Source organism: Glycine max, chromosome 4 (assembly GCF_000004515.6).
Source record: "Glycine max cultivar Williams 82 chromosome 4, Glycine_max_v4.0, whole genome shotgun sequence".
NCBI classification, from domain to species: Eukaryota; Viridiplantae; Streptophyta; class Magnoliopsida; order Fabales; family Fabaceae; genus Glycine; species Glycine max.
Genome location: NC_016091.4, coordinates 47,913,777 through 47,985,865, shown reverse-complemented (window position 1 = coordinate 47,985,865; position 72,089 = coordinate 47,913,777). Strand labels below are relative to the sequence as shown.

General features: G+C 32.0%; 5 protein-coding genes across 6 annotated transcripts; 2 read left to right on the top strand and 3 right to left on the bottom strand.

The window, feature by feature from the left end:
• Nucleotides 1–1,847: 1,847 nt before the first annotated feature.
• On the bottom strand, nt 1,848–4,158 carry LOC100787924 (adenine/guanine permease AZG1). Its single transcript, XM_003522455.5, has one exon. It carries the CDS (start codon nt 3,728–3,730, stop codon nt 1,934–1,936), a length of 1,797 nt encoding a protein of 598 aa, XP_003522503.1. The 5' UTR covers nt 3,731–4,158; the 3' UTR covers nt 1,848–1,933.
• An 8,178-nt stretch (nt 4,159–12,336) lies between these two features.
• On the top strand, nt 12,337–16,734 carry LOC100805054 (protein NRT1/ PTR FAMILY 5.1). 2 transcript variants are annotated; one of them, XM_003523224.5, is made up of 4 exons: nt 12,337–12,628; nt 12,792–13,009; nt 14,028–14,584; nt 15,587–16,734. In XM_003523224.5, the coding sequence occupies exons 1-4, from the start codon at nt 12,526–12,528 to the stop codon at nt 16,458–16,460; spliced, it is 1,752 nt and encodes a 583-aa protein (XP_003523272.1). In that variant the 5' UTR covers nt 12,337–12,525; the 3' UTR covers nt 16,461–16,734. The 2 variants fall into 2 exon arrangements, with proteins under 2 accessions (XP_003523272.1, XP_014630383.1); XM_014774897.3 differs by lacking the exon at nt 12,337–12,628 and having other exon boundaries at nt 12,878–13,009; nt 13,967–14,584.
• A 13,850-nt stretch (nt 16,735–30,584) lies between these two features.
• Nucleotides 30,585–32,512, top strand: LOC100803637 (peroxidase P7). Its single transcript, XM_003523221.4, has 4 exons — nt 30,585–30,865; nt 31,239–31,430; nt 31,560–31,725; nt 31,872–32,512. The coding sequence occupies exons 1-4, from the start codon at nt 30,653–30,655 to the stop codon at nt 32,261–32,263; spliced, it is 963 nt and encodes a 320-aa protein (XP_003523269.1). The 5' UTR covers nt 30,585–30,652; the 3' UTR covers nt 32,264–32,512.
• Nucleotides 32,513–48,313: 15,801 nt separating this feature from the next.
• LBD19 (LBD domain-containing transcription factor) lies at nt 48,314–50,664 on the bottom strand. The gene is made up of 3 exons (XM_003522452.5): nt 50,410–50,664; nt 49,849–50,098; nt 48,314–49,732 (listed from the first exon to the last, which is right to left on the bottom strand). The coding sequence occupies exons 1-3, from the start codon at nt 50,421–50,423 to the stop codon at nt 49,328–49,330; spliced, it is 669 nt and encodes a 222-aa protein (XP_003522500.1). The 5' UTR covers nt 50,424–50,664; the 3' UTR covers nt 48,314–49,327.
• Nucleotides 50,665–57,387: 6,723 nt separating this feature from the next.
• LOC100802768 (probable inactive receptor kinase At5g10020) lies at nt 57,388–63,350 on the bottom strand. Its single transcript, XM_003523219.5, has 3 exons — nt 61,849–63,350; nt 59,200–60,804; nt 57,388–58,208 (listed from the first exon to the last, which is right to left on the bottom strand). The coding sequence occupies exons 1-3, from the start codon at nt 62,783–62,785 to the stop codon at nt 57,631–57,633; spliced, it is 3,120 nt and encodes a 1,039-aa protein (XP_003523267.1). The 5' UTR covers nt 62,786–63,350; the 3' UTR covers nt 57,388–57,630.
• Nucleotides 63,351–72,089: the final 8,739 nt, after the last annotated feature.

The window sequence follows — 72,089 nt, the reverse complement described above, 5'->3', positions numbered from 1 at the left end:
ATTAGTTGTAACACAGTAACACACCCGCCTTAAAATTTAAATTTAGGTACAGAGACCGCAGAGAGGGTATTGACTTTTGCATGATTTGTAAATCTCTAGAGATTGGGGTGAAAATTGAAAAATATTGCAAACATTTTCTTGCTGGCTAAACGTAGTTTTTCTTTAAAATATTGATTTTTTTTTTCATCTCTTAAAATTAATTAACCATCAACCCCTAAGAATCCTAACTTAATTATAAGCTAAATGCATAATAATCATAAAATAACCATTTATCTATTAATTTATAAAAAAAATATTAAACAAAAATAAATATATTTAATATCTTAGAAATATATAAAAAAACAACTCTTACTATTTCGAGATAAATATCAACTTCCACAAAAACAAAATCATAAGGACAGACTCAAAGATTACAAGTCAACCACAACAACATAAGATTCACTTAAACAAGAAATATCTTAACGATAAACCAACTTATATAATCTTTCAGATAAGATACTTAGACAAAAAATAATGTACGTACAGAAGATTTAAAATTATTTTAAATCGCATGTTTTTCATAAATCTCTCTCTAATTCCTCTCAATCTCCATGCCAGAGTCAAATCGCATCCCGTGTGTCCTACATCGTATCACTTACCATATAAGTACGTACAGAATTAATATAAAAATAATGTAAGAAGATTTAAAATTATTTTTTCTAAAATAATTAAAAAACTGTTTTATGAAAATGAAAGAAAAAATCTGTTTGGGTTAAGCGTTGTTGAAAACACAGGTTTTCTACAACTTCCACCCACGACAATAGAACGTCGAGGATTTTTGTTTTAAAAAATGACTTAATTAAGAACCCTGGAGGCTGGAGCAACATGAGGTGATTATGTCGTATACGGTCTTAGAACGTAGCTATTTGTTCACTTAGGTGGAAGCATTACTACGACCTAATCTACTTAGTTTCACAAGTGCTCTATATATCAAGGACCCCATAGCCGAGAGTTCTGAGAAAGAAGCTGGTGAATCCTCCACTGATACATTAAGAAGAAGACAAGTTGGCATCCTCCACACAAAAGATTTGCACATTCTAGAATGGAATTTCGAACCCAAAACATAAAGTTTTCATATATATTAATTTGTCACAAAAAATATTTGGTGCTTTTTAGATGGAGGTGGTGGTGGATACATGTCTGTTCTCTTTGCAAATGACGTTGGTGGATGAGGAAGACATATTAATTGTCCCACAAGAACAAAGGAGATATTTAACAAGTTAACGTTTTATTACAAATTGCCACTTACCCAAAGAAACCGAGAAAGTATTTATTCCTATTTTTGTTTTCTTATCATTTATACCACATTTTTATAAAACCCATTAATATCAGTTTATTAGTGGGAGAGAATTAAAATAGTATGCATGGAATCATTTTTTTATCATATCGTTTGTGATGTTCATAATTTTTCTGTTCTCACTTGGTATCTTCATTCTACCTCAAAAATGTGGTACACGTCTTAAAAAGCAGTATATTTAAATAAGTCCTCATTCATAAATATCTTGTTATGAATAAACAAATTAATAAAGAGATCATCATGGAATATGTGATCCAAACCTAAGATGCACTTTAGCCGAATCCTCGGCACAAAACTTGGAAACAATAAGTCCAAACACTGCAAAACTATGAAAGAGTACGATCGAGACATGTTTGAAAAAACCCAATTTTCGATTTATTTATTTCCCCCCTTTGAACAAAAATAAAAATCGCGCGAAGAAAAATATATGTAAAATAGGACATGGAATTGGAATATATTTCCCGTAGCATAATAATAATAAGAAGAAGAAGAAAATTCCCTACACAAAGAATTCTTCAACCTTGTGAAATTGATGTATCAATAAGGGAAAAAAGGGGCACATTATTACATCCAGAACAGAACCACATAGCCCTAAAACTAAGGCTCTAGTTGTAGTGCTTTAGCAGTTGGATTTTGTGGAGAATGTTGATTTTGTAGTATCCCATTGACCCCATGATGATGATGGGAATCCTCATCCGAAGCCATTGCTGCTGCTGTAGTTGTTTTCTTCCCAAGCCCAAAGTGCCCCAAACCCTCCCATCCCCAATCCCAAAGGTTCAACACAATGTATGTCCCAATCCCACCAATAAGCCCATAAGCAATCGAATACGTCAACGGCATCAGAATGAGCGTCACGAACGCCGGTATCGCTTCTCTCATGTCCTCCCAATCAATCTCCACCACCGATCTCATCATCAAAACCCCCACCAGAATCAACGGCGGCCCCACCGCCCACGCCGGTATCGACGCCAGCAACGGCGTGAAGAAAAACGCTAAAAAGAAATACGCCGCCACCGTCAACGCCGTGATCCCCGTTCTCCCACCCTCCCTGATCCCCGTTGACGACTCGATAAACGCTGTCACCGGCGAGGTTCCGAGCAAGGAGCCCACCACGATCGACGTGGCGTCCGACATGAAGGCGAAGTACTGTCCCTCGAAGTCCCCCTTCTCGTCGGTGAAGCCCGCGAAACGCGCCATGGAGTACAACGTTCCTGTCGTGTCGAGAATGTCAACGTACAAGAAAGTCACCACGGCCTCCCAAAAATACCCTTTTCCAATGTTCTTGAAGCTCAGTGCCCCTGCAGTGGTTTTTATCGTGTGAACATCCACCACCTTCTTCAAGTACTCGTGCGCGGAGTTACCCGCGTCCGTGTTCGGAAACGCCGTCACTTTGGTGCCACGGAACCACGACACAACCGTGACGAAAACGATGCCGTATATCATCGCGCCTTTGATGTTCTTCGCCAGACAGTACGCGATTATAACGAAGCCCACGAGGCCCAGCCAGAGGGTTGGGCTTTCCATCCTGTCTTTCAGGCAGAGGATATCACCCGAGACGCTCCCGCCGGGTAGTAAACTAACGGTGCCGTTAGCCGCCGTTAAGACGGGTGAGAGGGAGGCACGTGAGGAGCTTGGACAGGCGCCGAGGGTGACTAAGGTGGATGGGCTGTACCCGATGAGCCCGATACCTTGGTTGTTTTGAAGCCCGATGAAGGCTAAGAAAAACCCGATTCCGGCCGAGGAGCTTATTCTCACGGGCTTGGGGACGAGTTTGGCGAGCTTGGCGCGAAGCCCGATTGCCGAGACGAGGAGGAAGATTGTTCCTTCGATGAAGACTGCGGCGAGGGCGCTTTGGTAGGAGACGTTGCCGGAGCCGTGGAAGCCCACGACGGTGTAAGCAAAATACGCGTTAGAGCCCATGCCCGGGGCGAGGCCCAAAGGGAGGTTCGCGAAGGTGCCCATGATGAAGCAGCCAATGAGGGAGGAGGCTATAGTGGCCACGATTAAGTCCTTGCGCGTGTTTTCGAGGCAGGCCGCGTAGCCCGGGTTAACTGGGCTGAATTTGCATGAGACGTCGGGCTGGATGACGCGGAGGGATGGGCCTGAGCAGGCGGAGAGAGGGGTGGATGGGTCGGAGCAGAGAGGGACGCAATCGGAGACGGAGCAGGTGCCGCCGGAGTCGGAGAGGATGGAGGCGTTGACGGCGAGGATGTAGGCCATGGTGAGGAAGGTGGCGGTGCCGGCACGGAGCTCGGTGGTGAAGGTGGAGTTGCGTTGGGAGAGCTTGAACCATTTCCCAACTCTGGTTGTGGCTACGTATTGGTTTAGTCGAGAGAAGGGCTTCTTGTTTGTGTGAGAGTTGTGTTGTGGAAGTGGGGGCCTTTCAGCCTCCATTGGCTACTCTTCTTCACTAAGCTTTGCCAAGTTTGGATTGGATTAGGATATTTGTAATATTGCAATATCAAGGTTTGATATTGGATTTTGTTGGCTCCTGAAGCAGAGCACAACAGAGGGAGACAGACAGAGCTTGTGGCAAGCTTTGATTTGTTTTTGCAAAGGATAGATTCCAAGCTCTGGGGATCTCTATCTGATATAACCAACAGTGCAAAGGGTATCAATTTATCATATTGTTTTTCTCATTAGCCATGACTGGTCTTATTATATATTTGATTGGATGCCCTTCTTTTCTTTATTTGTAGATCATTTTTAATCCAGCTTTTTGGAGTGTATGTTACTCTGTTTGCCATAACATAAGCTCTGTTTGTAATCCTAGTCATTTTATTTGAAATGATTTTTAATTAATTAATATTTTTTTGAACAAAATTAAATTTATACATCGTGTGTATGTATGCGCGCACCTATTATGGTACACATTTTTTCCTGATTCATTTCAATATTAAATATGAACGGATAGTGTGGAACAGTATGTTCATTGTACAGCTGGGGTAGGTTGGCTGAATTTGACTTTGAAAAAATATATATTAAAAATAAAATTTCTCTGTCGAAACCATTACTTTCTTGATAAATCCCTCATAGGAGGCGAATATGTGGAATTGCTTTAGCAATAATATTGACTAACATGCCTAGTTGGCTGCTGCAAAATTCATTCATAAGAATAAAGGATATTTAGAGTTGAGTGTTTGATTAGTTTGCCTCCCTTTGTCTTCAATTTTTATTGTTTTTAAATAATATTGTCGACTTTGGGTTTTGTATACCGTGAGAGTGCTTTGTCTCTTTTAAAATTAGGGCCATGTCACAAATTGAAAGACATGTATCGGATTTTGAAGTCTTCCATTTCAACAAGTGACGATCAATGACGTGATAAAAAAAATATATTAAAAACAATGCTACTCTGTCGCCATGTGCTTAATGAACATCGCATGGTTTTGTATATTTAAAGGCTTAAATTTTCACAGGTCAAATTCAGCTGCACATGCTTTCAGGTTAGCCTCGTTTCTCTTATTCAAGCATTCTTGATAGCTAAAATAAAAGGAAAAAAACAAAACCCAACTCAATACTTAGTGTTGAATCAAAGTTGAAATTTTATTTTAAGTACAATAATATAGTCACATAAGAAATGCTAAAGCATGGACATGGAGCATTTTCAATTTTAGTCAATCTATGATTAAAAAAAAAATTTACCCACTTTCCAATCTTATAGGTGACCTTTCTATTCAACTTTTTAGTTTCCAACATTAGTCACTAAATTAAACCGGCTGTAACTCATGATTGCATATTGAAAATTTGAAAATCGGGTTTTACTATTATACGATGCTAAAAAATTACTGTCCCGGATTTTCTACTTTGTAATGTGTCACAACCGAGCATGTAGATAAACTAGTGTTTTATTTTTTGAATTATATAATAGAGAAAGAACAAGATTATAAAAAAAAAGAGAAAATTTTTATATGTAAGTCATCAGCGTCGGAGAAGAAGTAGTTCAGTTCAACTATGATCAACAAAACAACGCTTCGCCGAAACCACGGCTTCCGCTGTTGTACACAAAGGTCCCATTGTTGGAATAATCGGCGGTGCAGTTCAGGTAGGCAGGTAGGTCGTCTTGTTGTATGTCTGAACCACCGTTTGGTTCGAGTTCGTATTGAAAACTAAGAATTAGGAGAAGAAAAAAGCAGAAAATTGAATTAGATTTTCGTGCTTGCTTCATGAAACTCGACCGAAGCACGCTGTCGAGCTCGTCGGCGGAGATCTTGTCGTCGTCGTGGGCATCAAAGCGGTTGAAAACTGTCTCGAATTTATTCGTGTCTTCGAAGTACGGAAAGAACTTGCTTTTGAGAATTTAAAATTCACTCTCTTGAAAATAAAATTTGAAATTTTATTCTTTCAATTAACTAAAATCCCTTTTAAAATTTTAAAATTTTGAATTACTTTTATTAAAATATCCACACAGTTATTTTTAATAAAAAAAAATTAAACACGAGAATTTAAGTAGTTAGGGCAAAGGTAAGTGCGACATTTTCGGGCCTTAGTAAGCGTCCGAATTACTTTCTTCTCCACACTGCTGCTTGAAACTTCAACAGAGAGAGGCATAAGACTTGTCAATTCTATCTTATTGAATAAAATAGAAAGATTATATGAACAGATCAATAATTCAGACAAATTTTATGTACACAACCCATAATATATAGAGATAAAAATCTGTTAACATATATATCATGCATTTTCCAATTATAAAGTCTCTTTCTCCCTGCAATGGAGTGAGATAGGAAACATATCTAATGTATTTTCAAATGTTATTCTGGGCTCCATCACAGTGTAAAAGAAATACAAAAACAAAATTCTTAGAATGCGAAGAGGAAACAATATACAATCTGATTGCCAGAATAAACTGTGTTAAACATGGTTCTAGCTACCTCATCAAATTTATCATAAATACAAAACCATCTCTTGTTCCCATGCATATCAGAGTAGATCCAAACACAAAATTCTCATTTTATCTTTGGACTTTTCAAATGTCATTGATCACTTGAATCTTTAATATCTTTTGGAATGAAACCAAAGATATCCCTTCACAAGATTAAATGTGTTGGTAATTTTATTGGTTACAATATCCTGGTAATTAATATTATTTATTAATTAAATAGAAAATACAATAATTAAGAATAAAATATTTGAAGTGTCTCTAATTTGGGGGGATTTATATTTTTACATCTAATGATAAAAATATTATTTTGCTTTAACTTTAATTATATTTAAAATATTTTTTTAAAATATAATTCTTTATATAAAAAGCTAAATTTCATAACTATAACAAATGAATACACGAATTTTAAAAATTGTAATTATAAATATTTTATTTTATTTTAACTAATTAAAAAGAACGATGATAACAAATATATATATATATATATATATATATATATATATAAGCTCATAATAACCAATAAATGAATGTAATAAAAATCATTAGTTCGGTCGTTTTGTTTTAAATGAAGTAAAAAAAATCATTAAAACTTAATATGTCCTTTCCTCATTTCCTAATAATTTGAAATATGAAAAATAGAATATGCATTAAAAACCCATTAGATATTAAATATCCTTGTAATAAATATAATTATTAAATAAGTAAAAAAATAAAGAAATACTGTAGTTATCTAAAATATCATTTTTTTAAACAAGAAAAATTAGGGCATCCAATAGTTTACTCCTTTGGTTAAGGAGGATCTAAAATACCACTTTTAAGTGACCCAATTATTTAACATGGGTGGCAAAAAGAGGACAGAAGTGGTCTTATTGGGCAGACATTGTATTGAATACCTCATCTACTCGTGTTCAAAGGGTGGTCAACGTACAAGGGAAAAACACTGTTCTCTGTACTTCTGTCTATTGAATGATACTATCATTGATATGTACAGCGCCAGGAACGGGCTAATAAATGAGTCGTATTTGATTGAACTTGAGCAGACCAACTATTGCAGTATCGCTAATGCAAGAGAAACTTTTAACCAAATAATCTAAACACCAATAGAAGCAATGTATAGTGCGATCAATTATACATGTCAGTTGATACTATTGTGGTCAATTGGTACAAGGATGTAGAGGTGTCATGATGAACTTATAGCTCAATAGAAGTTTTTGGTTTGTATAAAAAAATATAGGGAGTTTAAGTTGATTTTTTATTTAAAATTTGAGTTAAATTGATTTTTAAGAGAAATATGAATTCGAGTTTAACTTGTTAAATATATTTTTTCTATTTATAAACATATTTCTGAAGTAATTTTTTTAAGTTGATTGATTTAATATTTAATATATATATCTTCGTCTTAAAAAATGAGATGAAAAAAAATAAATATTTGGACATGAAAATTATATTTTATTAAGTAAATTTCTCTACATATATAACATGTTTTTTTTATTATACTAATACACCAGCTATTCGATCAGTTGTCATTAAGTCTATAAAAAAGCTTGATTCATTTTATATAATCGAATATAAAATTAAGTTTGAACTTATTTTTAGAACAACAAACTCAATCAAGTACTCAATTTAAATTAGTTTTATTTGAATTATAATCTTGCTTTTTTAAAAAATGAAGATATAATTACTCCTTTTTGTTATTGAATAACAACATATACATTCCAAAAAAATAATAATATATACATTGGAGAGATAGAGAATATACTTTTTACTAGATGAGGATCTTCTATAATTAATTGAAACGTTCATAATTTATACTTGATGTTTTTTTTTATCTTTATGAAATGATCATATGCAAATACTAAAGATATCATAATTTAATTTTTAGGTTTGACAAAATTTTGTTGTGTTTACATATAAGAGAAATATCTGTTTAACAAGAAAATTCATATATAATTTCTTTTGTGTTTATATTTTTGGATTAACAAAAATCATGCATTATAAATGAAATTAATTTTTAATTTACTGTGAAAAACACTCATAATTTTTAACCCAGGAAAAAAAAGTAGCCAATAAATTTATTTATAGTATATCACTGCAATTATGACTGCAGCAAATTTCATACAGTCGGAAATAAAATAAAATGGGAGTATTAATCCAAGCAATTATGATTTCTCCTTAGGAATAGCATCATGTTGGTCTCTAAATATACATTACTGCCGGCCACTGCAAGATTTTCTTTAATTTGAACGATTATGACAAGCACAAGCGAATAAATCTCAAGGGATTTGAGCAAAAAGCAGGATTTGAATATTTTACTATTATTTTCCCTTTTTTTTTTTCTATTAAAATAGTTTGCTTACCCACATGCGACCTCTAAAGTCTCACATAATAAAGGTTGAACTTAAAAATGGTTTCCAGAATAGGCTGTGCTCCAGAAAAAAATCTTCATTCTGAAAATTCTATGATCGCGATTGATAGTATTAGAATCAAGAAAGGGTTTTTAGAAGACAACAAATGCGAGATGTGATTAGTTCCTGCCAACTTGTTAATAGTCATGCTAGTTAATGTTAGTAATCATGCTAGTATGGACGTATAGATGTTTTTCATAAGTTTCTATGAACTTAATGATTAACCTGTCACACTTTAATTGACTGCTTTAGGGTATGATTAAGTAGGATCTTTAATATCTCGAGACATTTCTTATTCCTTAATCATAAGGGTTTCACTGAATCGCTACCAACTTTAGACAAAGCAGAAAATTAAAGAATGCACTTCAAATCAGAATCCAATTAGAAGCAAAATTATTAATCTATTCTAATTGTTGGGTCCCACTGTCCCCATGCTGTGAGTGTTTGAATGGTCCTGAAGCAAATGGGGAGGTCCTTTTTGCGGCTCTTCACTTATAATGGATTGGAAGCGGAAAAAAGGCTATTTCTTCCTTTTCTTTATTTTTGATATTTTGGCTAAACTAATTGTTAGGGCTTTGTTGCTAGTGAAAAGGTGATACTGGCGTCAAAGTACACAAGTTGGCTTCAAGTCGCTTCAATATAATTGAGCCTTATATATCCATCTCTATCAAATATTTTGTTGCTTCGAGGCATAAAAAAAAATCCTAACCTCCTTTCCTTGTTGTGGATGTACATAAATCGGGCACTTTCATGGTTTCTCTTCTACACTTGACACGCATCACGTGAAGTTCGATCACTTTTGGTTTTGGGTCTTTTCCTACTACACGTTAGAGAGCTAGCTACCCCTGTCAATGCTTTATAACCTAATATGCTACATTATTAGCCCCCGATACCAAAACAAATCATACATTTTTGTTAGAGCAAAATAGGTGCCTGTTTATGATCTCTTTGGTTTTATTCCTACTCAAGAAAATCTAGACGAATGTCATCAACCACCTAGGATTTAAGCTTCTATAAGAATAGGAATGTAAAAGGATCCAACTGTTAAAACTTTTAATATTATGTATTGATTGGTCCACATGTGATTTTTTTTATTTTGACCTTTAGATATATTGAGGAAGATTGAAAAAAAAAAGAAAAAAAATCCGAGTTATTGATTACAAAATTATCATATTTAATAGTTTAAAAACTATTTTTGATAGTGGGAAGCTTGTTTTGGTGCACTACACTAACCTCCTTTTCAAAATATTAAAATTTATTTAAGAGATCAATTTTTTTTAATAAATATTTTTTTTATATATGAATAACAACTTTTTATCAACATACTTAATGGACAAAATTATTTATGAATTGTGTTGTTCTTAATATTATAATATTGTCACCTGTACAATAGTATTACGGACACTCCTAGATCCGGTAGCTTCTGTGCTCCTGCAAATTTGAGTCTTCGATGTTACTTGCTACATTTCTGTTCTGTTTCCTTATCAACCCAGTAGCTTATGTGGTCCTCTAAATTTTCCTTCCATGGTTTTAAAAAACAAAGTAACGTCAATATTATATTTATGTTCTCACAATTAAGCCTCAAAACATCACAGTAAAACAATCTTGAAATGATTTTAAAGCAAGAAAAAAAAAGTGATTTTAAACCTTTATATGCACGATTGCAGTTGACTTTGACTGTCTCGCGTATTACAGGGGTCATTCTTACTTACATCGGGCCACTGTTCTACGTATCGGTTGAAACTTTGTTCTATAAAATGCCAAATCACCCTTAGCCTGTAAAATAGAGATTTTAAATATTTTTAAATGCCTCATATTTCATACCCAAATAACTTTCCAACTTTTAGAAAAATGAAAAATGTCCATTTATAAAAGTGTTTTCATGACCAGTATTTATTCTACGTTTTTTTTTTTTTATGTTTTTGTTCATGGAATCCATCCTCATTTTTATTGATTAGCTGTCAACGAATAAAGAGAATATTAATTACTGACCTGTTTTGTAGCTTGCCTCTAGGGACTAATAAGATTTTGATCCCTATAAAACCACAATAATGTATCTGTTCGACAATATAGGCATTATTATGAGTTTGAATTTTTATTTGTCTCAGTAAAGTAAAGTAAATGTAAATTAGTGTTCTTTGAGTCTGAAATTTTTTTCTATTTTTGATTGCGACGTCATCTTCTCCTCTTAAATGTTTTGAATAAAAAAAATGCAATGCTTGTTATAAATTTTGGAAGGAAATAAATTTTTATTGGACGACCAAGAAAATCAATTAAAGGTTATTCTTTGTCAAAGTTTGGAAAAGAATTTTTAATGCATGTGCACATTCATCTCAAGTGATTGCATATCATGACTTTGACAAACTTTATCTAGTTAGAACTTAGAAGAACAATAAGTCTGATTCACTATTTACAAATTACAAGGATCTTCAATGTACATGAATGCAAATTTCAATGAGTTTAACGATCACACGTAGCCTCAGACTCGTTATCTTTTCAGTTTTGTGGTTTACTTAGTATGATTTTATTTGTTAAGATGTGATGATTAATAAAGCTGATATTGACTTATTTACCAATAATATATTGAGACTTTTTTGTGAATATTAAAAGTTACCTATACTGGGACCAGAGTGGTGTGCTCACACGAGTCACGCAGAAGCCAATTAGAAAGCTCGAAGCAAACTTGTGAAAAAAGAAAAGTAATCTTCTATTGGTCTATGCTTCAAAGAACAAATTATGCTACTTATCCCTCTACTCCATTTGCAGCTTGGGCAACAAAGCCCAACACCCTCACTTTTGGTGCTGAGCAAATTAAAGACTTCAAATCGCATGACAATATAACTTCTAGCATTACAGCAAAACGTGGAATAGGAATTGTCATGTGGTATATTACATGATCATGTATATACATTGAGAGTAAATCAATGTGATAATAATGGTTATTACGATAAATAAGATCAATAAATATAATTATTATATTGTTTTTTATAAATCATTAAATCTTATTTAAATAGTTATATAGAACGAGAGCATTTGTAGGAATTTTTTTTTGAACGAAAGCATTTTTAGGATTTTTTTCTTAAACTCTTATCTGTTTCAATCTATTATTTTCATCCTCATTTCTAAATTAAATTTCATCTTTTTAAAAGAAATTATAGATAATTAAAAATAATGTTATATCTTAATATAATTTATATATTAAAAAAATATTTATTTACATAAATTAACCAATTTATCTCATGCATCGCACAACGAAAGATACATGCGATTTTTTTTAACTGATCACATAATCATTAACTAACTTTTAATCGTAATTATCTATCTAGATGTATAGCCCAAATTTATAGTTATATTTTTTTAAGGTTAGAATTGTGACAATATACAAATAGAGAAATAGGGAAAAAAAAAAGAGAGAGAGGAACAGAAATAATAAACTTATATCACTGTAAGTTGCTCCAACTTTTATACTATTAAAAAATTCTTTTATCCCATAATATTTTCTCAAAATATTTTCATTAAATGTTAATATAATAAATTTACCCTAACAATATATATATAAATTAATACACAAATTTATGAATCTTTTCATAGATTCAAAAGACCGCTATAGTGTCCATAATGCACCTGAAAAGTCACATAAGCTACTGCATTTCTGTGTTTGGGCTTCTAGCTGGCCCAACCTTGCATTAGCCACTAGTGCAATTCGTAAATCTTTCATGTAGAATTTTAAAATAAAATACGATTTTAATGTGCCTATTGCTGATCCCATAGAATTACTTTGTAGTGTTATTCTTTTTTGTGCATACGGAGGAGTATTGTTATTTGTATATGTAGTATTTACTCAACGAGAAACACTTGGTGTTCCATCTTCGCTTTATTGTTCCGACTATAATTTGGGTGAGATGGAACACGAAGGTTACACTTTAGATGGCACAGTGAATCTTACTGGACGGCCTGTGCTTTCTTCTACAACTGGGAAACGGAAAGCTTGCATTTTCATTCTTGGTAAATTACTTGGTGTAATGGAATATTGGAATGCTATCACATAACACAAACCACATTCTATAAATTACTTTATTGACTCCTAATATATGCTTTCTTAATCTGTTAGTGATTTTGATACTGAGGAAATATATGTTTCTGACGTGCATGTGTGCATTAATGGCAGCTTATCAAGCATTTGAAAGATTTGCTTACTTTGGGGTAAGTGCGAATTTGGTGATTTATATGACATCGGAGCTCCACAAAGACTTGGTATCAGCAGTAACCAGTGTGAATAACTGGTCAGGCACAGCATGGATAACTCCAATAGTTGGGGCTTGCATAGGAGATTCCTACTTGGGCCGATTTTGGACAATCACTTTTGCGTTGCTCGTATATGCCATTGTCAGTTTCTTTAATTTTAATTTATTGTCATGTTATTGAATTGCCCAACCATGAATTGCACTTTCGTATGCCACGTAACTGAAAATTATTACCTTTTCTAATCATTATTTTAAGACTTAAATGGGTTTCTCTAAAATAAATGAATTTTGATTGTAGTTTTTGAAAAAAATAATATTGGTTTCTTCTCTTAAAAATTCTGAAATCATTGTTTTTCTCTCTCTCTCTCTCTCTGTTTTTTACACCCATCAGTTGTCTTATGTGTTTAACTGAAGGTCAAGTAATCATCCTATGTAGAATTCATTATATTTGTGACACTATGTTATGTATGACACCTCTAAAAAAATTTGAAGTCTCTAAAAATGGTTATGCATCTACCTTAAAATTAACATTTGGAACTAAAAATGCTGATTTCAAATTTTGGATGGAGAAAATAAAAGAAAAATGTTTTATAGATAAAAATTCGCCCATTTTAGAAGGAAAAAAAAATAGTAATTTCAAATTTTAGAGGATGAAAGACAAAGATAACTTTTTATAATGACGAAAAATATGTTAGTCCTATAGTTTTGGCCAAACACCATCAAGGTCATTATACCTAATTGTATCCATGAATTTAGTCAATTTTTTTTTTAAAAATATGGATTCAATCTTTTTTTTGGACATTTTTTATTTTCTTAAATAATTAATTAGGAATTAACTCCACATGTTTTTTTAATTGGTCAATATAAAGTACATAATTTTTTATCCCGTTTAATTGAAATCTATCTAAAAATATATTTAGGTCTTTCTTAAAAAAAAAAAAAAGCTAGAATGATTTCTAATTCAGAGTATAAAAACAATCAGACTTTGTTTTTGGACTAAAATAAAATGTACCAAATTTAAATTTTGTTTTTAGTTAATTTTTGCAGGCTAATTGACATCAACTACCGTTCTTATTCTTTTTCTTTTCTTGAACTTCAGGAGTTTAATTAACGTGAATACATCATAAATCTCAATACAATAATGACATGGATTTCCACAGGGAATGGGGCTCCTGGTTCTTACTACATCACTGAAGTGCTTCAGACCAACGTGGACAGATGGAATTTTCAAAGAAGCATCAACCATACGACTAACATTTTTCTATTTATCAATATACACCATTGCCATTGGCAGTGGCGTGCTGAAGCCCAACATTTCAACTTTTGGTGCTGACCAGTTTGATGACTTTAGCCCCAAAGAAAAAGTGCTAAAAGTTTCATTCTTCAACTGGTGGTCGTTTGTCACTGCATGTGGCACTTTAACAGCCACACTGTTTGTTGTGTACATTCAAGAGACGTTTGGGTGGGGATTGGGGTATGGAATATCAGCAATTGGTTTTCTAGTTGCCACTGTTACATTCTTGATGGGTGTCCCAATATATAGGCATAAATCTAGAAAGGGAAAGAGCCATCCAAAGGAGTTTTTCCGAGTCCCAGTTGTTGCTTTCAGAAATAGAAAGCTTCAGCTTCCTAGTAGCCCTTTGGAACTGCATGAGTGTGAGATGGAACATTACATTGATAGTGGAAGACGACAGATTTATCACACTCCTCGTTTCAGGTTTGCTACCCACTAAGCTCTTTTGCAGATTCCAAGTCAGGAGATGTTTTTGTTTCTTCTCTCAAATAATGCGTTAAGAGAATTGATGAATATTGACTCATATATTTGAAGGAAAAACATAAACACAAGGGATGTATTATTGTTCAATTAGTATGTGTTTTTTTGCATTTTACACCAGAATTGCACATGACCATCATAACTACCCTATGAGTTATTGTTCAAATTTCTAGCACTGGAAGGTAGGAACAATCACTAAGATGAATGGATTGGATACTCAAAATTTCCCCCACATAACATTTGGGAGTGGCGTACACTACATACAAAGTTACTACCATTAAGAAGAATTGGAGAGGATATATATTAATGGTTGAGCATAGAGTGATCTGTTAGGATATAAATCATTTCATGTTGAAATCTCATTAAAAGCATACAATATGGGTTTGATGGAAGGATGATATAAATCTATAATGGTTGGGCCTAGAATACTCACTAAAATAGTTACTTTGCCGAAGTAATCCTTGGTTGATACAACTTGATAAATTGAATTTCTGTTTGGGATTTACAAAATGCATGTTTATATGAAGTGCTTATGTGCAGACAAGAGCATACAAAAAACAATACATTCTTTCCGTGACAAATGTTACTAACACATTTTATTATTGGCTGAAATTTATATAAAATTACAAAATTTTGTGGATTTCATTTAGTATTTATGAGTTCCGCTCTTTGATTTAATAGTTTTTAATAAATTTTAACTAATAAATAGAGTGTCTTAAAAGAAACGCATTAAACATTAACCTGAATTTATTGCATGGTCTTAGACTATATGATTGTCAATATTTACATGACACATACATTTTTTTAATTTATGAAAGAGTTAATAATGTGTGACATGAACATCCGTAATTAGGAGCTATATAATAATTTCTAGCACTTCTTTCTTGGATGCTTAACTCCTTGAATTAAATATGAAAGTTAAATAGCCAAATCTGTGTTTTTCAGGTTCTTAGACAAGGCTGCTATAAAAGAAAGCAGAATAGATGCCTCAAATCCCCCATGCACAGTGACTCAAGTAGAGACAAACAAGCTTATCTTAGGGATGCTTGGGATATGGCTACTAATTATAATTCCAAGCAACTTCTGGGCAGTGGAAGTAACCGTGTTTGTCAAGCAAGGCACAACAATGGAAAGGAACCTGGGCCAGAACTTCCATATACCAGCAGCCTCCCTATGGAGTTTTGTGGTGGTCACCATTCTCATTTGTCTCCCCATTTACGACCGTTACTTCGTACCATTCATGCGTCGAAGAACCGGCCTTCCTAGAGGAGTCAAAATGCTTCACAGGATTGCCATTGGAGTAGCCATCCAAATCATGGCAGCTGTAGTCATGTATGCTGTGGAAATTCGAAGAATGAAAGTCATAAGGGAGAAACACATAACTGGTGCAGAAGAAGTAGTTCCTATGAGCATATTTTGGGTTTTGCCTCAACATGTTATACTTGGTCTTGCAAACACATTCCTTATGGCTGGATTGCTAGAATTCTTCTATGATCAATCCCCAGAAGAAATGAAAGTCCTTGGCACAGCCTTCTACACCAGCACCATAGCTGCTGGGAAATACTCCAATAGTTTACTAGTTTCTATGATAGATAAATTTTCAAGGAAGGTGAGTGGTAAGAGCTGGCTTGGTAACAATCTGAATGACTGCCACCTTGATTACTATTATGCTCTTCTTTTTGTGATATCTGCGCTTAATTTTGCGGTCTTTCTGTGGGTGCAAAGGGGATACATTTACAAGAAAGAAAATACAACAGAGGTGAATGTGTTTGAGATTGTGGGAGCAGAGCAGACAGAACCACAGGTAGGAAAAGCTTGAACATTATTAGAATTTGACACATATAAGTATCATAGCAGACATGGCAAAAATGGAAATGCTAGATGTAATTCTGTTACTATATATAATTCATTTGCTGTTATTTAGTAATAATGCCTGAAAGGCTGAAACTGTTACTGCAATTACTATGCTGAAATTTATGAACAGCATCTCCGGCTATGTATGTGCTTGTTTGCACACGTGTGGCGTCTCAAACATTCCCAACATGTTATATATATTTTGGTTAATACTATAAACAAGTAGTATTCTAGAATCACTTAATAATTTCTTATCTTTTGAGCTATTGAATGTGGTTTTGTGGTGGATGTGGTTTGTAGAAGTTATTATAGAGGAATAAGTTTGTAACTTTTATTGATGAATTTGATATTAGTTTACAGTGATATATATACAAGTGAACAGCCCTAATATGTAGTGAATCAAGCTACCAATCTCCTAATCATTCTCAACAAATCAGAATTGGAAATAATAGATTTGCACAGATTTGCACGGCTAAATAATTAAAGGAATTGAAAACTAATTATTATGATTGATATCCTCCCGCAAGTTGTATAATCTGGATGAGAGATGCAACTTGGACAGTAGCGATTCGAACCGAGGGCGAAGCAGAGGCTTTGTTAGAATATCAGCAAGTTGATCATCGGTAGACACAAAAGACACTCGAAACTTGCCATGTTGAACATGTTCTCGGACAAAGTGGTAGGCTAAGGCTATTTGTTTCATCCGAGAGTGGAAGACAGGATTAGCACTGAGATTTGTGGCACCAAGATTGTCACAGTATATGACTGGATTGGCAGTGGGCATGTGACCAAGTTCTGTGAACAAGGAAAGAACCCATAATAGTTCACTAGCCGTGTCAGCCAAGGCTTTGTATTCTGCTTCAGTTGATGATCGAGCAACAGAACGTTGTTTGCGGGAGCTCCAGGAGATGAGAGTGTTACCGAGATACAACAAGTAACCAGTGGTTGAAACATAATCATCCTTGTCAATGTGTTACCAATGCGTCGTTCTTGGATTTTGCATGAACTGTGCGAGTTTGTTAGTGCTGAAGGCGATGTCTGGACGTGTAAGACTCAAGTATTGAAGGCTTCCAACCAGTGTGCGGTACTCCTTTGGAGAGGGTAGGAGATCACCAGAATCCTTAAGTAATTGAACACTCGCTGACAAAGGAGTGGATGCTGGTTTTGTATTTGTCATGCCTGATTTATGTAGCAGATCAATGATATATTTCCTTTGTGAAAGAAACATTCCTGCAACAGAAGGAATTACTTCGACACCCAAGAAATAACTGAGACATCCAAGATCTTTTAACGAAAACCGAGCAGCAAGTGTGGCAATGAGTTTGGACAACTCAGCAGATGAATTTCCAGTCATAATTATATCATCAACATATACTAATAAGTAAAGTGTAACCTCTGGTTTTTGGTAGATGAAAATAGATGCATCTGCAGTGGAATTGACAAAACCAAGGGAGAGCAGGAATACGCGAAGCTCCGTATACCAGGCGCGGGGTGCTTGCTTCAGCCCATAGAGTACCTTTTTGAGGCGACAAACATGATCAGGAAAGTTTTTGTTGACAAAACCAGGTGGTTGTATCATGAAGACTTCCTCCTTAAGTGTCCCTTGAAGAAATGCATTGTTGACATCAAGCTGACGTATGGGCCACCCTTGACGAACTGCAAGAGTTAGGACAATGCGAATGGTCATCGGTTTAACAACGGGGCTAAAAGTTCCTGTATAGTCCCAACCAGAGCGTTGGTGAAACCCTTTGGCGACTAACCGAGCCTTGTAATGATCAATTGATCCGTCTGGATTTCGTTTGATTCGAAATACCCATTTATAGCCAACCAAATTTTGATCAGAGGACCGACTGACAAGATCTCAAGTGTTGTTGTGGTGTAAGGCATCAAATTCGGCTTGCATGGCTGAGCGCCAATCAGGGTCGCGAAGGGCCTGGGTGATGGTGTTGGGTTCAATGGGAGAGGAGGCTTGGACATGGAGATTAAGCTTTTGGATGGGTTTGATAATGTTGTTTTTAGACTGAGTGATGATCCCACCTCCATTTGGGTTGACAATGGTTTGGGGTGGTGGAGCAGAGAGTTGCGGGGATGATTGTGAGGTTGGAGGAGGAGATTGAGTGGGGTTTGTGGGTTCGGTGGAGGACTGAGCCATATATGGGGAGTTGGTGATGGATGGGGAGGAAGGGGCAGGAGATGAATCTTCCGGTGGGTTCATGGGTTGTAAGATGGAGAGTTGAAGTGGGCCTGTTTGTTGCTCCGGACTTGGACTAGCGTGAGTTACTAGGGAGTTGAACGGGAATTCAGATTCAACGAACTTCACATGCCGAGAGGTGTAGATCCTTCCTGTTGTGGGATCGAGACACAAATATGCATGTTGATCAGCTGAGTAACCTACAAAAACACACATAGCAGACTTTGGTGCAAGTTTATGGTTAGCATATGGTTTAATCCAGGGAAAACACAAACATCCAAAACACTTTAACTTATGATAATCCGGACTAATGTTAAGCAATTTAGAATAGGGTGATTGGTACCCAAGAATTGGAGTTGAGAGGCGATTTATGAGATAAGCGGCGGTGGTCATGGCGTGAGGCCAATAGGTGAGGGGCAAGCCCGAGTGATGGAGAAGAGAGAGACCGGTTTCAGCAATGTGACAATTCCGGCGTTCTGAAATTCCATTATGTTCAGGTGTATGAGGTGGCGTTGTATGATGACTTATACCATGATTTAGTAAAAAAGGGCGAAGACCAATATATTCGCCACCATTGTCTGTGTAAAGAATTTTTATTTTGTGATGATAGAAATTTTCAACTAGCGATTTAAATTTGGGAAATATAGTTTGCACATCAGATTTTCGTTTCATTGGATATAGCCAAATATAACGAGTAAAATGATCAACAAACATGCAATAATAGCGAAGACCATCAATTGATAAAATAGGAAAAGTCCATATATCAGAGAAAATTATTTCTAATGGATAACAAGATTTAAGAGTGGATTCATGGAATGGAAGTTTATGACTTTTGCTAATTTGACACGAGTTACAATCGGATTGCGGAAATTTATTTGAGCCTAAGGAAAAATGTTTCTGAACAAATTTGAAAATAGAAGATGAAGGGTGCCCAAGCCTATGATGCCATGATGCAGAGGATTCTGTTCGAACCGTGTGGACGGAGGGTGAGGTGGCGGACCAGAGATAGAATCCATCCACACATAAGCCTTTATGGGTTGTGTGACCCGTCTGCAAGTCCTTCACATAAAAAGAGTTTGGCAGGAAAACAACAGCAGAGTTGGTTTGTTGGGTAAGTTTAGAGACAGAGATTATTTTTTGTTTCATGGAAGGAACACACAAAGCATTAGACAAGGATAAATCATTAAGTAAAAGTGTTCCAGAATGAGTGATGTTTAAACCTGAACCATTACCCATAAACAGTGAGTCAGGACCAGTGTACGGATGATGAAGCGCCAGATTATCGAGATCATTGGTTACGTGATGTGTCGCTCCACTGTCAAACAGAAAATCATGTTGCGATGGGTCGGCAGTTGCAGTATTGACCTGAACCTGTCCAGTGTGAGCCGGAGAGTTACGAGGTGGCAGTGGGACACTAGGATGCTGCACCACTGACAACGGCCGAGAAAAGGTTTGCGAGATGCTTTTGCATAGGTGTTTTTGAGAAGGATCCAGAGAGCATGCGAGGTCTTGGTTTGAGACACCAGGGAGGCCACTTCATTAGAGAGAGTGGTGAGGAGAGCACCATATATAAGGCGGTCCTGTCGACGCCAGGTTTGGTAAGCACGATTCTGAGTTGTTACCGGAAGTGATGCAGTGGTGGGGGTCATTTCCGACGGAGTCGGTGTCGAAGATGTTGGAGCGGTGAGGATCATTTCTGACGGCGCAGGAAAAGATCCATCTGGATATTGGAGGAGATCATAGCCATCAAGGAGAGCTTCAACTTGTTGTTTCCAATTAGGATAATTGTTGGGAAGAAGTTTGGTGACATTGGTGAAAGTGATGCAAGCAAGGGGTTTGGATGGCTCATGGGGGTTGGGAATGAAGGAGTTGTTGTCGGCCATGGGAGGCAAGGGTGGGGAACGACGTCCTTAATTGAAGAAATAGGGAATGGGTGGATCGTTTAGGCTGATACCATATAGAAGAATAAGTTTGTAACTTTTATTGATGAATTTGATATTAGTTTACAGTGATATATATACAAGTGAACAGCCCTAATATGTAGTGAATCAAGCTACCAATCTCCTAATAATTCTCAACAAATCAGAATTGGAAATAACAGATTTACACAGATTTGCACGGCTAAATAATTAAAGGAATTGAAATCTAATTATTATGATCGATAGTTATTCCCAACATGTTATATATCTTATCACATAGCATCAAGCCATCTAAAATCATTATACACATTCTCTTTGTCATATTTCACCTTCTTTACTATTAAGAAGCTCTACAGTAGTAGAGTAGCATAATGATGCAGAATAAACTAAAATTATTTAATTATTTTTAATGTATGAATTTCATGATAATTATGTTATTTAGGATATTGATATATTTTTTTACTTTTAGGGACTTTATCTTTATTCAGATATTCATTTTAAAAATGATGTTTTAATAAGATTATGTATTTGATTAGGATTTATGTAGGATTTCATATGTTTTAATTTATTAGAATTCTGTGTTTAATTAGGATTTATCTTAAATTTTTATTTTCTTTAGGTTATAAATACTCTGTAAGTACCTTATGTAATGGAGACTTTTTTTACATAATCGGTGCTTTTTTCTTTTGCTTAGAGAGTATATGAAATTTCAGTTGGAGGAGCACTTTAATTTGCTCAAAAATACTTTTGGTATGTTTATGAGGAGAATACTTTGTCTTGAAGTGTCCTATATCAAAAGAATGGCTCAAATTAAATACCTTGATTTCCTGGAATTCCCCTCTCCATTTACCAAGTTAATTTTGTAATTGCCTAAAATTAATTTTTTTTCTCCTATGTCAACGTCTTTTTTGTCTTTGACTATGCTCACAAGCGTGGCTTTGAGACTAACCTTGGAGTCAGGTTAATTAAGTAAAATAATTTATTGTAAAGTGCTTTTAAAAGTTGAACCTCTAATTATAGATAAAGCCTAGAAAAGTTAATATCAGAGTTTACTGAGAAAGATTAATAATTATTTTATCTAACAAAGAAAATTAATTTAATTCTACTTTTTTTATCCCTTTTATGGTTGATTCATAAATTTATTTTATATAATTTTATTTAAACTTAATTTTTTTTACTATTATAATTAAGTGAATGTTTGATTTTCAAGTGCAAAAGTAATTTTGTCAAAAGATCATAATCATAACTTTTTGCTTTTATTTTATTTATTCGTTGGATTTACATTGAAAAACATGCACAACATTTCTTACTTCAATCCAAGTATGTACTAAGTTTTTTATTAATTTTATTATTAGAGCTATGATGCAATTTCAAATAACATTTTAGCATGTGCCTTTTAGAGGTTTTGCAAGCCACTCTAGGAACTTATAAGCTAATATGATCACTTTATAAGTTACTTTGGAAAAAGAAAGTTTATTCGATATTTGAACTTGTTTTATTAGTTTTTAGCTTATTTTTATAAGTTACTCCAACTAGTTTATAACGTATAATCTAAGTTACATTTTATCAACATGATAGTAAATTGCAAAAAAATTTAAAAATAGTATTTTCTTGAAAAACAAACTTATTGGATGGTAAAAAGTGTAAAAATTAAAAAATTAAATGATAAAATTTGTAGAAAAAATTATGGTTGTAAAATTCATAAAATATGTAATTAAACTATATATTTTTTATTGTAATTTACTTGAAGTCTTTTTTTTTTACTTTTTTTTTGTGAATGTCATGACACATATATATCTATATTTTTCAGCTGATATTTTTTTTTTGATATTTCTGATTGTAATTTTCTTTTTATATTCCTAGACTGCACTCTCTAGTCTTTCATTATATAGCATGCCATTCCCGGTTAATTTCATTGTTTGTATTAGATAAGTAATATAATGTGTAAAATTAGTTAATTAGATCATGTTTTATAGTTGGGAAACTATGTAATATTGAGTCAATGATAATCCCTCTTCAGTTAAAAAAAGAAGACTTGCTAACGCAACAAGGTACCTTAGATTAGTTCTAAGTAACAGTTCAATATAAAACGCAAAAAAGAAAACTTGCTAAAGCAACAAAGACCTTTATAAAGTTTTTATAAAATGATTAGCGAGTAGAGAAGCAACCAATTCAATGAGCAAGGCATCTTTCAATTCTGCTTTAACATGCAACGTGATCATTGTGAACTTTGACGGTTTCTAAGTTTTGACAATGGCAATGTGAATCCAATCAATTCGGTGAGATGCTACTTTGAACTTGAGCCCTCAATTAGGTATATACTGACAAGTATGTACAAAGTAGAAACTACAAAGTTGAGTACATAAAATTAGTAAATTTTTCATATATTTAAAGGTACTTTTAAATTTAAAAGTATTTAAAACATCAGACAGATAGAGTCGCGAGAGATTTATAATTAATTTAGATGATATATATAACTTATTTTTAAAAAATTGAATGAGCAACTAAGTTTGGATCGGAAGAGATACACCAAATCTTGATGCAAAAAGAAAAAAAAAAACAATACTTGAAGCATATAAAACAAATGGAAGTTGAGGATAAATAAAGAAACAAAACATGGTGAAGAGATACAGAAGTTCCTTTCATCAATAACAGAGAAGGAATGTTTCTAATTAAAGATTCTTATGTTCAAGTCAGTACGATACTTGGTGAAGAGATGAAGATTTAGAGTGAAATTATGTTTTGTAATATTTGATGTGACATTAACTTAATTATTATTTGGTATTATCAATGTCCAGATGCATTTTTATTTTCATGCCTAGACGTTGGACTTACTTGGTTTCTAGCATAAATACATACTAAAAAGTATTAAAAAAAGATGATGTCGCTTTCTATAAGCATAAATATATTACCAAAATGTTATATTTAATTTGTGCCTTTTTGAAAATTAACATGTAACTAATTTAGCTTAATATATGATTTTTATTTAAAAAATGAAAATAATTAAACCAAACATGAGCATACTACTAATTGCATTTTTCTTTTGGCAAAGAATATTCACACTAGTAATTAAACATATGAAAATTATTCGTCCGTCATTTCTCATCAACCCTAAAATATTCTGGCTCTGATTTTGCTGAGTTTATGAGTACAATTTTTTTTATAAACTATTTACCCTTCCCTAAAACTAAAAGTAGTGTCCAATTTCAAAAACGCATTAAAATGCAAAGTATTTTTTTTGTTTAATGATCATATATAACATAAAACAGTTTTAAACTATTATCAATTATAAATTATTATTAATATAAATTTAAATTAATTATTATAAAAGTAAATAAATTTTTTATGCGGTATGTTATATGTCTTTGATCCAAAGAAATAGTAAAACTACTGTTATGTAATTTCAGTGTAAAACTCTTTTTTTTATGTTAAAAAAACTTTATATATATATATATATATATAGAAAAAAAAAATATATATATATATATATATAGAAAAATTACTGATAAAAGCATGACCAAGTACGTACTCGCACGTAATAATTATAAATGCTTCTGTACAGTATTCTTGATCGAGTCTTTATCAAATAGAAGTTTGATCAAAGACAAATCTTTCAAATAAATTGGCCGGTTGCTTACCTGCCCAAAGGTTCCTGAAAAATTGAAAGATAATAAATGAATAATATTGCTTTGAAATTTAGTCTAGTGACTACGGCTTACAACTCAAGTATTTAATTTATGAAAAAATAAATAAAAAGATAATTTTTTGACATGATTTTTATTAAAATGAGTTAACAATATTATTAAAATTAAAAATTCTGTACAAAAATTACAATTGAGTATAACTTATATCATTTTAACATTTCAATAAAAAAAATTGTGTAACAAGTGAACAACACATTATTTAACTCTCAACAAATTACCATAGAATTCTATCAAACTTTTGTAATTTACTGATTCAGCTAACAAATGGTCAGGTGGCCGTGTAGGACCACATGTTGCCCGTGAAAAATGCAACTGCAGTAATATCCAACTACTTATCATAAACTAAGCTCATCCATCAATTAATTAATTAATCACGGGATCATTAGTTGCCACTGATAAGTTTTTATATAAATCAGTTTGTTATCTGTGTTTTGTATATACATTTTTTAATTATTAAAAATTATTAATTATAGCATTAATTAAATTGATATTTTTATGTTATTTTAATGTAAAAGTAAATATTTTAATTTATAAATAAAAATTAAATTACATATTTTAATTTTTTTTGAAAATATTTATCTTACATTGAATTGATTCTTTAAAAATGTTTAATATGCTAAATAGTTATTTTTAAGTTTTTTTTACAGATAAATATTTTTAAGATTAAAAAATTAGCTTTTCCTCTTTTAATATTTGAAAAAATTACTTAATATTAAAATTGGTAGGTTAAATCAATATCAAGTAAATATTTACAAAATTAAATTAGTATTTTAAATTATACAATCAAACAATCAAGTGAATCAACTATGTACAATTTATATAACAATATAACAATAATTAATACAACTATAGAGATATTAAACTATACAATCAAGTAAATTAATTGGTACAATTTATAGAGGTGTAATTTAATATCTCTCTCTATATAACAATATAATAAGATATATAATTATAGTTTATAGGGATAAATATCTCTCTTGAAATTAATACAACTACACATCATGTCTCCTTTTTATATCAGCTTAACCTCTCATTTTATATAATAATATAAGAAATCAGAGAATATTAATTTATATATATTAACGAGAAGAATATAATACACATTATTATGTTATTACATAAATGGAAGGAGATTTATATAAAATTAAAAAAGAAAAAATGTCGTATATAAGACATATTGATGTAATTTGACAGAAATCTATTTTTTTTCCCCACAAATATCTTTGTTTGAAAGCAATTCTATTTTAAGCAAAACCGGATGATAAATATTAACATCTCTTTTAACCTAACTTCTTGATCGCATATATGATCATATAATATTTATATTTTTATCATGGAATAGTTATATACTATTGTAGAACAAGAGAGGAAGAGGACAAAAAATAGTTCAACTGAAGGAAAACTACAAATATAGCAGAATAGTTTGCGGGAGTACTAAGCCAGACAATAACTTGTTTGTTTAGTATACTTAAGTTAATTATACTAACATCCACTTCCACTTAGCTACACATAAAAAAATGACAATTATTAGTTACAAATAGAATTTGATACAATTGATAAATAATTGATTTAAAAAAACATTAATACATCGTATATAATGATAAAACTAGAATCTATTTTAATGATTTTTATATTCTTGATGTAAAAAAAAAAAAAAGAATGACTATTTTCTTAATTGAAAATAAAGTAGGGTGCAGTGGCAGGGGATTCGTTACACTAGATGAAAATGAGGAAAATTTCTATCAGCTAGAAAGGCTCTCACTTTCTGACGATCAAAAGAACACATAATCTATGAAGCACGGACATTCCAGTTCCTTGTCGTGTCCAGTGTCCAATATACGTCTGTATCAATGTCTGATATCGACACGACACCCGTACTACGTTTTATATTTTAAACATTACAAATATCCACGTGTTTGTGTCGTGTCCGATGTCAGTGTTTCATAGCACACAACTAAAGGCTTTTAGACTTGTAGTTTTCTACAAGACACTATTCTCTCATATTGAAGTCCATTATTGTGAACCGACAAAATAAATGGACGGGAAAATAAAAAGCAAACGGAGTCAACTGCCTGTGGAAAACATGGAAAGTCTAATTTATTTATTTTTTACATTGGTATTTGTCTTCTCATCATTAAAAAGGGAAAAAATAGTTTTAAGTAAATATTTTTATGGATAAATATGTGATATCCTCATTTTATTTTTTTAATTTAAAGGAAAAACTTCTCAATGATACAAAATATTTATTTATTATAAATTTTAATTATATAAAATAAATATTAATTTGTATATTTTTTGTGTGAATATATTTATTTTGTATATTGCATAAACTAAATACTAGTTACTACTTTATATTTAACTCAACTAGCTTCTTTGTTTGATTATTATTTAAAAAGAAACAATAAAGTCATGTTCCAATCGCGGTTGAATATTTTAAAAGGAAGAAGAAGGAGTACACAGAAAGTGGGATGAAGGGTTAATTAGGGAAATGGGTAAATTTTTTTAAAAGTTACGAAAATGAATAAATCATATTTTGATTTATGATTATACGGTGAAAAATGTATATCAAAACACAATTTTACTTTTCATTTTTTTTAAATATTTTTTTCCCAAATGAAATAATATGTTAAAATATGATTTCTAAAATAATTAAAAAACATGATGAAATTATATTTTAAAATACGATTTCAACTTTTAATAATAAAAAAATTAAAAAATTAAAATCATAAGTCTATATTTGATTTGAGTGTAATAATTTTCTAAAAAATAAAATCATAAGTACGATTTTTTCATAATAAAATCATATTTCAAAACACAATTTATTTATTTTTGTAATTTTTTAAAAATATACTAATTATTTTAAAAAGTTACCCTACTATGATGCAAGAGCCTGAGATGAACCTTAAATATTAATCAAAAGCAAACATGTTAGAAATTTATCAGTCAACGGTATTGAATTAATAATAATGTCTACGAACTTTTGGGCAAAAGATATTTTGTTTGGGGAAACAATATATTACCTGCCAGAATTCGAATAGAATAGGATTATTAAGTAGGGTATTTCTTAAAAAGTATTACTGTAGTTTTTTCTACAGCAACCAAATCAAATCATGCATCTCCATCTCAACAATAAGATGAATACAATGAATGAGGCATTACAAGAAAAGAGTAAGCTTGAGGAAAACCAATCGAGTTCCTAGCCAGAGCATGAACTACTGCATTGGCCTGTATATATCTTAACAAATCAACAGTATATGTATGATACACTCTAAGCAAGTTTTTAATTTGACTAAGAATAATTCTGCATCCTGAAATGTCTTCCATCAACCTCATTGTTGATCTGATCCGCCACCATGTTTGCAATCTAGTTTAATAAAAGCATCAAAGTAGTTATACTTAAGATTTAAACTCTAAATTATTAACTAATTAAACTAATTAGAATAACTTATGTCAGTTGGTCTACGTATTAAACTAAGACACATAATAATGACCCTTAATCATCAACGAAGGATTTAAGAAAAAAATTACACCAAGTTCGTTTATATTTTCACCATTAAGTTTTGAAACAAACATTTGACATACGAATTTTTGGTTTCGGTTTTAATATATTGCGGAGTTAATAAGATGTGATTAAAAAATCATATATCGATAAATAGTTAGGTTTCCTTTGTTCATGGTCATAGACCAAATATATTTTTTAATCCACTCAATTATAGACTAATTTTATTAGTATTGTGTGATTGCTATTAACTCAAGAAAATTTTACATAAGAAAAAATTAAAATATAAATTCTTCTCTAAATATATTATTTCTTATAAATGTAAGGAAATTTTACATTACTGGGGCAACTCTACAGGTTCAATAGTTAGGCTCGTTTCGCTTGCTATAATTTTTTGCTAACAATAAATAAAACATTATAATAAATATTACTAATTTATATTAACAGTATAATACATTATATGAAGAAATAATTTCATTGATTGGGAAGTTGGTATATTTTAGTCTAATGACATTATAAATATTTTACTGTTATTTAACATGCCAGTTATCTCTTTTCATAATTATAAGACGTGCCTGTTAGCTTTTTTCATAATTTTATTAGAATGAGGCAACTGACTTCCTAATAAGTTGACAGATGATGAGTTTCTTAGAGTTGAAAAAAATAGAGAAAAATAACATTATTATTTCAAAAGAGAAAAATGACTATACAAACAATATTAAATAATTTTATATAATTATTCAATCATAATTCATTATACATATATAAAAAAGTTAATTAACTTTTATAATAACTACTTGAAGTCATATAAACAATCATTTATAATTAAATGACATTATAATATTATTTTAGTGTCCATATGTGCATAGTCATTAATTTCTATTCCAATCCTTTTTATATGATATCCCTTCTTTTCAAAATCCTCAGTGAGTGTTTTCCTTCATTGTTGCCTTCGTGTTCCTCATTTTAATTTCATGTATGTACACCCACACTTTGACCTAATATTCTCAGCTTTCAAAGTGTTATTTTCATAGTAAAATAAAATATACTGAAATTAATATGAAATATATGGCAATAATTGTCTCAATCTAGCAGTGTAATTTTGAAATTAAGTCTCAAGAATTATGACGGCCCTAGTTTAGATTTAAGAGAAAATATTTGTCTCAATCTAGCAGCATAAGAATCGAATGAAGGATTGAGTCACTGTTCCAAGGTGATTTTCTCAATTTTCTTAGTTAAGAATATATAAATTTTTATGGTCACAATGGTATTAAAATTAAAATTTGTCATATTATTCATACTTCAATTTTTGTTATATAAAACTATATTAAAATAAACAAAATTATTTTATTTATTAGTACATATATATATATATATATATATATATATATATATATATAATTTTTTATGGTGATGTAATTAACTTCACTTGAAAGTTTAATAGTAAAAATATAAGAAAATTAATTTATTGAGAAAACTTTCTCTAATATTCTCTTTCTAACATTCTAACATTCCTCTTATTTATTTGAAATTTAAAACTTAATTAGGCGTATTCTTGTAAATAAATTAAAAACTTGGGTGTTTTGAATAATCAATTGCATAGTGAGGTGATTGTTATAATATTAAATTTGTCAAAGATTAGGGCGTGATTAATAATCATGTTCATGTAGGCATTATATTATTATTATACTCGATCATATATATGTGAGGCTATAGTTAAGTAAAGCTTCTGACCTAAATCTTAACTAAATCAGACAGACGAAGAAGTTTCTTACTATGTTATCTTGAACGTAATTATATGATTGCTGTAGGCAACATTCAGCCAGCAAAAGCTGAAAATGAGCCATTAAAACTTTAGAGGCTTTGTCTTGTGGCATTCACACAACTAGGCAAAACCCGCGTTGAGACTTAGTACAAGCCTGACCAGCTACAGAGATAAGATTATGAGATTGCAAAAGTTATTACTATTATTATTAATATTTTGGTTGAGTAAACTTGCAAAATTAACCTTACCAAACAAATATTCTCAACTATATATAGTCAATTACACATGACTAAAATAAGATTATAGTATATGCATGTTTTGGTTTTTGGAATATTTAATTTAACGAAGCAGTCAAATTAATTTGCCTAGCCTTTGGCTTTGTTCTGTCGCGTTGTTGGGATATCATAAAAAATGTCACACATCGAAGCGTTATATGATGGGCCCCTCCAGAGGAAAATAGTTTACCAAACAATTGTAGACACTTTGACAAATCAGGGCAAAGGAGGCAGCTGTCGTTGGATTCACAGAACATTGACGCCAGTTTTCACTTCGTTATCTTTGAATTCATTAAAATCGAATCTCTCACCTATACCCCCCCATTTTTCTAATCCATCATAATCAAAATTCATAAATGAATCAGTTACCATTACCATAATACCTTTTTGAAAATGAGTTTGAATAATCAGTATCTTTAGAAAACTAATTAAGAAATTAAATAAAAAATATTTATCATGAAGATGAGTGTAAGAAAAATTATGAAAAGTATAACTTTATACATTTCTATAAAATTATTTTTTCTTTTAATTTCTTAATTAATATCCTAAGTAAATGAGTTAATATTTATCTTTCAAAAATTCTTATAGTCGCCAATTAATTTTCCCATGCAATGACAACTTGTCCGTATTCTACGTGGTAGGTTAGGCTACCTGCCGAGACAAATTGCCTTGAGACAAATTCAATAGAGAACCCTTCCAAGGGACCATTATAAATAGAGAACTTTCATTAACCGATAAGCCACACCCTTTCAATCAAACACAAACACTTGAAGTACTAAGTTAGTGTGTTTGAGCAAATTAACTATGGCTTCGTTTTGTTCTAGATTGACAATTTGTTTGGCTCTGTTTGTCCTCATATGGGGGAGTGCCAATGCACAACTTTCTACAAACTTTTACTACCATTCATGTCCAAACCTCTTCTCCTCTGTGAAATCCACAGTGCAATCTGCCATATCTAAGGAGACCCGCATGGGTGCTTCTCTCCTTCGCTTGTTCTTCCACGATTGCTTTGTCAATGTAATTTATTTGCACCTTCTCCCACTTACATACAAATATGCTAAGCTTACATATAGCTCCTCTTTCTACCACTTGCATGCATCATCTAATTTTGTTTGAAACAACACTTGTTCCTTTTATTATACACATCATCTTTGATAAAATTTTGTCGTGTGCAACTTTTTTTTAGTGTGTTAATCAGTTCTATGATGATACTATTAGTTAAGAAATTTTAATGCACTTAATAAACCATTTTAAGTACTTTAACCGTTCAATGATATTATATATTTAAAGATAATAAATATTTCTGCTTTTGTTTCTATATTAGTGTAGTTAAGAACCTTCTTACTTCTTAGCTAGCTAAATATTAATGAGTAAACATTAACAAATGCAGGGATGTGATGGTTCAATTCTATTGGATGACACATCAAGCTTCACCGGAGAGAAGAACGCAAACCCCAACAGGAACTCTGCTCGTGGATTCGAGGTTATTGACAACATTAAATCAGCCGTGGAGAAAGTGTGTCCAGGAGTTGTTTCCTGCGCAGATATCCTTGCCATCGCTGCCAGAGACTCTGTTCAGATTGTAAGTGGTCAAACAACCAACAAAAACACATTAAACTAAATCATTAAATTGTACATATCAAAATTAATTACCAATTTAGTACCACACATGCAATTAAAGAGAACATTTTGTTGATTTTGATCAATATAGCTTGGAGGCCCTACATGGAATGTTAAACTTGGAAGAAGAGACGCTAGAACTGCTAGCCAATCTGCTGCTAACAATGGCATCCCTGCACCCACTTCAAACCTTAACCAACTCATCTCAAGATTTAGCGCTCTTGGACTTTCCACCAAGGACTTGGTCGCCTTGTCCGGTACAAAACATATATCACATAATTTTCCAATTAATTACATTTCAATCATATAGTAAAATTTCTCAATTAATTAGGAACATGAGAAACTTATAGTCACACGTTCTTTTGTTGAGGAATATTGCATGGTTTAATTTTGCTTTCATTAGGTGGTCACACAATTGGACAAGCAAGGTGCACAAACTTCAGAGCCCGCATCTACAACGAGACCAACATAGAAACCGCATTTGCAAGGACTAGGCAGCAAAGCTGCCCTAGAACATCAGGGTCAGGGGACAACAATCTGGCACCACTTGATCTTCAAACTCCAACCAGCTTTGACAACTACTACTTCAAGAACCTCGTTCAGAAGAAGGGTCTCCTCCACTCTGATCAGCAACTGTTCAACGGTGGGTCCACCGACTCCATTGTGCGTGGCTACAGCACCAACCCGGGCACCTTCTCCTCTGATTTCGCCGCCGCCATGATCAAGATGGGAGACATTAGTCCTCTCACTGGCTCCAATGGAGAAATCAGGAAGAATTGTAGAAGGATTAACTAATTTAATTCAGTCTTGAATATTAAGGGTCCTACACATACGCAAGCAATTTAATTGTGTTTAATAAGTTGTTAAAACATGTTTTGGTTGTATTTTGGATTCCTAGTGTAGTTTCGGTGATCAATGCCGTCTACTTTAGTGTGTTCTACTTCCCTTTATTTTTGTTTCTTTTTTACTTTTTCCTTAACTATATTGTAGGGAAAAAAAAAATCCTTTATCAAGCATTTATCAAGAACGGAGTTTGCTTTTTAATTTTCCCTTCATAACATTCCATCAGAATTCAGTTTTGCTTTTGCTTCTAAATTACGTTCAAATCAGGGATGATAATCGGTTAGGTAATATATACAGTACCCCCTGCATAGTCACGTTTGAAAAATATAATCATACTTAGTTCGGTAACAATTTAAATTATCATTCTCGTAATCATTAGCTACTTATGCACTCATATCCGTATCCGCTACTTGCTCTTGTCGTAAGTCAATAAATTAATAAAAAAAAAATACTTAAAATTTGTTACAACTAAATTAAAAATTTATTTTTAAATCATTCAAGCATAATATTAAATCATTCGAACGTAAATAATAACTAAACATTAGAAACATAATCATCCTTAACAATCAATATTTTAATTCTTAAACTTTATTAAATCTAACAATAAACTGTAAGAACTAATTCTTAAACTTCAATAAACAATACTGCGTTTTAGTAATTAAATTAATAATATATAGATATAGATATATAATTTGTCAACATATTCTTACCTATTTTTCCATTGAAATATGTTAGCAAGTTCAAAAAAAGTTTTGACAAAAAACTCTACTATCTTTTGTTTCATTTACTTTATGTGAGGGATATAATAGTAATATAACATTTAGTTTATTTAAAGAAAATAAAAAAGTTAATTTCTCTTTCTGCCACTGATACTCTATGGTGGAGAGATCCGATGCAGTGGTGGAGCCTGGCCTCGACACATAAGTGTGACGACGCAGCTGTTGAAGAGATCTGATTCGACGGTGGGGTAATGCATGGTGGTTGACAGGTTGATGGGTGGAGAAGACGTAATTGCTACCGCCGTCAACGGAGGAAGGAGCAAAGATGTCTCGTATGTGAAAATTATGCGGTTGAGATGCCGTTTCATTCCCTTTAAAAAAATCCTTTGATGGTTGCAATGCAAATTAAAAATTGAAAAAATAATTAATTGTTCAAATTAAAGATTTAGCATGAAAAAAAAAACACTTAATTGTGCCCATGACTCCATGACCTGCGTAACTTGGGAAGGAAAGGAATTTTTTTGCTAAAGGAAGGCATGGGAAGATGAGAGAGGAGAGAGAATCAGTGGAAGTGAGAGAAATTAACTTTTTGTTTTTTAAAAACTAAATATTATATTACTATTATATATATATATATATATATATATATATATATATATATATATATATATATATATAAAAGATTTTTTAGCTGGATTCTTGATATAAAAAATTTCACCATATTTATTGTTATATATTTTTTTGGAGATCTCAAAAAAGGAAGTTGAATTTCTTCTCAATAACTCTAAAAAAATTATTCCTATTTCAAAAAATATTTTTTATGTCTTTCTCTAATTGATGGATAATATCTATTTAAGTATATTTTATTGTGAAATCCACAAAAGTGACTGATAAATCTAATTTAGGATCTACCATTAGAGAAAAATAAATAAATTCTTATATTATATGTGATATCTAAAACTTATAAAAATGATCTAAAAATTTAAAATTGATTTTATTATTAAAGATATTCTTACCATAAGTCATTTATATTAAAATTTATGGATAAATATTTAGTTTCAGTCTCATTTTTAATGAGTGGGTATTTACATTATCTACGGATATTTTTCATATTTTCGTGAGTATTCATAAATTTGGATAGAATTACCATTCGGAGTGTATGTTCCTTTTTGAACTTATGATTTTCTTATAAAAAAATATGTTTCTGAAACTTTTTCAGTTTTTTCTTTTTATTTTCTAACAAAATGCTAATGATTTGTTTGAATTTGGTACATCATGAATTTTCAATTTTATTAGTTGATGTGTTTAGAAATATGTTTTATAACTCACGATTCACATCCAAGATGCATGTGAAAATCTTAAAAGCTATAAACAGTAGCATCTACTTGTTGATGTGAAAAATAAGGTCTCTGATGTATTTCCAAACACGCTATAAATTATTCAAGTGTTCTCTTTTTTTGGTATTATTTTGTTTCAGGAAGTAGCCCGCCACAAATGGGCCATAAAGAAAGGAGGAACTCTCCGAAAACTTTTTAGTTTATATTATTTTGGAACCTTAATCTACTTTGGACCAATAAATTAAAAACACCCCATTTAGTGATGTATGTCAGGTCTGTTTTAGTTTATTAATTTCATCTTTTTTCATTTAAACTAATTACTCTCTTCTATGTTAATGAAGTTTAAAATTTGGACACAGTATTAAGAAATTAAGAAATGTAATTAATATTTTGAATCTCATAAAAAATAAATATCATGTAACTTCCTAAGTCCTTTATCTTTATAATTAATTACTTAGTAACATCTACTACTTCCACTTCACTTCCATGGGAAAAATAATTAATGCTTAGTTGATTTTGTAAAATGAAATCTAATTTAGTCCTTTTTATTTGTCGTTGTTTTGTAGAAACAAAAAAAATACAATAAATTTCTGATTCTACTAAAATAGTTGTGTGATTTTCCATTTTACTTCATTTTTTTCTCATTCTACAACAAATATATTTGTAAATTAATGAAAGATTAAGAGAAAAAATAAGAATATAATTGATAAAATAATAATTAAAGTAATCTTGAACTTTACAAATACATTTGTTGTAGAATAAAAATATTGATAAAGTAATCTTAAACTTTATAATTACAAAAACTTTACCAATGACATATAAATAATTTTTTTAAAAAAAATCCGACAATTAAAAAGCAATGAAGGGAGTATAAATGTTTTTTTTTTACTTAAACATCATAGAAAGCTTCATTAATTTTGTGAAACGACAACTAATTTATAACATTAATAATTAATAGGACTTATTGTCAAAATTTATGGTTAGCGACGCCAATTTTTAATATAAGTTCATACAAGTTATTGGTGACATGTAAAATTGACTATTAACATTTTTAATCTTAGGTCTTTTAAAAAAGTAATGTTTAGTCTGTCTTATGTGGAAGTATTTTTTCTATTATAAATACGTGAACTGTTTTTAAAAAATACAATTATAAAAATTTTATATGAAATTTATTGTTTATGTATTTATTAGATAAATTTTAATTATTATTTTGTCTGTTAGGGAGGCGTTAGAGGTGACTTCAAGGCATCTCTACGAACTGGCTCCAAAGAAGATCACGACAGATAGGAGAGTGGAGGGAATAAAATTGAGACAGCCCTTCCAATCTAATTTTAGCTCCGTCTTTGAGTTTGGAGAGTGTTTTGACATATTTCTCATTTCATCTTTCCATGACGTATCTTTCAAAATATAACCTTATCTTTGATACCTATTCACGAACGTGTGGTGGATGCATCTGTTCTCATTTTTGTCTACTTTGTCGAGTCTGTATTTTTATTTTTGGGGTTGAAAAGTTGTTCCTTCTTTGGGTGTTTTTTTTTACCATCAAATATAATTATTAATTTTGTTAGTTTTTTTTTTAGGACTCATGATGTCTTTTTTTTCTTAATTATCCAACTAATCTTATATCTCTAACTATATTGTTTGAGCGTTTAATTCTAGTAATATTTTTTTAACCTCTAAGAATCGACTCAATGTTAGTAGTAACTGAAATAGTATTCTTTCACACTTGTCTTTACTAGATATTAGATTATATATGTATGTACGGCAGAAATTAACATTCAAATTTTCAATAGTTTTCAGATATAATTATTTGGAAACAAGCTATTTAGTAATAAAATTTGATTTTGACTTGCATCAATATGAAAATTGTAAACATATATTTTGAACAACAATTTTTGTATGATTTATTTTTTATCTCATTTGATATCAATGGAGTTGAATATGGTGGAAGGGACTAGTTGTCTAGTTCTTATAACATAATAAATCAAAGGTATAAATCTCCAAAAAAAAATGTACATATTTATTATTTAGTATTGATGGTACCTTTAAAAGAGGTCCCATGTGGAGAGCTAAATATCTCCTCTAGTTATTCTTCTTTCACATGCACTTCTCTTATTTATTTATTTTCTTTCATTTCTCTCCTTATAATCAATAAAAGGGGTCAAAGCATATAACTTCACTTCAACTTTAGATACTCCATCTCAAAAAATGGGTGGTATAGGTGGCCATCTTCCTCTAATGGTTATGATAGGTTTGCAACTTCATTATGCAGCACTTAACATCTTCACAAGAGCCAATCTTTTAGATGGGTTAAATACAATTAATAGTCTTTGTACTGTACAGACACGGGATAGCCACTTTGGCTTTGGCACCTATGTTACTCTCTCCTAAGATGTAATAATTAGACCACTTTTCACTTCTTCCTCTCTTTAGCATACTCTCATCCTTATTTAATCTCTCACATAGTCACATACATGTTTGCTTTTCATAACAGGAGACAATCAATAAAGAGTTCATTGGGATTCAGAAGCTTCTCTTTGATGTTTGTGACTATTCTTGTTGGGTACAATTTGCCAAAATCAATTGTAACATAACATGCTGTTGCTTTTGTACTCAAAAAAGTTAAAAACTTGCCCTAAGATTTTTTTCCTTGCAGAATCACAGTAAATCAGAATGCATATTTTCGAGGTTTATATTATGCATCTTCAAGTGCAGCTACCGCAATGAGTAATCTGACACCTGCATTAACGTTTGTAATTGCAACAATTGTAGGGTAATGACTCCAAGTGCATACATGCAGTCTGCTAATATGACAAAAAATAAAATAAAAAATCATGAATTACTTAAGTTAGAATAGAATATGATTAACAGTATCAGTATCACAGTAAATCATAAATTTTGCTGATATTTGTTTTCTTGGCGTGGAATTGAATGAGTTAGATACTAGGGACTGTTTGTTGCGTGAGTGGAGCCTTAACCATGACTTGGGTCAAAGGACAGAAGCTGATACACATTGAGTTCCTTTCTTCTATGCATCTCACTAGCAATGGAGGTGAGGATTATTGACTTCTCTGGGTTGTGTATTGCTCTTAGCAAGTAGATTTTTTGGGCATGTTGGATGATCCTGCAGGTAAATAAAAACAAGTTATTACTATCATATATCATTTTCTCTTTTATCACATTTCTATCACATCATTCATCATTTTCCATAAAAACCAGAGTATTCTTTGGATGATTCTTTTGTCCATCAGTGGAAATCGGTCTGACTCAACTTCAACACAACAGGTACCAATTGCTTCATGCTGTCCTGACCATTTGTTATCAACCTTTTGGATTGCTCTCTGAGTATGCTTTGCAACAATACAATCAGCCATATTTGCATTGCTCTCTGATCCGGATCTTCAAGCATGGACTTTACATTCACCTCTACAATTTTCATGTTCTTTATTGCAGTAAGTCAGAAGCCACTCAGCAACAGTTCAATTGGTAATTATTTGTTGTGTAGTACAATATTGACACTGTTAGCAACTGGTATTATTATTATTAGTGAAATTCTATTCTGGTTTACATCTAAAAAGAGACAGAGAGAAACAAGTGTTAATATTATAGTTATAATAGGTAATATCATGTGAATATGTAATAGGATAAAAGTTATAAAGAAAAATAATAAGTGTTAATAAGTTACTTAATTTAGAGAGATAAATGTAATAATTCATGGTCATAACATTTTGAAATTTTGTAACGCTCATCAGTTTTGAAAGCCAAATTGAATGGCTGTTAATGGATGATAATGACCAATAATGAATTGTAACAGTCAATAATGAGTGGTAATGGCTGATAAATGCATTCTTGATGGTAGAATGCCTATATAAGCACATGAATTTGGTCTCTGAGCTCATCCCTTCGAATTCAGTCTTATACACCATCTAGAGAGTGGAAGAGAGAGAGCTTGGAAGAACCAAAACAAGAAACTCTTCATAGCAATGGCTGGAGGTATGTTTTGATCTGTAATTTCCGCATTTTGTTAATAACCTGTGTTTCTTTGTAGTTTGTAATATCACAGGTTAAAAGAGATTTATTCTAACATTTGGTATCAGAGCAAGAATTGCCTCTGCCTTGTCCATTTTTGTTTTTCGGTATTTTCCGATTTGATTTTGTTTATGGTATGAAGGGCCTTGTTTCTTAAAAATAAAATTAGAAATATGTATTTCGTTTGATTTCCTTAATTTTGGCTTTTGAATCGTGAAAAATGGTGTCCAAATGAATGAAAAACGAACGGGTCTGCGTATGGGTCGGGTTTGACCCGCTAAAGGTTGAAGATGATGAACAATGTTTAAAAAAAAAAAAAAAAAAGACAAAAACTCCTATGTTTTGTGCTAGCTGGGTGTCGAACCCTTAACTCCAAGAACACTAATGTATGTGCAAACCACTAAACCAATAAAGTTTTTTTGATATGTAGTTGTTTTTAATACGTTATATACACATTCTGCTTTACAGTTTTTGGAATTTTGATTTAATTTATGCATGAATATATTCTAGAACATTTTATTCTATGCATATATATATGAAATAAAATGCAAAATATTATATTTCAATTATAAAATTATATGAGAATCTTATTCATAATTATATTGTATCTTGATTTTGAAATGCAAAATACTATTTATTCTCATATAATAAATTTTTATGTCTAAGTGATCTTTATGATTTTGATTAATTATGGATTAGCCACAGCATCTATATTTGATTAAAATTATATATTAAGTTGGTTAAAGATCATATAAGGAATTAGACATAATATTGTAATTAATTATACTTATATAATGAATTTTATCTCACAAGAATTTTTATTATATCTGTCTAATTAATTGGGATAAAATGACGTATTATTTTTCATGATTTACCCACAGGCATCATGATGTATGTATAATTTGTCGATTTTATCATAAAGTAAAAATTTACGATAGAAATTAAATTATTTTCATATTGTACCCGTAAAGCATGAATATTGAGCAAGTAATTTGATTATTCTATCATAAGGTTTAATTGTTTCTTATTGAATTAAAAATTTAGCCCACAGGCAATTTTTATGTCACAAGGTTCAATTTTATGGTATGTTTACATTGGTAAAAGATACAATTAAGATTAGTATGCCTCAAATTTTGACATAAGCCTTTGAATTTTGCAGCTTCTCAAACTATTAGTTTTTCTGATATTCAATGTGATGTTCCCGAACTCAAAGGAGATAACTATAAGATATGGAAGGAGAGAATTCTTTTACAATTGGGGTGGATGGACATAGATTATGCTATAAGGAAAGACGAACCACCTGCAATCACAAATGAAAGTAGCCCAGCTGACGTTGCGCTATATGAGCGGTGGGAGCGATCCAACCGGCTCAGCGTGATGTTCATTAAGACTAAAATCTCGACTGGGATACGTGGTTCTGTTGACCAGCATGAAAAGGTCCGAGACTTGCTTAAGGCCATTGATGACCAGTTCATCACTTCAGATAAGACTTTAGCAAGCACCTTGATCATGAAGTTTTCTTCTCTTCGGCTCACCAGTGTGAAAGGTATGCGTGAGTACATCATGAAAATGCGAGATATTTCAGCTCAACTTAAGAAACTAGAGGTTGATATGTCTGAGTCCTTTCTAGTGCATTTCATTTTGAACACCCTTCCGCATGAATATGGGCCATTTAAGATTTCCTACAACACACATAAAGATAAATGGTCTATCAATGAATTAATGACCATGTGTGTTCAGGAAGAAGAAAGGCTTGTAATGGAGATGGGTGAGAGTGCACTGCTGACTACTGCTTATGGGAAGAACAAAGCAATTAAGTCTCAAGCTTATCAGAAGGGGAATGGTAAAATACCACCTCAAGCTGATATTAAGAAGGTGGCAAAGTGTTTCTTTTGCAAGAAGAAGGGACACATGAAAAAGAATTGCCCCGGGTTCCAGAAATGGCTTGAGAAGAAAGGTAAATCAATCTCATTAGTATGTTATGAATCTAATATGGTTAGTGTTAATATTAACACCTGGTGGATTGATTCTGGATCTACTATTCATATTGCAAATTCTTTACAGGGTATGCAAAACCTAAGGAAACCAGTGGGAAGTGAGCAAAGCATTTTATCAGGCAATAAGCTAGGCTCACATGTGGAGGCCATTGGAACTTGCATTTTGACTTTAAGTAGTGGCTTTATTTTAAAATTAGAAAGGACTTTTTATGTACCAAGTTTTTCCCGAAACTTGATTTCTATTTCAAGGCTTGTACCGTTTGGATATTCCTTTAATTTCAAAGACACATCATTTGAGTTATTTTATAATTCTGAATGTGTTGGGAATGGTATATTGTCTGATGGTCTTTATCTTCTTGGTTTACAAAATAATGCCACTTATAGTTCTATGCATGTTCAAACTGGTATTAAAAGGTGTAATATTAATGAGAATTCCTCTATGTTATGGCACCGGAGATTAGGACATATCTCCATTGAGAGGATTAAAAGGTTAGTGAAAGATGGGGTACTCAATACTCTAGATTTTGCTGACTTTAAGACTTGTGTGGACTGCATTAAGGGTAAGCAGACCAACATGTCTAAGAAAGGTGCTAATAGGAGTTCAAGCATATTAGAAATAATTCATACTGATATTTGTTGTCCAGATATGGATGCACATGGTCAGAAATATTTTATCACCTTTATAGATGATTATTCACGATATATGAATGTTTATTTGCTTCATAACAAATACGAAGCATTGGATGCCTTCAAAATCTTTAAGGCTGAAGTTGAGAACCAATGTGGCAAGCAAATAAAAATAGTGAGATCAGATAGAGGTGGAGAATACTATGGCAGGTATACTGAGAATGGACAAGCACCTGGTCCCTTTGCAAAGTTCCTTCAAGAACATGGGATTGTTGCCCAATACACTATGCCTGGTTCTCCGAATCAGAATGGTGTGGCAGAAAGAAGGAACCGAACATTATTGGACATGGTGCGGAGTATGCTTAGCAACTCCAATCTTCCTAAATCCTTGTGGGCTGAAGCACTAAAGACGGCAGCGTATATATTAAATCGTGTTCCAACCAAGGCTGTCCCAAAGACACCTTTTGAGTTATTTAAAGGTTGGAAACCGAGTTTGAAACATATGCGCGTTTGGGGTTGTCCGTCTGAGGTGAGAATATATAACCCACAAGAGAAGAAACTTGACCCGAGGACCATTAGTGGGTATTTCATTGGATATGCCGAAAGGTCTAAAGGTTATAGGTTTTATTGTCCACATCATATTACTAGGATTGTGGAATCAAGAAATGCCAAATTTATTGAAAATGATTTGATCAGTGTGAGTGATCAATTGAGGGACTTAGGTTCTGAAATTGATTATATAGAATCTCAACCTCACGTCAAATGAAAGATTGGTTGTAATTCATACCCCTCAAGTTCAAAGGGATGATGAACAACACATGATTGGCATTCCACAAACTGTTGTTGATAATCCAGTAGATCAAGTTGATCATCAAATTCATGAAAATGATGAACAACCAGTTGAACAACATGATCCCCAAGAAAATGTTGATGCAACATTAAGGAGGTCTACTAGAGTAAGAAAATCAGCTATTCCTAGTGATTATATTGTATATTTGCAAGAATCTGACTATAATATTGGAGCTGAAAATGATCCTGAAACTTTTGATCAAGCCATGAGTTGTAAAGAGTCAAATTTATGGTATGATGCCATGAAGGATGAGATGAGTTCCATGCAGAGTAACAAAGTTTGGAACCTTGTAGAGTTGCCTAATGGGGCGAAGGCCATTGGATGTAAATGGGTCTTTAAGACCAAAAAGGATTCATTAGGCAACATTGAGAGATACAAGGCAAGATTTGTTGCTAAGGGATTTACTCAAAAGGAAGGAATAGATTACAAAGAGACTTTTTCTCCAGTATCTAAGAAAGATTCTCTTCGTATAATCTTGGCATTAGTTGCTCATTTTGACCTTGAGTTGCAACAAATGGATGTGAAAACAGCTTTTCTTAATGGTGATTTAGAGGAGGAGGTTTATATGAAACAACCTGAAGGTTTCTCCTCTAATAGTGGTGAGCATTTGGTTTGCAAGCTTAATAAATCTATATATGGTTTAAAACAAGCTTCCCGTCAGTGGTACCTTAAGTTTCATGGGATAATTTCTTCATTTGGTTTTGATGAAAACCCCATGGATCAATGCATATACCACAAGGTTAGTGGGAGTAAAATATGCTTTCTTGTTTTATATGTAGATGATATTTTACTTGCAGCCAATGATCGGGGTTTGCTACATGAGGTGAAACAATTTCTCTCTAAGAATTTTGACATGAAGGATATGGGTGATGCATCTTATGTCATCGGCATTAAGATTCATAGAGATAGATCTCGAGGTATTTTGGGTCTATCACAGGAAACCTATATTAACAAAATTCTAGAGAGATTTCGGATGAAAGATTGTTCACCAAGTGTTGCTCCCATTGTGAAGGGTGATTGGTTTAATTTGAACCAATGTCCAAAGAATGACTTTGAGAGGGAACAAATGAAAAACATTCCTTATGCTTCAGTTGTTGGAAGCCTCATGTATGCTCAAGTATGCACAAGGCCTGACATTGCTTTTGCAGTTGGAATGTTAGGAAGATATCAGAGTAATCCAGGTATTGACCACTGGAGAGCTGCTAAGAAAGTGTTGAGGTACCTTCAAGGGACCAAAGATTACATGCTTATGTATAGACAGACAGACAATCTAGATGTGATTGGTTATTCAGACTCAGACTTTGCTGGTTGTGTTGACTCTCGTAGATCAACATCTGGGTACATTTTCATGATGGCTGGTGGAGCTATTTCATGGAGGAGTGTTAAGCAGTCTTTGACTGCTACTTCTACCATGGAAGCTGAGTTTGTCTCTTGTTTTGAGGCTACATCACATGGTGTATGGCTTAAAAGTTTCATTTCTGGGCTGAAGATAATTGATACTATTTCAAGGCCTTTAAGAATTTTTTGCGATAACTCAGCTGCTGTCTTTATGGCTAAGAATAACAAAAGTGGAAGTAGAAGTAAGCACATCGACATTAAGTACTTAGCCATTAGAGAAAGAGTAAAAGACAAGAAAGTGGTCATTGAGCATATAAGCACTGAGTTGATGATCGCTGATCCTTTAACTAAAGGCATGCCACCGTTTAAATTTAAGGATCATGTAGAAAGAATGGGACTTGGTTCCAATTTATGATTGTATACATATATGTAAAAATTGAAACTTTTATATTATGATATTTTCTCATATTTTGGTGCACATTGATTTATTTGAGAAAAATTATGTTTTGGACCAAGAATAAACATTGGGTTTATTCATGAAGTTTTATTACCACTTTAAGTATACTGCTTGGGAAATTGAGTATATTGTAATACATAGATGATATTACTCGTTATAAGAGGAACTATCACTATGATTCATATATTCATTTCTTAAGAAGATTGAGCATTAAGTCAAAATGTTTGGACGAAGTGGGAGAATGTAATAATTCATGGTCATAACATTTTGAAATTTTGTAACGCTCATCAGTTTTGAAAGCCAAATTGAATGGCTGTTAATGGATGATAATGGCCAATAATGAATTGTAACAGCCAATAATGAGTGGTAATGGCTGGTAAATGCATTCTTGATGGTAGAATGCCTATATAAGCACATGAATTTAGTCCCTGAGCTCATCCCTTCGAATTCAGTCTTATACACCATCTAGAGAGTGGAAGAGAGAGAGCTTGGAAGAACCAAAACAAGAAACTCTTCATAGCAATGGCTGGAGGTATGTTTTGATCTGTAATTTCCGCATTTTGTTAATAACCTGTGTTTCTTTGTAGTTTGTAATATCACAGGTTAAAAGAGATTTGTTCTAACAATAAAGAGTTCACATTTTATTACTCTTTATTATTTTATGAAATAGGGAACTGGAATCGCAGTTAGCTTCTTTGCCCAATCCTGGAGCATCTCAGAAAGAGGTCCCCCGTATTGTGCAATGTTCAACCCTTTATCAACAGTCATCACTGCTTTGATAAGTGCAACATTCCTACAGGAAGAGGCATACGTTGGAAGGTAATACACTGCTATTATTTTTCTCCCATTTACATTACACTTTGTTAATATGAAGAAACTCAAACTCAAACGATACTATATTATATATATGTTTGGCCTAATCAAATTCACAATTCATTTTTAATCTGATAGGCGCTGTTGGAGTTATTGCTGGTTTATATATTGTGCTTTGGGGTATAGCCAAAGAGTCCTCTGAGATTAAACAAGAGGCACCGCAATCAAACTTGCAAGATGATGAGATAAGGAGTATGATTGATTTGGAAGAACCGCTTCTGTCAGAGAAGTCTGAAATGTATTTGGTAGAGGGAAGAAAAAAAATAGATAGAAATAGAAAAAAAAATTGAAAAAGGAAAAATAAAAGAGAAATAAAATTTGAATATTGAGTTATTTAATTGAAGAAAAATAACTAATAAATAAAATGAAAAAAATAATAATAAAGTTGTAAGAATATCATATTATCCTTTTTATAGTATATAAAGACAAATCCAACAAGGAGTAAAGCATTTTCCTTTAACACTTTGGTTGTTGTGGAACCCACTTGACAAGGAATGATTATTTTGTGGGATACACTCCATTAATTTGAGTTTGGATAAATGTTAACAAATAGAATTGATTTTTGGTTAATATTAATTTTGAAGTCATCTGATATATCTTCTAATATAAAAATTATTCAAAATTATTTCAATTTAAAATTAATTCTAAATTTTGAAATTAAAAATCTAAAAATATATTTAAAATTAATTATGAACTTAAAATCTATTTTTCAACGCAAACCAAACAAGCCATCACTGCAAAATCACTTGAACCAAACCGTGAGACATCAATCCATCGTCGCCCATCGTTGCAACCTCCGTAGCACCAAACAAAGAGTAAAAGTATTTATAATATAGAAACATAGAAACACTATTTATTGATGAACTATAACTAGACCTTGTCCTCTCTATGGATGATTTAAAGAAAAGAATGAAATTGATATTATGTGACTAATTTATAATTTTTGTTTTTAGTAATTTTAAGAAGTATGTTCTTAATTTCTATTTTTAGAATTATACATTTATTATGTTTTGTGATTATTTATGCATAATACATCTATATTATATGCATTGTTAAATCTGAGACTTAATTCACTTAATTTTTTACTTTTAAAAAATTATTATATATAAAGTGTTCTAAATATTTTATTATAATTGTATTTTTTTGTCAGCTTTTATTATAATTGTATGGATAAGTATGCATCAGATACATGTCTCGTATCTATTTAGAGCCATGATAACTAAACCAATAGAAGTTTTGGTGGAATTTTGATCATTTCAAAATTGAAGAAACTTGGCTTAAACAAAACGACGAGAACAAGCCGCAGCTTAGACAAACTTGGCTTAATTTCTTTCATCAAATTTTCTAACAGAAGAAAATGTGAAGATAAATTCAAGCTCATGGCCTTGGACTGTTGGTACTTATGTCAAAGTGATAATATGTCCTAGGAGAAAACCTAAGAATTAATTTTTATTTCCTTCCATCTCATTTTCTTACCAAACAATCCATTCTTCCACCATTGCCAAATAAATTAAGATGTCACTTGTTCTCACTGGTGGCAAGATTTTTATATAATTCATCTCTACTAAAAATACCAAATTCTTTTAAACTAAGACAATCACACACCGTAATTAAGATTAATCTTTGACCTATATAGTGAGTTAGGAATACATATCATATTTGACCAAAAGATCAAAACCAAAAAAAAAAAAAAAAACTCTACTAGAAACATACTTTCGGTCAATTCATATTAGACTATCAAATTGTCAGCTTGGTAACAGTCAACCTTAAGCACCTCATATACAAACAATAATAATACATTTGAATTATATAAAAATTAAAACTAGTGAAATAGAAAAAACCCATTCCATTCTGTTTTATCTACTTTCGAGCTACCTGGTCATAATCTGGTTTTGAAATTTGAAACAGAGGGATCCTGAGTTAATTAATATTTTTTCTTGTGGTCAACTGAGTAAATGATTCTGCGTCAGCTTGTGTGGATTTGATAGTCCATAAGACTAGTCATAGTTAGAATTGGGCCAAATCAAGCTTTTATACAGTGGACTGGAAAATCTGGTCCAATCAGCATTGATAAAATAAAAATAATATTATTAGTCTAGATATCATGTTGGCAATAGCAGGAGTTGAGTGAGATTCAAGTATGCATGCTCACTGAATAGCTTAATCTTGGAATCCCCTCTCTCGCACATGCATAGATTATGAATTCGAGAACACATAAATAAATGATGCAGCAAAACCTTATTCAATCCAGGATCAAACCCAGCTAACAATTAATACATCTCATTAAATTAACCATATTATAACGGACGACATCAATCATGAATTTCAATGAGGCCAAAAAATACCTTAGTTAAGGTTTTGAAATGGTAAAAGAAGGATCACAAATTCGATCAAATTAATACGAGTAGTGATGATTGGGCTATGCCAACACAAGGAAGATGCCACGAGTTGAAGCAATCATGACATGGGACCAATACATGTCACATCTATATATATTATACGAGTTCTAAGTTTTAAATTAAATTACATTCAAAAGCAATAATATGTACATGAGTGGTTTGCGCATCATGCAGAAAAAGAAAGTTCTAAAATATATAAGTGCAAGTCTTTTTCTTTATATTTCTTGCTTATACGACTAAGACTTCCTCTTCGCGCCCTTTTGGACTAACTGAAATCCTCACGCCAAGGAAACTCACTCTTTAGAAATTAAATAGCTGGCAATGGAGTATGACCATCCAACAAATACGTAAGCAAATATCTACTTTATTTTCACCTATTAGCTACCCTTTTTCTTTTCTAATATATATATATATATATGTTTTCGACTTAAATTGCATTGCTTCATACTCTCTGCCTCTGCTTATATGCTCTCAAATTACACTCATAAAATAAGCACAAAAAGATACCATATGCAATTTCTAGAAGATTAATGAAACATGCAACATGGACATAGGGCATAATATAAACCTAGAAATGTTAGATTCACACTCTTTAATATACTTTTTTGAACACGTTTTTTTTATTAATTGAAATTTATTAAAAATCATAAAATTTAATGAATTTTATATTTTATTTAATTATTTTATTTTCTGATTTTATAATTTTTAATACATTTTAACCAATTAAATGGTGTGTATGAAGGAGTCAAGAATACATTAAAGAATATGTTGTTAGTACTCTCAAACCAATATATGTATCAATATAGGATCGTTTATTTCTCAACCAAGCAATGCCATTTAGGACAAAGTAGGAAAAGGTCACTTAATTAAGGTTTTATATATAAGTTAAGAAAATGTACCCAAAAAAATGGTAATTTCTGTTATTTTATGTATAAAAAGATGGTATCACTATATTTTTATTTTATTCTCTTCTAAATATAAAAAAATGAATTTGTTAGTTTAACCATTTTTAATGCAAAATATGAAATAAAAATAACAATTTTATATTTTTAATAAAATAAAAAGAAACGTTTTCAAAAAGTAAATGTGATATATTAATGTTTTGTTGTTTGGGGTCCATATTCGGCCCCTTTATTTCAGTGCTAATTATAAAATCAATCAATTCCATCATAATGAGAGAAATTAAAGAAATTAAATCATAATGTGTCGGCGTGTGTGCAATTAACATATTTTGATAGTATACCATGTGAGCAATTAATTTGAACTATCAAGTTCAACCAACATTTAAAGAAACTGAAGACGAGAGATCCATTACCGATGATGAGTCACATCATATATTCCAAAGCCATGAAACATAAGAATGTCTTAACATTGGTGGCTCCCTCAGCTAATCAAATATTTTATGCGGTGAATGTAAGAATCTGACATTAAATTGATCATTCATCCTTTTTCTTCTCCTAGGTGCATGTATCTTGATATGAGTTCTTTGCTACTTTGATATAGATTAAAATCTTAAGAATTTCCTCCATCAACCATCCACAAGGTAATTAAAACGAAATTCATGAAAAGAAAAAAAAACAATAATAATAATAATATCTACATTAGAATACTCAATTCTCAATCTAGTTAGCAATATAACATAGTTTTGACTGTATAATACAAATGATAGATAACTTGACGTAAAATTATGCTTCCCAATTTCCATATATATAAACGAAATTTCTCAGAAGTTAAGTCTGACTCAACATGGTGAAGATCACAAGCATACCTTTTGTCTCCCGCAACTTCAGACAGCAAACTCAGATACTTCAGTGGCACAGATTAACATGTCTAAGAAATGTTATGGTCACGAACCACAGTCATCACGTACGTGCAGAATTAATTCTACCAACAATACCAGTGATTCCCTCCTCCCACCCTTAATTTGCTATGTTTCACATACCAAATTGATCAAATATCATCAATGGAATATAAAACCAAGTTTCTTTTCCCCCTTTATTGTCCATTGCTTCATAAAATAATGAAGGGAAAATTAATTGGCATAAGTATATATCAAGTTGGCATTATGTCTACATCGGTTGTACTTGAGGCTGGGGAAGAAATGCAATAGTTAATCACAGGATCAAGGAGAAATTAATTTCCAATATGGTAGTAGCTAGCTTTAATTAGCTTGAAAAGGTGTACAAGAAATAAAAGTTTAACCAACCATATAGCCAGGGGAAGTTTTGGGAATATTAATCATATGAATTAAGATAATAATAATAATAATAAAAGCATACAGCCGGGGCATAACAACATTCAGTATCAATACTCTCCTTTTCTTTACTTTATTCCACCTTGATGCATCTTAAGAGAGAAATAAATGGAATAATTGTTTTTAGGCTGCAAATTTAGACAAAATAGGAGATATTATCACTTGAAATTGTGGTATAAGTGGTGGGATCCCTTTGTTGGATGTACATGGAAGGAGGGGAAGAAGTTAGAGGAAGAGGAAGAGGAAGAGAAGGAGGAGGAAGAGGTGGTGGTGGTGGTGGTGGCGGCGGTGGAGCAGCAATTGAAACAGCCCCAGATGAAGGGAGCATTGCAACATGAGAGGAGGGTATCATGTTAGCTTCCCTGAGTTTGTATTTAAGTATTTCACCTCTCACTGCATTAAGTTCAGCTTGTAAAGATTGAACTTGCTGTTGCAAAGCAGAAATTGCACCCATGCATCCATACACAGGATCTCTTAGCCTCACATTAGCCTCATATACTAGACTATTTGCTGCATCAGCTCTTTGACACTCTGGTACTTCCTACAACATATGATTGAAATCTATAATAAGTGGAATACACATGTATATGATATGATTAATTAGATAACTAGCTAGCCAGTGTTATTTATGTGTACAGTGTGTGTGTGTGTATTTACCATGAGCATCTTTGAGACGTTGCTGGCACCAAAAACTTTGTGGACAGAAGCAAATTTTTGGGGCTCATGGGGAGAGAAATATGGAGAAAAGGGACATTCTTGGGCACATCTTCTTCTCAACAACTTACATGCCGCACAAGGGGTGATAGTATTTAGGGTTCCTGGAGGGCCTAACATGTGTCTTCTTCCCATTTGAGATGAAACATCTCCTTCCCTCTTGATCTTCTTCCCTATCTCATCAAATCTCTCCCTATAGTAAGCATGAAGAAACTTAGCAGGCCTCATTCACAAATAACAAATTAATTATCAAATACCATTTTTTTCTATCAAGGGATATGATATGACACGCTTAATTTGAACTTTGATCAACATAAGAATTTAGAAAATTGAGGAGTAAAAACATTATATTGTCTTAGAGCATCCTCTATGTTATTTGAAAAATAATATTTGACATAATTGAAGAAGTTTCAACCTAGCCGGCTGGGAAGGAATATATATAAAACATGTTGAGCACTGTATATATGAAGGTATCCTAGAGTTCTGAGATGGAGTGTGTGTTACCTTTCTCTGGACATTCAGGCATGCCCTCTGATTATGAAGTAGGAGTCACTTAGGGAGAGAATAGAGAGAGGTGCTAGCTAGAGAGTCCAGAAGTGAAGAAGAAAAGAAAATAAGGGTAGAAAATGAGTGTGCTTAAAAGGCAAGGTATACACAAGGACAAATAGTCCAGCTATATTTGATTTGAAATTAAAAAGAAAAAAAAAACAAGGGGTTATTTTATATTGAGAGAGAAATAGAAAGCTAGTCGAGTGAAAGAGTGATATATATATATATAAAAGCTTGTTGTTTTGGTTTGTTGCTAATGTTTAAACCTCTCTGGTTTATGTACGAGGATTTCAGGAATTATAGAATACTATTAGGAAAGCTGAATAGCTTATTAATTCTTCTCAGGAAAAAAATAAAATAAAATAGTTCATGGAGAGGAAAAGATTGAGAAGAATATTTTATGTTGTATAAATGCCAGCTCAATGACTGCTTACTCACGTGTGAGTTCTTAAATGTGTTTGACTTTCTTAATCAACTTTCTGATTCAATTGCCGCCATGCATGTGGTTCTTGCTTCTTACTGAGGGCAGGTCTACCGAAGTGGCAGTCTTTTTATGCTCGCATATATATAATATTATCAATAATTTGAGTATGTTTGTGTTAATATCATCTTATTGACTGGGGCATAAACAACTTCATTTATAGATTTTTATTCAAGTGATTAGCCATTAAACAAACATTATTATTATACAGTACATCCGATCACCGTGTAGAAACCGCAAGCTGACCCTTAACATGACAGTGCAGACTCTATCACTCACCCCATTATAGTAGTCCTCAACAACTACACCTCTTCATATATATTCTTATTAATGAGGATTTATACTATATAAAATATATAAATTTCTACTGATCTTTTGTTTATTAATTTTATAGCTAGTTGTAAGTCGAAAAAGTTCAAGTTCCGTCTTTAATTTGCGGTGCTTATTAAGTTGGGAAAATGTTTGACAAAAAAAGTTCCTTCTTTAATATAGCTAGCCCTCACTCACACCACATTCAGTATGAAGAAATTAATTAAGGGCAAACTTTAAAGGAAACATATAGAGCAACCGTCATCAGTTATAAACACACTTATTCATTCTTTAATTTCATGATATCATGAAATTGCTTCCAAACTTTTAAGCCTGCTGAAAACGATTCCTCCTTAATTAATACAATGTCACTGCAATAAGGAAAAAGATTGGACACCTTTCAAGATAAGTTGATATTCTTCAGAGGAAAATGACTTTTGTCAATTATCTGTGATCGATAATTTGATTGATAGAGGTTATGATGATACGGGACATTTCACCCAAGCTCTCATATGGGGAAAATCATTTTCGCATTTAAGAATATAACACAGTTGCTTGATTTCAACAACTATAATTTCGCATTTTAATTGCTTGTGGATGACTAAGACAGTTAACTGCTTAACTATATTTGTCCTTCACCCAGATGACATGTATACATTTTCCCTTGAACCACACCTTAACTTAATACAAAGAAACCAAAAACTCACCTTTTAATAGCATACATATGATGTTAAAGTCTAGAATCATTTAACTTGACATAATCATGTGAGATAGAAGAGCAACTTATTAGTCCCCTAGAAGTGATTAATATTGTACTTTATCATAGAAAGGAACCTAAGTTAGATTACGCAGAGATTAATTAGTACAAATCAAGTTGGCACTGATCAATGACTGTCAGTCAACATATATAAATCTTTATAATTTGTTTGAATGAGACCATTTTATTAGCTAGGATTACCAATAAGGCAAATGAGTCTATTCTTTTTTTTTGAGGGGGTGCTAGCTTGGATTTTGAGAAGTGTTCTATCAAAGTGGGTGGTGAAAGAGAGGAGTGTATTTGGGAGGGGTGGTATATATTAAATTACGTAAAAGGGAATGCTTAGAGTCTAAGGGAGTGGCACCATCCATTCTTGTTTGACCCGTATTTTGAGGCTTACAATTCGCCCCGCTGTCTTCTCTCCCCACCGCCAACCTAACTTCACAATACTAAAAAACTTAATCCTCATTCTGTATATATGACTGCACCAAAACCCAGAACCCCACTATTTCTACACCATTCAGGTTGGCCAACTCGTGCATTGGTTCGACTACTCACACAGATTCTCTCCACTTAATGCTACTTAAAAATAAAAATGGATCATTTTCTTTGTCTAATATTTTAATAAGCACCAAAAGCCAACCTAGAAAATTCGTTTTAAAATTCAAAACTTAAAAAAGGGTCAATAACACATATATGAAAGTCTTGTCAAAGGAATACTGGCCATGACCCTGAACGTGTTATTTCTAGGGTCACTATCAAGACCTTGAGTCTGAGGACATTCTACTATTGCCTTCTTTCTCTCCCTCTCTCTTTTTGCCTGAGTAGACGATTCAGGGTTGGCATTCGAATTTCTGCTCGCCTCAAGTTTTCTTGGATATTTTCCCCCTAAGTTTGAAGAAAATCAGTGTGTAACTTGAATACACGCAGTTAAGGATAATATAAGTTAATGTTTTTCGTTTATGAACTTTTTCAAGTTTTTATTTTTAATTCTTAAACAAAATTGGTTAATCTTAATCTTTCATATTTTGGTCCATCATTTTTTAGTATGTGTTATTTAATGTAATTCTTAAGTAATGATGTGATACTCATTTTAATATTATTTTATTACGTTTTGTGATAAATATTTTCTTTGCATACGGCTAAAAATAGTTAGAATTACTTTTTTTAATGTAAATAAATTTGTAGGTTTAATTTTTATTCTCCGTGACTATTAATATTATTAGAAATTAAATTTAAATTTCTATTATATCAAGTTGAAAATTGTAGAAGAAGAAGAAAATGATAGAGTAGGTCAATATATGAGTATTTAAAATATGGTTAATATTTCATCTTGTGCTCCTTCCATTCAAGTTCAGAGAAATCAACAATTGATTGTGTTGTACAAGTTCTCGTGATACTCTTACTAATTGACTACTTGCACAATTTGATATATTTATCTAAGACGTGACAACTCTACAGTGCAAGTACTAGGAAAGAAAGATAAGTAGAATGTTTTATCAAATGTTATGCAACTAGCTTTGTGAAAGACATTAAATACACCAATGTTCCAAAATACGAAGAACAAAACTTAAAAGATATATATAACAGACTATAACAAACATATTCCAACTATGAATGGCTCAGAAGAAATAGTATAAAAACAAATTACACACTGAAGTAGTAATTCAGAGCTTTAAATACATTAAATTCTTTATGAATATTATTTGTAACTTAGTTAACATTCTCTCAGCATATAGATTATTAGAAGTTTTTATATATAACGTAGTATGATAGTCTTGTGATTTTTCTTATAAGCATTTCTTAGTGATTTCCTTAAAGTCTAAAGAGACTTGGTGATTAAAGAAATAATACTTTTTATTTCCTAAAGAGACAAGGACTGAAGGATACTTGTCTGTAAGGCTCAAAAAGATTGAATAAATAATACTTATAGCAATTTCAAATTCTATTTAGTGGAAATCCTAGTGGATTGTTAAGAACTGGATGTAATCTTTGGATGACAAGAATCATTATAAAAATATATGTGTGTTTTTTCATTATTTCATAACTTGTTTATTACTTATTAACTAAGGGAGAAACTGACATTGTTATGTATTGTCTTTTATTTCTCAAATTAAAAGGTTTTTTTAAGAAAAATGTTTTTAAGCTAAGATGAAGCATTAATCTATTTGATAAAAAAATATGTTTTAAGTGTTGAAAATTTACCGTAATTAATTGTGGTCATCCTTAGTCCACGTTAATTGTAATCATTATCGTAGGCAAAAAAAGATGTGTTGAAGTCTTATATTGTGACCAGTAGTCGTGGACAAAAAGGAACACATTGAAGTCTCATGTTGACTAGAGATAATGTTAAAATAAAGTATACAAATGAAAATAATTCTCATCTTACAAGTTGATTTTTTAAGTTGAATTACACTCAAACCTACATTGTAAAATAATATCAAAATATATCCTATCCATGAGTGAATCACATAATTCACCTTAGTGGTGAGAGGTAGTTATAGACAAAACGAGGTGAATTGAAGTCTTACATTGTAAAAGGGATGTATTAAATCTCACATTAATTAAAGATAGTGACAATATAAAATATGTAAGTGAAGAACAATATAACCTTCACCTTACAAGTTGATTTTGTAAGATTGAATTAAACATAAATCCGGATTGTGACATTAAGAAAATATTTGAAAAAAAAATACAATTCAACCCCACTTATATTTTCAGATAATTTACACATTTTTTTTAACTTCAAGTCCATGCCTTAATGCACTACATAGGTTGGAATGGCGTGTCTAAATTAAAGTTCTTTTGAAACAAAGTTCCCAACTACTCCCCACTTATAGTTTAGCATATGCTTTGGCATTGAAGGTAAAAACCCTTGAACTTAGGAAAAGAGTCCTCATTACTTTCAACCCTATTCTTTAAATCCCCGATGTTGTACTCATTGTCAGATAGGCTCATATCTCTAAAATGAGGCTACAAAATGATTATCAATAAAGAAGAATATGATTAAAATGATAACCATCAAAATAAAGAGAAAGGATAAAACAACAGTAAACTACTTTTCTTACCTTTATATTTAATTAAAACCATAAAAATATGTACTTAAACATATTTTTATCTTCGATAAATTTTTTAGTTTTGTTTTTACACATAAATTTTTTTTAAAAAATCCTAATAAAAAATTATTTTTGATCTCTAAAGCCCTATCAAATCACTATATTTCACTTTCAAAAGCATTATCTAAACAAATTTCGGGACTAAAAACAAAATAAAAAATTTAATAGCACACAAAAAGTTAAAAAAATATTATTATGAATAAAAAATAATAAAAATTTATCGGACCAAAAATATACATCATCAAGTGGACCAAAAAGCTAAATCTTCTTGGCAGCATGGCATACCAGAACCGGCAGAGGCAGAGGCTTCGGGCCTTCTACAAGCTCTAAATTGGTTAAAGGATTCCACTCTCAGCAACATAGTGTTTGAAATTGATTGCAAAATAGTAGCTGATGGTTTCCAACATTCAGCTTATGGCCATTCCGATTTACAAGTTCTTTTGAATAAATGTAATCATTCACTTTCTCTTTTCCCAAACTTAGTTGAGTTTGATTAAGAGACAAGTCAATTTTATCACCCATACATTAGCTAGGAAGTCAATTTTATATACTAACTCTCATATCTTTTATCATATTTCTTATTATATTTCTGCTCTTATTTTGAATGAAATGTTATAAGTTTCTTTCTCTGAAAAAAGAAGTGGAATGTATGACCATGCATGACGCGAGTTTCATATTAGTCATTATACAACTTGAAGTCTGGAAGCTAGATAAATAGCGGATTGGTTACTCTAAGCATGTTTAATTTTGATATGACTATAATATCAAAACGAAATGGGCCTTGGTGCTTTTTGGCCCAAACAAAACATCTTGGACGAAATAGAAATGAAGATTATACTATTTGATTCCAGTAGTTTTCTTTTTTGTTATCTTTTAATCATTTGTGGTCAATAATGCAAAGAGATATAATATGTATGTACATACAGTTTTATTTTTTATTTTCAAAATTATGTGTTGGAAGTACAACTTAACTAATAAAATATGGTTTTAATCATGTGTGACTTGCACAGTTTGTAAGTTTAGCAGCCTGATTTCTTCAATTAGAAGTATACAATATAGAAAATAGAATAAATACGGCTCCTCTTGTATAATTTACCCTCTTCATGACCTATGCTCTATCAAATCCCCTAAAAAAAAATGGACCTATGCTCTATGCCTCTATCCCTGACCTGAATGTAAGTCCCCAAAATAGACAGAACATACCAGAATAATACATTATACATGGACCAAATAGCTTACTACAAGACAATTTGTAATAGCTAGTTTAGCTAAAGCTATTGGACTTATTCTGTGAATTGTTTTTGACTAATTGGACCACTTTCATTGTTAGAAATTGTATCAGTGTGACGGTCTCACCACATGTGAGCCGCACCAGTAGTGTACTAGGCATCGTTGAATTGATCTAGCAAGGTAGAGAGGGAAGCCTGAAGGGACTAGACAATGATGCCAAGGACTTAGAGCATGTTTGTTTAGACATTTTCAACGGACTTTGTATCATTCTAAGGCACAAAATGCAAAAGTAACAATTTTATCACTTCTGCATTTTATTCATTGGAAAGAGTGAAAATTAGTTGCAACGTTTAAACAAACATACTCTTTACATATTTGTCTCCTAAACTAAACTAATCAGTTGAGGTTAAAGCCCAGTTCTAGGGATGTGATCTTGGTGGAGTTAAATTTGAGCCCAGCAATGTCAAGCCATTTAGATGGAGAAATTCTACTCTGAATTTAAATTTTATTCAAAAGATCATAAAGTCCATTTCTATATATAAATTCAGTTTCTAAACTCTTACGATTTAACTCAATTATATATTTTGTACACGATTCAATATATAGTCAATTGAATTAAGAATATCCCATTCAAATATCTGAATTGGACTGCCAGTTTTAAACAATGATAGTAAGAAAATTGAATTACGCGTGGTTGATTACAGTAAAAGAAATTATGATCCTAAGAAAACTTTTACGCAATGTTAAAAATTCAATTCCTGAAAATTGTCACAGACGACTTTACCTGACTCCAACTCAATGGCTAATTCCATAATAACTCCACATGCGATGATTCCTGATCAAATAAAGACAAAACTTCCTGGTAAAACCAGATAACTTGTTCAACCAGATTAGTCAAGAAATGGCTGGTTCACCTTTCATCCAATCCGACTAAGGGGATCTTAATTTAATAACAACTTTTTACTTTTCAAAGACTTCAACGAGGAAACATAAATGAGTAGAGTTCCCTGGAGGTTAAGACAATAACTGAGACATCTACGTTTCAAATCAAAACACAAACACTGTCGAATAATCAATGATGGTCGCTTTACAAGAAATACTGTTTTTTCTTTTTCTAATAAAAGAGAAAAATAGAAGAAAAGAATAGGATGATTAGCCCCAAAATAAGGCCAGAAAACAATTAAGGAGGAGAGACAAGAGGGGTACACAAAGAATGAGAAAATGACAATGGGTCGAGGAACCAAAAATAAAAAAACTAATTCCCAGACGCATTTACAAAAATTTCAAACCGATATTGAACACAGATCGTCAAAAACTTGTCTGATGTTAGGCCTCTCATTTACAGGGAGAATACACCTGAGAGATATTGCAAGCAGTTCATCCATCTCTTTGGAGGATTCTTCCCCACCTGCAATGTCTCTGTCAATACAGTCCATTACCCTTCCTTCTCGCTCGCACAGCCTAACCCAATCTGTAAGATCAACAGCACCTGATTGCCCTGAAATGATATCACCTGCACTTTTTCTTGTTAACAATTCCATTAGGATCACACCAAGTGCATAGACATCAGCCTTAAAGGATGGAACTGGTTTGGATGCAGTAGCAAGTTCTGGAGCACGGTATCCAAGGGCTCCGAGATTTAGTATCTGCTCTGCAATTCCAGCCGGCGTCATCAGCCGGTGCAGACCGTAGTCAGTAAGACGAGCATTGAAATCAGGGCCTGCTAACACTATATTTGTTGGCTTTAGATTTCCATGGGGAAGTCCTCGATCATGAAGGTATAGAAGACATCGAGCAACATCAACAGCAACTCTTATTCTCTGGCTGAATGATAATGGGGAGTACCTCCTGGGTGTGCTCTCTGTGCAAACAGATACATTGATATTACACTCAACTAACAAAAAGCACATATCATCATGTCAAAACACTCCTGGCCTAGAGAATTCAAGAGCTTTAAACATGTTTTATGTGAACTGTTGGCAAAGTGTACCTTAAGGATACTGTGACAAAAAAATACCCCCAACATTTAGACAGACACAACAGCCCCTGAATGCTGAAACTCTACAATAGTACAATGCACCTCGAAATAGGCATGCAACTTGTACAACAGCAAGAGTTTCAAACACACTATCCAAGATGAGCTTTGTCTGCCAGCTATTGGGAAAAGGCCAATAAAATTGAGCGGCAGATAGGACAGATGACATCATCCAGCTATTTAACTTTTTATCTCAAATAAAAAAAAATCCATGCAATGGTTTGTATACACAATTCTGGCCACCACAAGTTCACTACAACCCCCCCCCCCCCCCCCCAAACCAAAAAAAAGTGTCAAGCAAGTAGCAGGGATTGATCATGCAGTTTATTTTTGGCATCAAGGTTGAAGAGAGAACTTCCAAGCTATACAAGCAATCTGACCCCCCTCCCCTTTTTCCTTTCAAGTTGCCCAGCAGTTACAATTTCTTCATTGGATGCTTAGGTGTAAGGAAAGAACAAAGCTTAGGTGCTCTTGATGTTGTTCTCTAATTAAAATTAGAGTTTCACCACTATAATCAATCCAGCCAGTAAGGGCAACCTTTATTGCAAGGATTACCGAGGTAAAAGTCCAATTTTGTTGATTAGAAATCAATACTAAAAGCACCTAAGGTACTACACCCAAGTTTTGTCCATAAGGAAATTCTAATTTCTAAAAGGAAAACCATGTTCCCAATCAAAAGGTATGGCACAATGAATAGGATGACCATAGGACATAAAAAATGCAGGAAACGAAAAATATATATAAAAAAAAAAAAGGCACGTGATTGAAAATGTAGGGGATGGAAGTGAGATATGTTGACAGATATGCTAACTATTACCATAGAGATGAAGAGCCAAGTTGTCCCCATGTATATAGTCAGCTAAAAGAAGCCTCTCTTGTTCCCTAGGCCCCCAATAGTATGCTAGTAATGGGACAATGTTTGGATGCCTCATAGAACCAATCCTTTTAACTTCTCTAGCAAATTCCTTTTTATGTTTGACCAATCCCACCCGTAACCATTTTACAGTCAACATATGACCACTGTCCAGAGTTGCTTTGTATAAAGTGCCATGGCTACTTCTGCCAAGAACTTCAGCTGGAGCTCGAGATAATTCCTCTGCAGTGAATGCTAGGGAAGAATCCAGGAAAAACAGTTCCCCAGCCAACCGATCTGGTGAGTAAACATCCAACATCACTGGCTTTTCACAAGCCTCTATAAAACGGGGTGAGGACGACAGTGGGGAACCAGGAGAAGACTTCCTTCCAGATGAAGTGGGAGGGTTATCCATCAAATTAGGATTTACAGATACTGAACTAGTAGCCACCATTCCCTGAGTTAAGCCATGCTCAGAAATTTCAGTTATAAACTCTGACTGTCCACCAGAGAGTGACCTTGAATTGGAAGTCAAAAGGTGATCATTTGAAAAGCTCAATGAAGATGTTGGGGGTTGAACGTTTGTATTGAACTTGAAGAGAGAAGACCTCGAAAGTCCTCCTAACTTGACATCTCTTCTAGTATTTTGACCAGTGAACTCACTTCTTCCATGAAATTCTTTTAACTGTGTTCGATGATAAACCAATAAAACAAAAGCAATCATAATTGCAGCACCCACTGAGGCAAGAATAATTGCTATCCTGATATTACCCTTTGAACTATGATGTCTACCCTTATCTGGAATGTTATCAGGCACCGAAGAAGTCTCGGGAGAATCATTTGGTAACATTAGTTTTGCATTTCCAGGGTGAAAGGATGAAGGAGAGAAATGCCGCAAGTTTTCAGGAACACGACCAGATAGATCATTATTTGACACATTAAATGCAGTTAAGCTGGATGGAAGCTTATCAGGAATATTCCCAGTAAATTTGTTGTTAGACAAATCAAGGTACTCCAAATAAAAAAGTTTGTTCAATTCATTTGGCAGCTGTCCAGAAAAGCCATTCCTTGCCAGATTCAGCAGTTTGAGCCCACCCATCCTACCTATTTCAGAAGGCAAGACACCTTCTAAGGAGTTATTAGATACATCAAGATATTCCATTGGTTGATAAGGAGGCATAAGTAGTAATTCACTTGCTCCTGAACCTTGAAGCAGAAGTGGCCCTGTAAATTGATTTCCAGAAAGATTTAGTCTTGTCACTGACGATGAAGTGACTAAACCTCGTGGAATGGATCCCTTGAGTTCATTTAAACTTAAGTCAATGGTAGACAATTTTGAATAGGTTCCTAAAATAGAAGGCAGGGATCCTGACAGCTTGTTTGAACTCAGATCAATGACCTCCAACGGGGCTTCCCAGTTCTGTATAACAGAAATGTCACCAGATAACATATTCCTGCTCAAGTCAATGACTGTACATCTTCTCAAAGAAGTTGGCAAGGAGCCTGATAAACTATTGGATGAAAGATTCAAAAAATTTAAAGTTGTAGAGTTGATTACACCGATTGAGCCTGTACATAAGCAAAGAAAGTTAAATTAATTAGCAAAGTACTGAGCTTACTGCCTTATTTCTCTCAAATTCTTCATTAAAAAAACCATGATGAATGATCATTTATTAACTTAATTAAAAGAGACTCAAGAAAAATTGCTTGACAACTGTGAAACCAAATTGGTATATTCACTTGAAACAAGTAAATTCAATTGCAAAATGCAAAACAGAAGCATTAAATGATATAGTGCGTAGAATACAGCCACTAAAAGCCAAGAGTAAACGATATAAATTCGTAAAGTTAGCACACACCAATTCTACAGCCATAGGTCATCACCGCACTAGAAAATATGATAAACAAATGAGCCAAATACTAGGCATCATAAGATGCAGAGAAGCCAAACTAATACTGCCTGACTGGAGATAAGGAAGACCATCCATAAAGAATGTTTCATAAGAAGAAATGTATTAGAGTTAAACACCATTCCTTTCCCCTCTTATTCTCTCTCTTTCTGCCCCATCTCCTACCCGACCACCCTTCTCCCCCTTCTATCTCCCCATTCACAAACACATGTTGATTTTAGTTGCATGCATCATGGTTTCCATTCAAGCACACGCAAAACAGAATCCATGAACTTTCATTAAAACAACTTCCACAGCCAGCGAACTTTTTGGCAGCATAACAATATTCTGAAGATCAAAAAGGTCCCTGGTTTTCCGGCATGAACCTTTCCCATCTCTAACAATACAACACTGCATGTGAATGCACAGAAACATACAATCAAATGCACTCAAGCAACTTTTACCTTCCCTATATCTAACATTACAAACCTGCATGTGCATGCACACAAATACACAACCAAATGCGCACACACACACCCAACTTTTACCTTTCCTGATTTCCATTTAGGTTCAAGCAGTAACAGGACAGAATGTAACTAAATTTTATATCAAATTAATAAAATTTCAACAATCACATTCCCCATAACCAGAGCTTTAAACAGTGGCAATTCTGCCCGCACAAAACTTGAAAGAGATAAAAAGGGATCAATTCTCCAACAGTTACCAGTAAACCCATTGAAGCTAAGATCCAATTCTTCCAGCGGCACTGAAGTCTGCAACAGCTCCTCCGGCACGGAACCAAACAACTGATTCCGAGGAAGCCTGAGAAGACGAAGCGCGGGCAAGGAGCCAAAAGAAGGAAGCTGCCCAGTGATGGAGTTATCACTCAAGTCCAAAACCTGCAAATTACGAAAAAGGCCAATGGTGGAGTTTGTAAAGAAACGACCGTTCAAGTTGTTGCAACTCAGGTTAAGAAAATGCACGGTGTTCGCCAGGGAGGAAACATTCTCAACGGCGAGGGAGAGGCCGCCAAAGAACCGGTTGAGGCTCAAATCCACGCGCTCCACGTTCCGGAGCGTGGAGAGCACGTCCCCAATTTCGGCCCAGAGATGGTTTGCATGCAAATCGAGAACACGCAGCTGCTGGAGGTTGCTGAGGCCGCTGGGGAAGCCGCCCTTGAAGTTGTTGTTGGACAAATTGAGGTAATTGAGGCCCCAAAGGTCGTTGATCCGCGCCGGGATGGGGCCGTAGAACTTGTTCTGCGAAAGATCCAAATGCTGGAGTGACGAAAGTGATCCCAGCGACGGCGGTAGGCGGCCGGTGAAGTCGTTGCCGGAGAGCGAGAGGTTTCTGAGCATCTTGAGGTTGAGGAGAGTGTGGAACTTGAGCTCGCCGCCGAGGTTGAGGCGGTCGAGGACGATTCCAGTGACGTTGCCGGACTCCTCGTCGCAGACCACGCCCTGCCAGGAGGAAGGACACGTGGCGGTGGACTCGGCGACGGTGGTGGGGGCCCATGAGTCTAGAAGCTTCTCCGGATCTCGGGTTATGCCTTTCTTGAATTCGAGGAGAGATCGGAGCTCCGGGAGGGAGGAGGAGGAAGAAAGAGTGAAGAGAGTGAGAAAGAGAAGAGACAGCAACAACAACTTGGGTGGGGAATTCATCGGAGTCAATGTGGTCGGAAACAGAAACACAGACACAGACAGAGACAGAGACACCTTAATTATTATTATTATTATTCATCTAAAGAGAGAGAGAGAGAGAGAGAGAGAGAGAGAAAAGAGGAACCCTAGGGGCATGAGGTTAACATCAACATTAACATTGGATGGAGGAAGGGGGTATAGAGAGAGAGTAGGGTTTGGTTTTAATATATTTTATATAAATGGATAGAGAATGGGAGGGGTCAGGTGGAGAGTGTTGGTTGGTGGGGGCGAGGGAGTAACTACAGTCTGTAAAGGACAATCCCTTGGTCCTCTCTTCTCCCAAATTTGCTGTGCTGTGTGCTACTACCATCATTCGCACATGCATCTAACGCCGTCACCGTCTCTCTGCCCTTAAGTATGAATTATCTCTGCCTAGGTCAGAGACACTCTCTCTCTGCTTCTGTCGCCATCACCAGGCTGCCACTACTAACATCGTAAAATAAAACAAAACCGCCTTACTTCTGCGCCTCTCTCTCATCATTCTTCTTCGCTGCCTTGTCATGCCTCCGGCTAGTTACTTACTTGCAGCTTCTGCCAATCCTCCAAAACCCTTTCCTTCTTTATCTATTTTCTAGTCATTTTTATTTTTAAATATAAGCAACTGTGATTGCTCTTTAAAAGGCAATTCACTTAAATGATTTTTTCAATTGTATAGAACATTACAAACTGTTTTGATTTTTTTTAATCATAAGAAACTTTCTTTTATTAAAAAGCATTTATCACTCATTGGTGAATGTCTTTGGACTATTTATTAACAAAACTTACAAAGCAATAATTATTATTTTTATACTGAGTTTAATTACCAAGTTCCTGTACAGATAATGACATATGGTTTAAAAAAATCACTTTAATCCTACATGTTCTCAATCAACTATAAATTATCATATGAAACTATTTTAAGTTAACCAATAATTTTAAATTTAAATTTTACATATGTAACTATGTTAAAACTCAAGGAAAAAATAATTATTGTTCATAGAAATATATGTGATCTTCATAAAAAAAACATCATATATAATAAATTTGTTGAATTTTATAAAACTTATTTTAAAAGTCATATTGAAACATTTTAAATTAATATTATAAAAAAAATTACATAAATAATACTCTATTAAAACTCTTAAACTATTATTGAAAAATACAAGTTAAAAAACTTAAACATATTAATGTAAATATTAAAAATGCCAAGATCATGAGCAGTATCACAAAGTTCACTCCTTGTATAATCGTATAATCACATTTGTAGTGAACTATTGGAAATATTTATAAGGATTATGCCTTTCTATAGAAAATGCCAAAACAAAAAGGGTTAAAAGGGCAAACAATTAAGTTAATTATAGATTTGACGGGAAGAAAATAAACAAAAAGAAACGGCGTTAAGTAGAAGATATGGGATAGAGTGGACAAGGAGTAAGAAAATAAGAGGATGTCTGGTCTGGTAGAGGGGAAGGAGTGGGAGGGTGCAAATAGAATGATGCACCCACTACACTAGACCTCAACACCTATTCCTATTTTCCATTGTCACATGAGACATGGGATGGGGTTTCTATCTTCTACCATTGATTTGAATGATCAATCATCTCATTCTCCCTCAAGGGATCCTAAAAGTCATTGCTAATATACTCTCTCCTATTCATTGCTGCCACTTTTTCTTAATAAAGAAAATGACAGGGATATATCTTTGAGTACAAGTATTTTAAGATAGTAGTTTATTAAACAATATTAATTAGTTATCAACATTTGTAGTTCTAAATAATGAGTTAAAAAGGTTTTCAATTCAAGTCTCAAATAAATAAATAAAAATATTGAGAAAAAATTGCCTTCATAAAAAAAATATTTTCAAGTTTTATGAATCTACAAACTTTAAAAGAATTTCCCCTCCATAATTACATTTTTTATGAAACTAAATCATATTTTCTTTTCTAATAAAATCATTTAACGTTTTATATCATGCATTCATGTGTCATTAATATTCATGTTAAATCAAATAAAAAATATTTTATTTCTTAATTTGTTATTCAAATAAACATAAATGATTTCCATAATTTTATTCATTAGTATTTATTTAATTAACATCAAATAAATAGAATATTTAAAAAATCATCATTGAAACTTTATTAATATAAAAAATAGATTTTAAAAATTTTAATTTTTTTTACCAATAAAAAATAGTGCGTTAGAGTGTGTGTTTCTAATACTATCAATTTCTAACCAAACAAATTAAAGCTCATATTTAGACACATTAGGCTTGATTTTGAGGATAATGAGTGTGAACTAAGAGAAAATTAACAAAGTTTCTTTACTAAAACTCACAAAATATGTCAAAGTTTAATTGTTTCAAAGCATGTGAATGGTCCTAGAGACTTTTACTTTGAAGGGTTTCATGGTGTCTCTTTTTGTTGCCGCCACCCACCTCCTTTGGATGTCCTACACACTTGTGCTTCAAGCCTTCTTACCTCGACATTATCATCATCTTCATTGTCTTATCCCACATATTTCACCGTTCAAATCACTTATTCAAACTATAATTTCTACCATAACTTGAATCGTCGCTCACACTAATCATTTTAAAATCATAGATGGATGATCAAAATTAAAATTTAATTAATGATCTCACATGAATACTTAAAAATCTATGTTCCTATATTTTTTAATCTTGATCATTCAAATATGATCAATTATCCATATTTATAATTTTCATCTATTGTGATGAAAAGATATTTCACTTGATATGTTTTGTATGTATAGGAGGTGTATCACTTGAAAATTCTTCTTGTTTTGAGAAAAAAATGATTATAAATATTAACACAAAATCATACATAAATGGTCAAGATTAAAAATTAATTAATGGTCACATAACCACTTAAAAAAATTATGTACATTTATCTTTTAATGTTAACCATTTAAATATAATATAATATTTCAAATTTATAGTTATCATTTTTTACCATAAAAAGAATTATCACTTGATGCATTTCTTGTATATATAAGACACATATCAAATAAATAAAAAATCCGACTATAAGAAATGATATATATATTATGAGTGAGAAATGAGAACTATAAATCTTAATTATATAATTACACACGACTCATTGTCCAGTGAGAATGTATCAATCCAAACCTTTACATTGTATAATTTTATAATTTTGACTTTTGAAACTATTTATGGACTTCTTAAATTTTATTATGATTTTTTTATTTTATCCTATGTTTTTCTATCTTTTTATTTTTATATAATTTTATTAAAAAACTTTAGTTTAATTCTTAATGAAAATAATTCTTAATCATATTGTTCTCCGTTAAACTCTGCCCAACACTCACTTCTAAATTGCCAAGAGTTGCATGCATCGCTCTTCGACCATAACTCGACCTTGGAATGACTTACAATATTAAGATGACTCTTTGCAATTTCCTTAATTTGATACAATCAATCAGATAAAACAGTCTTAATTAGTTTTTTTAGGTTAAAATTAGTTTAAACCATGAGAAAGATATTTTTAATAGAAAAAAAAAACATATTAATAAAAAAAAATCAATCAGACAAACCCTTCATGATTTCTTTCTGATTAAACTTACCTTTTGCCTATGATTCAACTTGTCATTAACAAGGAATGACATTCACAGCATTTGACTCTCGAACTCTAGATGGCTAGTTCAGTCTCTTAAGGAAAATTACAGTAAAGAACAAATGATGAGTGAACAATTTTTATCAAAATACCCTTATTTTATGGGATGGTCTACCTGACCCAAGTAGAAATAGATTAAATAACCTCATCTTAGGTGGTCCAATAAAATTAGAACAAATATATTATGTGTTAGACCCACTTTTTAAGTTTTTTTATACACAAATCTTTGATTAATTATATACTCTTCTTATTATTTTTTACTAATTAATATTTCTTCCCCCTCCAAGAAAAAAAACTAATTGCATATATACCTTTTTCCAAATATATATACACTTTTTCCATCACCGTCACAACACTCAAAGCAAAGTAGGGATTTAGTGTTGACTACTCAAAGCAATGCAATTAGTGTAGTAATTTTTGTTGATCGGCCAAAAAAGATACTTTTATTAAAAAAAAAAGGAATTGTTTCAAGAGGTAACAATCTGAGAACGAAAACAGAAGTTTACAGAGAGAGAATATATAGAAAAAAACAGATGCAAACCGACCAAAGAATGACATACATAAGGCACCAATGCAACATCCTGGCATAAGTAGCAGAAACCCTTCCATGAACAACTGAACCCCTTAGCGATACGTTAATAATAAGGGGTAAAGTCCAAACAAAAACGTTTTCTCTCCTTACTGGGTAGCAATGGTTATTATTTATTTTAGCACTTGGCAGAGAACGAAAATAAGATATAACCAAAGATAAAGCACCCAACCAATTGAAAAGAAACCGACACCAGCGACGGTTGTTTTCATCATTGTCGGTGTCTTTTGTAAGGTGTTCGTTCGGTCATGGCTATAATTTGATCATGTGGTTTGCCCATAAAAGATGGACCAAGATGCAATACCAGCATAAAATTATATTATTTCTCACATTAATGATTCAATGAGGTATGAAAGAAGAGAAAATCGTTTTTGTTATCGACATGCTCAAAATATCAGACGGCAAAATACATATGGTGTAGAAAATATTCAAAAACAAAAAATTCTTGTAATTTGGTTTCCTTATTTTGTTCTTTATGTAATTTGAGTTGCTTTTAAAATTGAGATATTTGATTTTTTTATTTTAAAAATCTATGATTTTAGTTCTTTTATTTAAAAAAATTTATGATTTTAATTTTTCTATTTTAAAAAATTCATAATTTTTATCAAATTCTTAATTTTTTTTTTTGTTTTATTTTTTTATCCAATTCAACTTAAATTTAACATATTCATTTAAGGTATCATAATAAAATAATTTAATTAATTACAAAATAATAAATAAATAAATAAAACATAAATAAAATTAAAGATTAAACCAAAATTATAGATTTTATAAAATACGGGAATCAAAAATGAAATTTTTTTAAAATATGAGGACTAAATATTTATATTTTAAAATAGAGAAACTAAAATTATGGATTTTTTAAAATAGAAGAATTGAATGTCTCGATTTTAAATTAGAATGATCAATATTGCAAAAGGAATAAAATAGAGAGAATAAAATTATATTTAAGTCAAAAATCTAAATTTGAAAAGTGGATAAAATTTTAAATTTAGTAAAAAAAATAATGAGAAAAATATACTATTATTCAAAATTTTGTGTAAAAAAAATTAAACAAGGATTTAACTTTTAATACATTGGTTTTAATTCTATTGGATCACATAAAATGGGATTGTTTAATCCCATTTTTAGTTTGGGTTAACTAGACAAATTCTTATTTTATTTTAATTTTAAACAAATTGCATGTCAATAGCCTTTTAATACTAGATTGACGCAAAATTGGTGATTGTTTGTGATCAAAACTTAAGTTCCATGTTGATATACCAGCCAGCAAAAATTGGGCATAAAGAGTCAAAGACGTTCAAATATGAATGAAGGCCTTAACTTCCATTGTGTGATAACTCACTTATCGGCCCACATTGGTATTTTTTATATTAAAAGTTTAAGTAAATAAGAGCATGTTTTAAGGTTCAATAAGCATTTACAAAGCTATTTAAAGATTATTCACACCAACAAAATTTTCATATTGAAAATAAGAATTAAATTTACATTTTTATAAGATAGGAGTATATTCTTTATCAATTAAATAAATAAATGCATTTAGAATTTACTTTCAAGTGATAATTCAAGATACACAATTACACATGGGTATCCATTTAGAATTTCTGATCACATTTTCTTAATTTTTCTTGAGCTCTTAGAAATTTTCATTAATAAATAAATGCCTTTTTTTTAGAGAAATAAATAGTATCCCTACTATTATATTTTTAAGGGTAAAATGTGTTTTATATTCTTTAGTTTTTTTTTTTACAATTTGTGTTTTTTTTAGAAACTAAGATATCTTCATAAGTCACACCAAACTAATCTTCCCAAGCATAAAAATTATGTTACCTTTATACTTTTTTTTTAAAGAAAAGTTAAAACTTTTTAATTTTTAATAATTTTTCTCCAAATGTGTTTGACTAGCTTCTCTTTTTAAGGAAAAGAAAAATATAAAAAAAATCATCTAACAACAAGATCTAGTTTAGTTCGTTAAAAAGTGTTAATTATTGTATCTTCTAGGACTTATGTCCAATTCCTGTAAGAATAATCTCTCGTAAAAAAAATTCATTTTCTATTGATAAAAAAGAGAGGATGAAACACTGCCTTAATTAAAAAAAACATACTTATATTTTCCTTAATTTCTTTATATATCATTTTTATAAATTAAAAAACAGTTTAAATTTCCTTAATTCCTTAAAAAAAGTTTAAATTTCCTTCCACGGTTCCTACAAACTCGAACATCAAGAATAAATTTCTATGTTAAGGATGATCTGTAATATATATAAAAAATTTATTTAACAATTTTACTACACAGATTTTGACTTTCTATCATATAAATTTTGGTTTTATCATTTCACGATGATTAAGAAACACTATAATTATATTATTAAAACTTTTAAATTCTCAAAATTACTTTATTATATTTCTTAATTGCCATCCAACCCATGTCTTCTTCCTCTCTATTTGGTTGCTTTTAAAAAAAATGATTAATTACATTAATTTCTTAATTATGATTAAAAGTTGAATTAAATTTCTCAATTATTAAAAATTTTATTTAAGTTCTCTATAATTGAAAACACTATAATTATATCATTTTCATGCAATAGAAGCTGACCATGTTAACTTTCCGTCGTACACGTCACCCTTTCCAAACACCTACACTCGGCATCCCAATATTGTCGTGTGCTTCACCGTCTTCAGTCGCGACCCAATTGTACAGAACACCGCCGGCAATGGTGGCAAAGGTTAAGAGGGAGAAGGGGTGGTTCTTTGCGACGCGGTGTTCTGTTGCAGTTCACTGAGATGCCTACTTTCTTTTCCGATCTGAACCTCTAATGCTGCATCGTCAAAACTTCCATCATCACCCGCATTCTCTCCATCGAAGCCTTCAAGATTTTTTAATTTTAAAATAAGGTTAAATTACCTAGTTCGTCAGGATAATTTCACAATTTTTACATTTTTTAGTTTCTGTAAAATAATTTTTTTAGTTTTTATACTTTATATTTTAATTCCTATAATTTTAAAAGTAATTTTTTAAATTTTTTATTTTAGTTCTCTTTTAATTTTTATAATTTAAAAATAATACTTTAATTCTTATATTTTATATTTTAATTTCTTTTTAATTTTTATCATTAAAATATGAATAATATTATCAATTACAATTAATTACAAAAATATTATCAAGTAATTCATAATTAATTTATCGTAAAATAATTTATAATAAAAAAATAATTTATAATTTATAACTAATTTGTAGATAATTATTTTTATATTTTTTTGTAATAAAGACTAAAAGATAATTAAAATACAAATTATAGAAATTAAAAATATTATTTTCAAACTATAGGGACTAAAAAAAAATTAAAATATAAATTATAAAAATTAAAAAAAAAAACACTTTTAAATTATAAGGACCAAAAGAAAATTAAAATATAAAAAAAGTTAGATGAAATGGTAATTTAATCTTAAAATAATAATAAATAAAGTAGCGGCCATAAACCGTCACTTTTTAAAATTGTTTTCGTAAGTTTCTTTTATTTGATTATATTTTTTAATTTAAAATTAAATATAGTGATGATTAAGAAATCACCTCTATTCATAAAATAAATTGCTAGAACTTGTAACTTAACACCGTCCGCTCCAATTGAAATAAAAAATATATAATTGTAATGTTTTTAATGATTTAAGATATGATTAAATTTTTTAATAACTAAGGAATCTAATTTAATTTTTAATTATAATTAAGAAACTGATTATATAATTAAGAAAGAAATATTTTAAAGTGAAAAAACATCAAGATTGGCCAACCCAACTCTTTGAGGGTCGAGTTTATGCTGAAGAAATATTTTTATACTTACAAGTTACAAATACCCTAAACTAAACTACACAAATATCAACATAGGACACCTTATTCTGTTACACAATGGACGTTACTAGCTGACTATTTACACGGATACGAACGTCGAATACGACAACGCGATACATACGATGTAATATATATACATATAATTATATAAATATTATTTTTTTTAGAAATAAAATATAGGTTCAACAGTATTTATTAAGTAAAATATAATTATAACTAGAAATTTATTATATTTTATCAATTTAGAGTCTGTTTGTTACAGCTTCCTTTATAAAAAAAATCACTTCTTTTATTTTTTTAATACTTATTTTAGTTTTTAGATGTTTGTTTCAATTTTTTAAAATAATTATAAGTTGAAAAGAATCTTAGATCTGATTAAAATCAGATTTTTTTAAAAAAAATCATAAAATTAGCTGTTTCTGTTAAAAAATGATTTTTATTATTGTAAACAAACATAAATTAGATTCCTTTTTATATAAAAAAATCTCTTAAAAATAATCACTAGATTATTATATCTCAAAATCTCTTCTTTTTTAATCTTAAACAAACTGGCTCTTTGTTCAATTTCTTTATTTTTTTATATAGTTTATATAAACATTAGTTTATCATCATTTTATTGTGATTGGTCTTTAATCTCTTAAAAAAAATTATTAAAAAGGTAGGAGCCAGCTAATACTGAAGTATCCGTACATGGTGATAGGAGGTAGCTAATATTTTATACTAGTTTGTTAGGTGAATTGAACATCATTCACATCCATAATCATACTTTAATTAACCCCTTAAAGGTCCCAAAGTTTCTTGCCAATAAAATGAGACTCTCCAAACCAACATTGCTTCTCTTCCTGGTTTTCATCTTCACTACTGTTCAAGGGCAAGCAGTTACCAACGAACGAGTTGTTGGTTCTGAGAGTGTCGTGAGTTTTGAATTGGTATTTCTATTTGGGTGTTTTTAATCTCCGAATGTGATATTAAGCTTGTGCATTTTTTCTCAAAATAAGAAACCAAACGAGTTTATATGGTTCAATGTTTATAGCGTAATAACTGGGGTTTATTGTGTTATGCAGAGAAGATCAGGTGGCTGTGAAAAACAAGGCTTTGAGTACAGGGAAGGAAATGGTGGGTTGGAAGATACAGTTTTGGAGAATGAAGACTACATCTACACCAACTCTTTGCCTTAGATCATACACTTTGCTTCATATA

What these genes read in the sequence shown, in the direction of transcription:
- LOC100787924 (XM_003522455.5), bottom strand. Translation starts at nt 3,730, where the DNA reads ATGGAGGCTGAAAGGCCCCCACTTCCACAACACAACTCTCACACAAAC.
- LBD19 (XM_003522452.5), bottom strand. An exon ending in ACGTCTCAAAGATGCTCATG is followed by an intron (nt 49,733 to 49,848) that starts GTAAATACACAC and finishes CATATGTTGTAG; the next exon opens with GAAGTACCAGAGTGTCAAAG.
- LOC100805054 (XM_003523224.5), top strand. Translation starts at nt 12,526, where the DNA reads ATGGAACACGAAGGTTACACTTTAGATGGCACAGTGAATCTTACTGGA. An exon ending in CGTTGCTCGTATATGCCATT is followed by an intron (nt 13,010 to 14,027) that starts GTCAGTTTCTTT and finishes GGATTTCCACAG; the next exon opens with GGAATGGGGCTCCTGGTTCT. An exon ending in TATCACACTCCTCGTTTCAG is followed by an intron (nt 14,585 to 15,586) that starts GTTTGCTACCCA and finishes TGTGTTTTTCAG; the next exon opens with GTTCTTAGACAAGGCTGCTA.
- LOC100802768 (XM_003523219.5), bottom strand. Translation starts at nt 62,785, where the DNA reads ATGAATTCCCCACCCAAGTTGTTGTTGCTGTCTCTTCTCTTTCTCACT. An exon ending in TAGCTTCAATGGGTTTACTG is followed by an intron (nt 60,805 to 61,848) that starts GTAACTGTTGGA and finishes GCTTATGTACAG; the next exon opens with GCTCAATCGGTGTAATCAAC. An exon ending in CTTGGCTCTTCATCTCTATG is followed by an intron (nt 58,209 to 59,199) that starts GTAATAGTTAGC and finishes CTGTTTGCACAG; the next exon opens with AGAGCACACCCAGGAGGTAC.
- LOC100803637 (XM_003523221.4), top strand. Translation starts at nt 30,653, where the DNA reads ATGGCTTCGTTTTGTTCTAGATTGACAATTTGTTTGGCTCTGTTTGTC. An exon ending in CCAGAGACTCTGTTCAGATT is followed by an intron (nt 31,431 to 31,559) that starts GTAAGTGGTCAA and finishes TGATCAATATAG; the next exon opens with CTTGGAGGCCCTACATGGAA. An exon ending in GGACTTGGTCGCCTTGTCCG is followed by an intron (nt 31,726 to 31,871) that starts GTACAAAACATA and finishes TGCTTTCATTAG; the next exon opens with GTGGTCACACAATTGGACAA.